The sequence below is a fragment of the Piliocolobus tephrosceles genome, chromosome 4, assembly GCF_002776525.5.
Source record: "Piliocolobus tephrosceles isolate RC106 chromosome 4, ASM277652v3, whole genome shotgun sequence".
NCBI classification, from domain to species: domain Eukaryota; kingdom Metazoa; phylum Chordata; class Mammalia; order Primates; family Cercopithecidae; genus Piliocolobus; species Piliocolobus tephrosceles.
Window position 1 is genome coordinate 61,129,035 of NC_045437.1, and position 70,195 is coordinate 61,199,229.

The 70,195-nt window shown below is 37.9% G+C and overlaps 1 pseudogene; it reads right to left on the reverse strand.

Annotated features, from left to right (window-relative positions):
- Positions 1-5,152: 5,152 nt before the first annotated feature.
- LOC111541674 lies at positions 5,153-46,006 on the reverse strand (annotated as a pseudogene).
- Between the last annotated feature and the right edge of the window lie 24,189 nt (positions 46,007-70,195).

Genomic DNA, 70,195 nt, shown 5'->3' on the forward strand with positions numbered 1-70,195 from the left:
AAGGCTTTTCATGGAAACCAGTGCTAGTGACTTTAACTAGAAAACTAGTAACATCTCAGCTTTCTTGTTCAGAAGTGTTCAAAAGACACACATTTCCCAGCATAATTAAAAATATACTGGTTGACCATCTTTGCTTGAGCAGAATTTTTATTGCAAGCTGGAGAGCCCCACATCCCCATAGAAAACCCACCATTTAAATATCTTTGATCTTTTTAACCATCTGTCAAATTCTTTTTTTTTTCCTCTCAATGACTCCAGAATGCAATCTCTCCCGAAGAATATCCCTGGAATTAGAAATGTATTAAATTGAAATTATTAGCATCCCCTTGCTATGAGAATAAAGCTGAAAAGCATCTAGTTATGATATGCATCTTATGTAACAGATACAATGGATTTTTTAAAAATGAGATTCATTTTATGCACAAAGTAAAATTTTTGGAGTTTCTTAAAAAATAGGTATTGCGTACTTTGAAATTGCATTATATAATCAATGGAAAAAAGATAAGACATATTGCATTTCCAAAGCAGCTTTTCCCCAGGAGTTTCAAATGTGCTAATGATATGAACTCATTAATCTTCCTACTCACCTTTTAGTAGTGAAGGGTCAGATATTATTTTCCTGATTTCACAGACAAGGACTCAGCCTCTACCTCTGGCTGTTCAATGACAGAGAGGTGTCTAGAAATTAAAACTCTGTATCACACATACTGCTTTATCTGGGTTTAAGCAGAAATCTATCTCCTTCATCTTCCAACACTATATATTTTTTTGTCTTTTGAAAAGCATACAAATTCACACACATACATATACACTTTTTTCCATGACTATAAAATATGAATTTGCAGTAGAGGTTACTCTTGTGCTGAAACAAAATTGTTTTGCAAAAATGAATGGAAGCCATTTTTACTCTCAGTTTTTCAGAAAAAAATGATAACTTGATAGTATCTAATGGTCATAATATTGAATAATGGGCACACTGATGCATTATGGATGAGGAAATGAATTGCTACAAAATTTTTGGAAAGTTAACTGGAAATTCATATTAAAATAAATATATTCCCATGCTTTTGCTTTGGGGATATATTCTATTCTACACAGAGAAAAGCATCAGTATGTAGCATCCGTATATACAAACATGTTAATTTCAGCATTATTATTATCATTATTATTATTTGAGACAGAGTCTCACACTGTCACCCAGGCTGGAGTGCAATGGTGTGATATCGGCTCAATGCAACCTCTGCCTCCTAGGTTCAAGCGATTCTCCTGCCTCAGCCTCCCGAGTAGCTGGGATTACAGGTGCCTGCCACTACACCCAGCTAATTTTTGTATTTTTAGTAGAGACGGGGTTTCACTATGTTTGCCAGGCTCGTCTCGAACACCTGACCTTGTGATCCACCCACCTCGGCCTGCCAAAGTGCTGGGATGACAGGCGTGAGCCACTGTGCCTGGCCTCAGCATGGACAAATAAACAAACCAAAAACACCTAGGAAAAATGTAAATTCCCATCAATGATTTCATGAATAAATAATTTCTAGTTTATTCATTCTGGGCAGACAATTACATAACCTTTAAAGGAACAAATTCCTTCTGTAAGTATTTACCTGGAGGGATAGCCATGTAAAGTAAATGCAGAGTTCAAATGGAAGATAATATGAAGTTGAGTAGAAGAACAGGTGCCAGGGAGATTTGGGACTTTATTTTAGTCAGCTTCTCTGTATGAGTATGTATTATTTTTGAAATTCGAAATAAATATCTTACAGAAAATATTTCTAAGGGATCAAATAAACAAACAAAAAAAGAAACAGGAGACTGACACAGCATGATGAAGTAGAAGCATGGGGTTTTGGAGACAGCCAGATTGAGTTAATAACTGTAGAGTTTCCTCATGTAAAATAGAGATAATACCTACCTCTACACAAAGCACAAAGGACACTTGTGCTTGGCAGTCATTAGGCAGAAACCAAATGCCACTGGTGTTACTGGAGGAAGAAAGTTTTCTAGGTAGGAGTGGAAAGAAACCGGGGATATAGGATGGGCAGGATGGGAAATCGATTTTCCTTAAAATCTCCAGGTCAATTCACAGAATCAGAAATTTGGAACTGTGGTACCAGAATGGAGCCTGCTGAGACATACTTATGGACACGGTATATTTGAGCCACTGTTCTCTCAGTAACCCTAGAATCTCAGGCTAGCAGCTGAGAGAAACTGATGGACTCTACTTCCGAAGGTTCCATTACTTATCAGCTTTGAGAACCAAGTGACAAATTGTTGATGTCTCTGAAATTCAAGACTCTCATTGAAAGATTTTTCAGTTTGTGACTTGGAAAAGAGGCCAGTTGTATTGCTTCTAGAGTTACAATGAAAATCAGAAAGCAGAGAAGAAAGGGAGTGGGGAATAACAGAAATGTTTCAATTGGCAAATAACTGTTGAGCATCAGGTAGGTAAATTACTGCTGGAAGGAATTCATTCTAACGCTGCTGGGTTCCGTCTCTTGATGGCTTACAGTTTTAATCTCAGAAGGAGCTAACCTCAAGATAAAACACAGGGCGGAGGTAAAACCAAAGTTGTGCATAAAAAATGCACAGGTGGTCTCAATGCAGAACTAGAAGTAACCAATCTAGAACGATTAGCCAATCAGGCTCAAGACTACTAGGAGGCAACCCAAGAATTGCCAGCAACTACCAGGAGATAGAAGAGAGAAGAAAGGACCCTCCCCTAAAGCCTTCAGGGACAGGAAGACACTGCCAAAACTTGATCAAATGTCTAGCCTCCAGAATTGTAAAAGAAGACATTTCTGTTGTTACAAGCCACCAGTGTGTGATGCTTTGTTAGGGCAGCTTTAAGAAATTCATACAGAGGCTGGGCGCGGTGGCTCACGCCTGTAATCCCAGCACTTTGGGAGGCCGAGACAGGTGGATCACGAGGTCAGGAGATCGAGACCATCCTGGCCAACATGGTGAAACCCCGTCTCTACTAAAAATACAAAAAACATTAGCTGGGCGTAGCGGCGGGCGCCTGTAGTCCCAGCTACTCGGGAGGCTGAGGCAGGAGAATGGCGTGAACCCGGGAGGCAGAGCTTGCAGTGAGCCGAGATCATGCCACTGCACTCCAGCCCGGGCGACTGAGCGAGACTCTGTCTCAAAAAAAAAAAAAAAAAAAAAAAAAAAAAAGAAATTCATACAGATTTAAATCTAGGAGTTAAAAAAACTCTAGCTATGACCTCCTTCTTTCGGAGGTAAGCTTTAGGACTTAAAATTGGAGAGGCTGGTTATTGGTTAAGAAAATAAAGATTTCTCTATCTTATTATAGACAGGATACGCATGTCATTATTCTAAAACTTACTCCTCAGAGGAAGTGGGAGCATAGACGTCATCTATTTATATCCCTGTCTTATCGGTTCTAGTTTGTCAAGCTCTGGCAGGGAATTTTTTCAATGCCTTAACTTACATATTTATATATTTAAATATTAAAGATCACAAGATAAACTTGCAGCAAGAATCTGGTAATTCTCCCTAATTGAGTCTGGTGTCCTATACAGTTCTATTGACCTTCTTCTGGGCGAGCCATGGAGGCTTCCTGTCTGACGTAGTTCTGTGACAGAATGCATCTGGCTCATTTTAAAGTTCTCACCATTATTTGCAGACAGCTTTTTGTCTTTCTTTCAGCACACACTCAAAGTACTTTTTGTAAATAGTCTTGCAGAGATTTTGCTTTCCTTCAACATATTCTGCAAAATACTGTATCTTGTTCTATCTGCTTATCTAGATGATAGCGTTTTAATCTTTTTTTAAACTTGAACCTCACAGGAGCATAAATACTGTGTTTTCTTTGCCTGATGCAGTATTTCTCACTATTTGCATTTAGATTTTGTCTTTGGTAGACAGAATGCATCAAGCACCATCGTGGGACTTCTGTGTAACACATTAAATACTCTTTAGCATCCTCAGCTCAATTCATGTCTATTTTACCTGTAGCAAAAGACAATCTGGATTTAGTTAACCCATTTGCCATTTTCCACTGTAACAAATAAATAGAAAAACTGTTTATTCTCATGAAATTATCTCATATTTTGAACGACCCTTATATTTCAAATGGAGGCTGTTATTTCTGCATAATTTGTTCATGTGATTAGTACTTTGAATTCCTTTAGTTTATCATGAAATAATATTTCAGTTAAAGTGCAAACTATTATTTATTCCAATAGAAATACCTGCAGACACAAGCTAACATGTGATCCATGAATAGAGCAGTGAAATGTAACAAATTCCTGGTATCAACAGGGTTATCAGTCACTCTAATTCATAGGCGAAAATGCATTATTATTTACATTCTAAACCTGGAAAAATTTTCATTAGCAAATTTCTGTTTTTCCATTTATTGTATAGAATTCCGTTAGCATGCCCTTTTGCCATATAAAATGGAACTATTATTACAAAGTATTTGAGGTGAAAAAGATGTGCTGTTTGCGAGGAACAGCATTTATGCTCTTAAAAAGCAGAGCTACTTAGTAAAACTGATTTGTTTAACATCTGTTTGTGTATAATTTACAATATAACCATAATATATAAATATTTAAAGCAATATTGGACAAAACAGTGATCAGGGACCAGAATTAATTAGGGAAGGCTTCCTTAAACAGAATTGAACCCAACTTTGAAGGAAGTGATAAAGTAGATTGGCAGGGAAGAAAAACATCTAGGAAAAAGGAGACCAGAAGTTTTAGCTTAGCTCTAATACATTAAGAAGTCTGCTCTCTGGTAACTCACCTAACCTATATGGGTCCTTGTTTCCCATTGAAAAAAATAAATTGACTGGAGTTCATGACTCCCACAGTTTAAATCTGTTGATATTCTATACAGAAGGATAGAAATGCAAAAGTGACAAAAATGATTTTATTGGAGCAGAATTTATTTATTATCCATTCTAAGTTACTTTCTTGGAGATAGAAAGATACACATTTTTGTTGGTAGGATTTGAATATCTATTTAATAATATTATAGCTATTTTATTGCATCAACTTACCTAAGCTCTTTTTTATAGTTTCCCTTTCTCTATGGTTCTGGGTAAGGGTCAGCCACAAGATAAATGAGTGGGAGATTTGGAAGGAGGAAGGCAAAAGTGAAGCAGCTGCCATTGGAACCAGAAGGTCTATGCAGGGCACCAGGTGCTGCTGCTGATCTGCTGACCACTGACTGTCTTGGGACAGGGGCAGCCTCTGCTGACTGATCTTCTGCAGCATCTCTGAGTCCCAAGCCACTATGTGGAAAAGTTAAAGAAGACACATTTTTCAAATAAAAGTACAGGAAGCCCAAGAAAATCAAATTTAAGATAAACAATAAATAATTTTTTAGTGTGTGTCCAGGCAGTATCTGGGACATAATTATACTAAAATTAGTTGTTGTTTATCTTAAATTGAAATTAAATCAGGTGTGCTTATTTTGTCTGGCAATTCCCAAAGGTGTCAACTTCTGTGGATCCACCACACGCATTGTTGAAACTCAGGTCAGCGAGAGCTGAATGTAGATTTCAGTATGCTTTTGTAGGTCCTATTAGTCTTCACTCTTTCCCACTTCACTTTTACCTTGGCTTCCGGCTAGCTCTGCTGACCTGCAGTGACTTCCAGAAGCAGGAATAAGCACCTTCCATATGCTTGTTCACCAGCTCTCCAACTAGACTGTGATCCTTGGCATCAAGGCTAAAAATCAGAATTTGTGGATCTCTTTATTCCTAGCACGTATGTTAGTTTCCCAGGGCTGCTGTAACAAACTACCACAAACTGGGTGACTTAAAACAACAGTACTGGAGCCTAGAAGTCTGAAATCAAGGTACTGGCAGAGCTGTGTTCCATCCGAAGGCTTTAGGAAGGAATTTTTCTTTGCCATTCTAGCTTGCTTGGCTTGTAGGTCTGCAACTCCAATCTCTGTGTCTTCACATGGCCTTCTCCTTTATACCTCTGTCATTTCCTGTCTGTCTCTTGTAAGGATACTAGTCATTATGTTTAGGGTCTACCTTGGTAATCCAGGATGATTTCACCTCAAAATAATTAATTATATCTGCAAAATTCCATTTTGCAAATAAAATCACATTCACAGGTTCCAGGGGTTAAAACATGGAAATATCTTTTAGGGATCACCATTCAATCCACTACAGCATCTAACATAAGTTTAGTCCTCAATAAATGTATGTTGATTTCATGCTTGAAATTATACTTTCTCTCCCTTTGCGGAAAACTTGCTACCATTTTGGAAGGAACTTTTAACTGGAAACTTAGTTTCTGTATGAATTTGCACGTCAGGATGATCAGGGTTTTGTTTTGTTTTGTTTTGTTTTTGAGACAGGGTCTCACTCTGTTGCCCAGGCTGGAGTGCTGTGGTGCCATCTCAGCTCATTGGAACTCTGCCTCTTGGGCTCAAGTGATAGCAAAGCCTCCTGAGTAGCTGGCACTATAGGCACGGACCACCATGCCTCACTAACTTTTGCATTTTTGTTGTTGTTGTTGTTGGTAGAGATGAGGTTTCACCATGTTGCCCAGGCTGGTCTCCAACTCCTGGACTCAAGCAATCCTCCCACTTTGGCCTCTCAAAGTGCTGGGATTACAGCCATGAGCTGCCTTGCCTGGCCAAGATTGTCAGTTTTGAACTTCCATTTTCTCACCTAAAAAAGAAAAAAGCTTTACATTTTTCATTTAGCTTTATGAGAAATATGACTATAAAATAATGAGTAGTAGTAGATCATCATTCTAACTTTTATAGCCTTCTCATATTTAATCCCAGCAACCCCCCTTACTGACAATGGAGTATTTCACAGATGCAGCTGTATTTTCTTCCCCACTCCCTGGCTACATATATACCTCATGTGAACTAACAGCACCTGTGGAGAGATAACTGTGGCACAACAGTCAACACATGGGGGAGAGCAGGAGGGCTCGAATGTGAAGCAACTTAGGTTGTTTCTAAGAACATCTAAAACTGAAAATCTGTCACATTTTCAGTTGTATTTACTTAATGATCTGTTAAGTAGATAGGGAGGTAGGATCCCCATACTAACTTGTCCTTTCTCTCTCTTCTTTTTGTTTTGTTTTGTTTTGTTTTGTTTTCCATGGTTGGAGGAAATGCCCTGAATACCATGACTCCAAAATTTGAAATTCTGATATGCATGAATTTTTAATGCTGCTTTTTGTTCTTCTCCCTGTGTCTGCCAAACATGACAGTATATTGCATCTTTTAAAGAGTACTGAATGGAAGTGGCTCCTGTGTAGCATGCCAACTTCAAGATGGGAGATGTTGGTTTCTAAACTGGCTCTTCTACATGTTCACATGGGATGTTAAGTATGTCATTTAAATTGTTTGAGCTTTGATTTCCTCATCCGTTAATGGATAGTAATCAATACTTCATAGAGTTGGAATGAGAGATAGCAAGATACCACATGTGTAGTAGGTGCCCACTGTGTAATGACGGAAATCTCCACCCTGTAGGTCACATATATGCAAAATTCTGCTGTGCACAATTGCAATGAATGATGCAGTACCCAGTCACCGACACATTCCCAGTGTTTGAACAGAAATGCTCAATGCTACTTTGGCAGAGATTTATCAGAAATTGTTTGCAAATTTGTTTTGAAGTACAAATCTGTTACTATGGTTTTCTGGTAAAGTCTCACACTTCTGGTCTCCCTAGGTATGCAAGAATTGGAGACTTTATTTTTCTTCTCCAAGTATATTTCTTCCCACCTGTTATATGCCCATGCAGTGGCCTGTATTTTCCTTCAATTACACCTGTGTACTTTTAATGACTTGCTTCATGGTTGTCTTCAGGGAACACATCTGCTTAGAGCTACATATCCAAAGTCTAGCTCAGAGAGTAACTGCCCTATTCTGATGCTCAGCGTATGTAGGAGTACATAGGTACTCCAAATGTACAAGTACATCTTCATGAGTTTACTGTACCAAAACCCGGGTGTTCTAACTAATCAATTATATTTTTAACTTCTCCTAGCCTCAAAGGCATTGAAGGATTACTGGAAAGCACTGCTTCTTCTCTGGGAGTAAACACAATAGCACCATCTGAAGAGAATTGCCTACACTAGAGTTCCCCAAACTCTGGTTTCCCTGGGATTCTCACGCAGGTCCTCTAAGGGCCCAGCCCTCTCCTTGATTTGATGACTGCTGGGAGTCTTCTGCATTGCCTACTGCACTGACTGACTTTCCAGACTTCTCATTCCATCTTGGGGTTGCTATTCCCACATCCTAATGCGTGAGTCCATCAGATACAAAATGACTGCTCTCGCAGGATGGCAGGGGAAGTGGTTCATGATCGTCATCCATAACATCCATGTCTCTTCACTTCACATCCTAACAGAGGAAGCTGCTGACTCCTGCGGGTGGGCTAATGAATGCTGGCTAACACTGTGCCCACTCTATATGTGGATGTGGCCTTAAACTCTTTAAATCTCCTTCTCTCTGAATTCACCCATGGCTTCTCATTGCTGTCCCTTGTCCTGAAAGGTAAAGAAGGAGAAAGGTAAAGACACTTCCCGAGACACTAGGGATGGGAGTGGTGAAGAGGCAGATGAAGGGAAGGCAATGCTAAATTTGGCTTTAATATTGCCTTTTAAGGCTGGCACACAATTGGCTGAGGTTCTGAGGAAGAAGCTCCCAGTTTCTGATTTCTGCTTGCTACACTGGTCCATCTAATCCTGCCGCTTCTTGGCTTCTTTTCTAAACTTCACTGGCTGTCTCAGCTTTGCTGCTATGTCAGTCCATCAGAGTACAGTAATGACTGCTAATGGGCAAGGGCATGGAAGATGACAACAACAAGAACAAGAAAAAAATCACTCCCAATTGACAAAGCACCTTTCAAGGGCCTCAGCACATTCTGCATGAATCACCTCATTCATCTTTACCACGTCCCTGGTGACAGGAGGGGAATTGCAATTATATAATTCTACTTTATAAAATATTCAATCACAATGCAGAAGCTGTGACTTGCCCTAGACAGTAAATTTCAGGAATAGAATCTACACATTCTGTTTGTTATTTCTGTGTATTAGGTATCTTCTTAGTGGAGACTGGAGATAGCAACTACCTCAGAGACATTGCCACTTGGTTCTAGACCACCACAATAAAGGAAATATTGCAATGAAGCTAGCCACACATTTTTTGTTGTTGTTGTTTCCCAGTGCATACAAAAGTTATGTTTACACTGTACTATGGTCTAATAATGTGCAATAACATGATGTCTGAAAAACAACGTACATACCTTCATTTAAAAATACTTTATTGCTAAAAAATGTTAATGATCATCTGAAGCTTCAGTGAGTCATAATATTTTTTGCTGGTGGAGAGTCTGGTCTCGACAGTGATGACTGTTGACAAATCAGGGTGGGGGTTGCTGAAGGTTGGGGTGGCTGTGACAATCTCTTAAAATAAGACAGTAATGAAGTTTGCCATATCAACTGGCTCTTTCTTTCATGAAATACTTTTCTGTAGCATGTGATGCTATTTGGTTGCATTTTACCCACACTAGAATGTTTTTCAAATTGAAGTCTATTCTCTCAAACCCTGCTGCTGCTTTATCAACTAAGTTTATGTAATATTCTAAATCCTTCATTATCATTTCAACCGTGTTCATGGCATCTTCACCAGGAATAAATTCTATCTCAATAAATCACTTTCTTTGCTCACCCGTAAGAAGCATCTCCACATCTGTTAAAGTTTAATTATGAGATAGCAGCAATTCAGTCACTTCTTCAAATTCCACTTCTAATTCTAGTTCTTTTGCTATTTCTGCCACATCTACAGTTATTCCTTCACTGAAGTCTTGAATCCCTCAAAGTCATTCATGAACGTTCAAATCAGTTTCTTACAAGCTCCTGTTAATGTTGATATTTTGACCTCTTTCCATGAATTATGAATGTTCTTAATAGCATCTAGAATGATGACTCTTTTCCAGAAGGTTTTCAACTTACTTTGCTCAGATCCATCAAAGGAGCCACTATCTATGGCAGTTATATGCTTATAAAATGTACTTCTTAAATAATAAGACTTGAAATTCAAAATTACTCCTTGATTCATGGGCTGCCAAATGGACATTGTGTTAGCAGGCATGAAAACAACATTAATCTCCTTGCATATCTCCATCAGAGCTCATGGGTGACCAGGTGCATTGTCAATAAGCAGTAATGTTTTGAAAGGAATCTTTTTTCTAAGAAGCGGGTCTCAACAGTGTGCTAAAAATATTCTGTAAGCTGTACTGCAAACAGATGTGCTTTCATCCAGACTTTGTGTTTCCACTTATAGAGCACAGGCATAGAAGATCTTGCATAATTCTGAAGGGCCCTAGAATTTTGGGAATGGTAAATAAGCATTGACTGAAAGTCACCAGCTGTGTTAGTTCCTGGTAAGAGAGCCAACCTTTCCTTTGCAGCTTTGAAGGTAGGCATTGTAGTTCCTGAAAGAAAGCCTCTCCTTTGCAACTTTGAAGCTAGGCATTGACTTCCCCAGCTAGGAAAGTTGTAGATGTTTCTTCCAATAGAAGACTGTTTTCTCCACGTTGAAAATCCATCAATATTATTGATGAATATTTAACAAATATTTGTTGATTGCTGCCATTACAAGCAGCTGCATTGGAATGTTCAAACCAATCATTAGAGGAAATATTTTGGTGCCCAGAGGATACAGTAAGTAGGCGTACTCCTTGGGTCAGAAAAGCACTTAGGAAAGCACTTAGAATAATTCCCATACTTCTAGATCATTATTTGTGTGCTCCAACATCTACAAATGAGTTTCACAAACCCTGCCACCAAATTATATGCAGACATGAATATGGGAAGAGTGTTTGCAACTTTATTTTAGATTCTTCCATGTTTCCATAATTTCCAAAGGTTAGGAAGCACATTCTTAGGATGTTGTCTTTATAAATGTTATTCTTATCTGGCCATGTTGGCTGTTATTTATGCACCAAAGCTTTTCAAGAAGTAGTGGTAAGTAGCTCGGGGATAAGGTAGAGATTTGGGTCACTAGATGCAGCTACTGACAATAGCAATAAGAATATGGCATGGCATGATAGCATAGGAGGAGAAGAAGAAATTTAAAAAGCAGATCTAATAACTTTAAAACACTCTACTCTGGCACATTTCAGAGAGGGGTAAGTGGCCTTCCATACCCCAATAGCTCATCAAGGTGTCACTGTCTGCCAGTACTGAAGAGTCATACATGTTCACAACTATGGCAGCTTCATCTAGAAAACATGAGACTCTATTTTCTATCCTCTTTGTATTGCACGTTTTGGAAACAGTTTACCCCAAAATAGTAATAACAATAAAAGTTGTGATGCTTAAAGGGGAAAACACCAACAGTCTGGAGTGTTTCTATACTTTTAGCAACACATTTTATTCTAAATCTAACCTTGAGACAATGGGTATGCCTGAATTCAAAAGTTTGGTGACCTGAATAGTTTAGTGTGGTTAATAATATAGGTAAAAGTAACAGTTCAGGATTTTTCTTCATTTTTTTTCCCTATGTTTCAATGATAGCAACATATTGAACATCTCATGTGTGGTGTTCTTGTTTGAAAATCATTGACTCATCTTATCATCTTTAAACACATTTGCAATTTGCTTGTTAGCTATGATACCTTCTATTATATGCTTTTCCCTCCTCTTCCCAATTGAGTTATTCCAATGTGATTATAGCCACATGGTCTTTTTCAGCATGGCATAATTTGGTTCTTTATCATCAGAGTCAAGTCGTGTTTTGTTAAGGGAGGAAGGACATAAGAGGTAGGTGACTTAAGACTGGAAAACGAGGCAGGGTGGTTTCAAGGTTAGCTAGGTTTTTTTGTTCCTTAAATACAGGCATATTCATTTTGTTGTGCTTCACTTTATTGTGCTTCACAGATACTCTATTTTTACAAATTGAGGGTTTGTGGCAAGCCTGCATCAGGCAAGTCTATCAGCATTATTTTTCCAATAGCATGTGCTCATGTTGTGTCTTTGTGTCACATTTCTGTAATCCTATAAATATTTCAAATGTCTTCTTTATTATAATATGTCTTATGGTGGTCTGTGATCAGTGATCTTGGATGTTACTATTATGTTTTGGGGCACCACAAACTGTGCCCATATATGATGGAGAATTTAATTGATATATGTTGTATGTGTTCTGACAGCTCCACTGATCAGCCATTCCCCCGTCTCTCTCCCTCTTCTCCAGCCTCCCTCTTCTCCAGCCTCCCTATTCCCTGATACACAGCAATACTGAAATTAAGCTAATTAATAATGTTACAATGGCCTCTCAGTGTTCAAATGAAAGGAAGGGTCACAAATCAACAACTAGAAGTGATTAAGTTTAGTGAGAAAGTCATGTTGAAGCCAAAATAGGTTGAAAGCTAGATCTTTTGTGTCGCACAGCCAAGTTGTGAAAGCAAAGGAAAAATCTTTGAAGGAAATTTAAAATGCTACTCCAGTGGACACATGACGCGAAGAAAGCAAGACAGACTCATTGCTGATATGCAGAAAGTTTTAGTAGATAGAGGATTAAGCAACCTCAGTATTTCTTTAAGCCCAAGCCTAATCTAGAGCAAAGCTCTAACCCTCTTTAATTCATGAAGGCTTCAATCAGGAAGCTGCAAAAGAAAAGTTTGAAGGTAGCAGAGTTTCGTTCATGAGGTTAAAGGAAATAACCCATCCCTATAACATAAAAGTGCAAGACGAAGCAGCAAGAATGATATAGAAGCTGCAGCAAATTGTTTAGATCTACCTAAGTCAACTGATGAAGGTAGCTACACTAAACAATAATATTACCTGGGATTAGAAAAAACTTCTGAGATTTTATAAACATAGTGAAAGAATTAGAAGTGTCTGAATCTACACTATGGAATGAGAAAAATACACAGTCAACTGAATCGTGAAACCTATATAATTTATAAATATAATGTAGCATGATTCTTTAATTGTCTTCTGATTTTATTTGAAGCTAAAGTCTTTTGTGGCTTGCCCTGAAGTTCCTTCTTCACCTCTCATCCAGATTTGGCTTTGTCTGCCCTACTACTTTTGGAACAGCCACTTCCTCTAACCAGGCCCATGTTGCTTCCACCAGGGATGCTGAACTTGCAATTGTTTGAAGGTAAGAATTATTATAATTTTGTAGTTGTTGTTATCTGCATTTCTAAGATCTAGAAAATGTCCAGATTTGCTGCATGCCAAAATTTAAGGTCTCTCCACCTTATAATGTACTTTCTTCCAACTGCAAACTGATGTTATCCAGGGAATGGTTTCATTCAACTTGTCTGGCCCTGGATATTCTCTGTTTCTATGAGCACCCTGAAAATTTTGGTTTTGGGTGGGAGAATAGCTTTCTAGATAAATGCAACTTAAAAGTCTTCTCTTTGATGGGAAGAAGTTATAGTTCACATTTCTTCTCTGGCTGTGACCATTTATGGCCACGTTTGTGAAGACTGTTTAGTCAGTCAGTGTAAAATAGGTTATGCTGCAGTAATTAATATCTCTCAATCTTCAAAGACTTAAGACAACAAAGGTATTTCTTACACGTGCTATATGTCCAATGAACAGGAGCAGAGATATTCCATTTATGGTAGTCATTGAAGTCTCAAGACTTATGAAAGCCTTGTCTTCACATATCTTTTCTTGATATATTCATAGAACTCTCACAATTCACTGGCTAAAGCAAGTCACATGATTGCGCTCAAATTCAAAGAGGGTGGGTGTTGAAGTCCTACCACATTCTAGGAAGTAAGAAGGCTAGAAGATTTGTGAACAATCTTAAAGACCAACACAGCTTTATATACAGATTTGCTGATTCTCATTTCGGTTGCTCATAGATTTTTAATATTTTGGATTATTTTCTAGATATGAAAGGTTGCTAGATAATTGGTTTTTTGATAATTGTGCTTTGCTCAAGAATGTCCTGGAGAGATATCATCTTTGTTAAAAGATGTCCTTTAAACATATATCAACTGGACACTATAACTATTTCGGCTCTAACTTCAGTTGACAGTGTGTCACAAACTGTGAATGAACTTTCCCCTTCAACTTTCTCCACATGGAAAAAGAGATCAGTGGTGGCTCCCTTTCTTTCCCGAGCCTGCCTAATAACTTGACATCTTAGAGATTTTATTTCTTGCTTTGTAAAGGTTTTCTAATCTTGTAAGTTGAATCTTTTTAAAGGAGTCTGGTTATTTGTGGAAATAATTGGAGACTTGGGAGACTTTTCTAATTATAAGACTAAATGAACAATTTCAAAAGGCTATAGGGAGGCTGATCAAAGAGCAGGAGGAGGTGATGACCCTATCCAACATGGGTGTGGGCAGTAAGGTGTGCATTGCCTGAAGAGAATGTAAAAACAATGATAAACCCACTGAAATGCTGTCAACTTTTTGTTTCTATGGCACACTGGCAAATCAAAAAGATGTCAGCGATAAAGTACTCCTCTGGGTCAGAGCCTCCCCAACCTTCCTCCTATGTCACTGACTTAACTATCAACCTCAGTAACATTAGTGCTTAAAATCTTTTGTTTTAAGAGGAAAAAATCTGTCACACAATTGTACACAGGATTAATTGCATACTCATGTCACAAAACGTGACACAATGGGGAATCACATTTCTAGTTTAACAAAGGTTTGAACTCACTCATGCCCAAGACCATGGAAAGAAATTAAAATGGAAGGTGAATCCTAGCATATTATCAAAACCCAATAGGGCTATACCAGAAAACAGAAGATTTAAAGACTCAAGCCAACAGAGATGAACTCTGGAAGAGCTGTCTAACTTTTACCTTCTTATATCTATCTTTTCTTCTTTCTCCTTGGACATATTAAGCAGTTTAAAAAAGTCCTCATTTGCTAACTCCAATAGCTAGATCATCTGTCTGTCTGCTTTTACTGTCTTTTGCTACCTGTTTATTAACGGTCGTATGGTTTTACTTCTAGGAATATCCGATAATTTTAGTTTTCTCTCTGCATATTGTATTTAAACAAATATCAGTGGCCCTAGATAATCTTATCTTCCACTTGAAAAGATCGTCTCTTTCTTCTGAGAGTCATTTAAGGTGAGGAGGAGAAAGGATTAACTCCTCAATTCTATCAGAGACTGACTGTGATTCCAGTTGGGCTGTAGTTTTATTAAGACTCAGCCAACTTCCAATCTACCCTGTTCTTAGGGCATGTCCCTCCTGAACTTCTATGTGAAAGTCTGATGGATCTTTGTCTCCTCAGTCCTGAAAGGCTACAGAAGCTTTGTTCATGCCCTTCAGAGATTATTTTGCTTCGCTCCTGCGCCACATGGCTTTAAATATTTGTTAAATGTCTTGAAGAGAAGACTGACCATAGATTTTCTAAGCGCTACCGACTTTGGGAGTTGTGTTCTGTTTTTCAGAAGTTTGTGTCCTGGCCTCTCATCTTTTTGCGCAACCTCAGGATTCAGCAAATGTCCCATGGAGAAAACTGGAAGTGCTCTAGAGCTTCCATTGCTTCACGCTAGCCCAGCACTAAAAGCTTTGCTGGTTTTTCTATCCCCACAGCAGAGGTTCTCTGGCTGGGCCATATCTGATCATTAGCCTAAGGACAAAATAGGCAAAACCTTCTGGGAGACACTCGATGATCAGCTTTCCTTAAAAAGGTTCTCCTCTCTCCGGAATTTTAGTTCATTTAGTCTTCACTGCTTCCACATCACTCAATTACTTTCAAAATACTATATTTATAATGTATCCAGCTTTTTCTGGGTGTTGCAGCAGGACCATTGACCTGCCTATTCTAATAGCAAGATGGAATTTAAGTACAGTATGTTAAAAAGCAAAAGTATGTGTGACTTTTGCTCTGAAAGCCTCAGTGACAGGAATGACATTTGCTAGTATCCGGCTATTAATCCTTGCTTCCTAAAGATCTTAGAAAATAAATTGTACCTGTGCCCACATTTATCTAAAATATTCTTTAACTATTTTCAATAGGAGTACTTAATCACTAAAATATTTTTTAAATTCCTGGAAATGGAATAAATAATAACAATGTACTTAATTAGAGTAAATAAAAAGTTGTTTAATTGTCTGAACAAATATACTTTGACAAACAAAACTTATATAGAAGAAAATAAATGTAGCCTTCAGTTGAAGTTACTGAGTTAAGGAGCACTCTCACTTAGGCAGAATTCATTACTCTTCTAAAGACGGATGAAGTTTTATGAATTTTAGAGTCACAAAGAAAATGGCTCAGTGCTCTCCCACCCAGAAGTATCTTACCTGAAAAGCAGTTATGGAACATTCCAGGCAGAGAGCAGAGGCAAAACTGAGAATGACATAACCAGGCCCAGTAGACAATGAACAAATTTCTCAAGGAATTGGAGGAAATAGAAAAGAAAGTTGTGATTTTAAAAATAACAATTTTAGGTTTGTGTGTGTGTGTGTTTTTTTTTTAGTAGAGACAGGGTTTCACCATGTTGGCCAGCCTGGTTTCAAACTTCTGACCTCAAGTGATCTGCGCACCTCCACCCCGATTACAGGCATGAGCCACCGCTCCTGAAATTTTAGATTCTTAATAGGACTTACGTGGAAAATTGGTGGTGATATGAAAGTGATTGGGCCACTCCCTAGAGGAAAAGCAGAATATGTGGGAGGCAGAGCTAAGCAGCATGGGTATTTTGATAAGCATATTCAGTGTCTCAATAGCTTGAATTTCTTTTAAACTTGGTAGTTAATATATTTTAAATTGTCAAATATCACTAAAAATTTTGAGATTTTATGCATATTAAGATGCAGCTTACAGAGGATAAGACCTATTATTTTAGTTAATATAGAAATTAATCTTATGATATTAATTTTGCAGATGACCAATAGGTAAAATAGAACAAACTATAAGATTTCTATAAAAAATGAGCCATAGTTCCACTGGTTTATTTCAATTTTATTTGAGTTTTTTAATCTTCTTAACATGTTGTCACACTTTTAATCTACCATACAAAAATTTTAATTACTTGTTGTTTGGTTAATAGAAAACACCTGTTTTATTGTGTCTAATTAGTGCTGCCAACTTAGAGGGCCAATGTATTCAGTAAAAATAACACCAACCAAAAACTCATGAGCAATTCTTCCCTCACTAGAGTTTAATGAGAGGAAGATCAGTCAATTTAATCAGAATATTTTCTTCTTTTATTTTAACCAATGTTTTGATATATTCAAATTCATGGTAACGGATCACACTATTAAGAAGCCAAAAATAAAGGTGAAAACAATAACCAAGGTAAATTCCTGGCGAAAAAGAGATGATGGTTCACTAATTTCACCTTGGAAAGAAAGTGAAATGAATTAACTGCTCTGTTCACGTAACTGGAAAAACATTTACTTCTTGAGCATTCTCCTCTTTAAATATGACAAAGAGGTTTATAAAAAAGACTCATTAACTGACTGCATCGTGTATGAAACATGTTCTCATCTCTCCCCACAGGATAATGGCCACACGATCTAGAATTGCAAAAAGTGATAAAGTAAGGTAGATATGTGATAAAGAATCAACAGCTTCATAATTTATTCTCAGCATAATAGTGGAGAACAGAAGTTCTGATCATTTGTTTAGTAAGTGAAGAGGTTGTCACCCAAAATACATTATTGTGTAGGGCAATACACTCTAAAGTGGAGTCTGTGTGTGACCACGTGGGGCTGCATTTGTGGGTGGCGGGGGAAGAGAACAGTCCGGGTGATTATGATATATCCCAAACAGTAATCCCCAGTTAAGAACCACTGTTCCAAGATATGTTTGTTGTCATTTTAATATCTAAGGATTTTTTTTTAAAAAATGTACTAGCCTGTTATTTCCATCCCGAATTCCTGGTGACATCTATATTTTTCCGTATTCCATATAACTCTCAAAATTTCAAAATTCTTTACTTTTTCCATAAGCAGTGTTTCTTCTCTTCCACTTCGTTGAAAGATCCAGAGTGAATGATGAGATAAATGGACCGATTGCCTGTGCTGGTGGGTGAGGGTGGAGAGGGTAGCTTGGGGAATGACTTGTATTTAGTTGTACAATAGAAGACTTTTGGCCATGCCTGATTCACTGCCTCATCATCGGGGCCTTGGGCAATGTTGGGCATATAAAAGTCACTCAATAATTATTTATTGGATAAATGAATGAACTTTCAGATTCTAAGGCAGGGAAAACATTACTCCTGAAATAGAATGCATAGATACAACATAAACTAACTATATTCTCCGTTTCAGGCTCTTTTTCTTGTCTGTGTGCTTCCGATGAGAATTATAAATTACAAATGTAGTTGTTGTGACAATTTTGGCAGAGCTCACCGATAAACCTAGGGAAATCTCCTGAAATATAATCAGAGACTCCCATTCTGAAATATTACCAGTAGAAGAAGGAAACAATCTGATTGCTTTATGTAAATGTAAATTGTTTGATATTGGCACTTTGTTATGATTGGTAAAGAATTCTGGACGTGCTTGTATTCATTCCCAGGATACTAAGAGCCTATTCTGTGCCTGGCTATGCAAAGCACGGTATTACAAACATTTATGATATAGATCAAGCCCGCACCTCATGGAGCTCAGTCTGGTGAGGGAAATGAACATTAAGCAAATAATCACAAAGTAAATATACAATTTTAAATTGGAAAAAGATGCTACAAAAGAAAAAAACTTACTTAACAGAGGAAATCATAATGTCAGAAAGGTAAAGGATCATGGTACCTTTGAAACTGATGGGGGTCATTGTGGTTGCAGGATGTGGACCTAGGACAAGAGAGAAAAGAGATGCAAAAGGAGAACTGGGTAGCCAACGTCCTGTCAAAACGAGGGTTCAACAAATATGGAAAGAGTATTAGGTGCAAGGCCACGGCACCCCCAGCCACTGATTCTGAGATTGATTGGGTACTTCTTCCTGAGAGAAACCCAAAGGAGATAAAAGAATGAAAACAAATTTAGGGAAGGAACATTTTATTAATTAACAAGATATAGTCAGGGAACTGTTTTGCCCAGGGAAATTGAATTCTGCTGACTTAGAACTTAAGCAGATGAAAAAGCCTCTCTGTGTATGTTTACCCTTAAAGGATAAGTTTTTAATTTTGCAGATTTTGCCAATTCAATAAAAGAAAAAATACAGTAAAACCAGAGAGAAGAAAACAGAAATGGAGTAGAGAACATTAATCTACTTTGAGGAGGATGACATCCAAGCGTGGGAAGGGTTCTAATCGTTTCTTTAAAAATCAGCCTTCTTCCTTTATCACTATATGTTTCTATGAACTCAATCTGCAAGCAGCCAGGAAAGAAGAGATCAAATGTATGATTGGGGAAAGGGAAGTACCTGTTTTCAGGTGTATTACCCCATTTGTATGATTTTCTCCATGGTTTTGATAACATCTTAAAATATCTGAAAAATGCATTGAGCAGTAATTGTGAGAAGATACGGTAGGTGAATTGGAAAATTATTCTCATGATTAGCAACAAATACTAAGAAGGAGGAAAACGATTATTTAGACATGAAGCTGTCCCATGTAGAATAATTTACAATGTCCTTCTCCACATTTTGTCACGTCTATTTGTTTGAGTCTATAATGAGTCTATAAAATGTTGTATATCTTGGCACACACATCAGAGGGGTCCAGGTAGAACCTAGAAATGTAGTTACCCAAACTAGGTGATGGTCAGCTTAAAAATCACTTTAAATGGCATGCTGATACAGTGATTAAGTTAATGTTTGTGTGTGGCCTTATCCATCTCTTATCATATTTACCCAGTGTGATATTGGGAGAAAAATGAATGCCATCCTAGTCATACTCCTCTTCATCAATATTAGTTCTGATTACTTCAATTAAATTTCTTAATGATTTGATGTTTAATGTTCAAAGCCTAATGGTTTATCAGCTATTGAAAATAATAACATGGCTACTAATTAAAAATGCTTTAAAATATACCAGTGATTTTTATTTCTTTAAAACAATAGTTATTAAACTCTAGATAAATACAATTGGAAATTATTACCCAACAGAAACTCCACACCTGATCTCCAACTGACAGGAGTAGGGCTTTGTCAGAATGTCTGAGAGGGAGAGACAGAGATTCTGCTCCCTCCATCTCGTTAGCCCCTGCTGAGCCAGAATGTGATTTGAAACAGAAATGGAAGGAAAAGCAGTTCTTGCAATGCCACAGAGACAGAGTGCTCTACCCCATCAGACCATAACTTGGACGCTCCATGCCGTCACAAAAACTAATTAATACTAAAGTTAGTACTTACTCTTCCTTTCTTATTTTCCCAGGAGGATTATTGTGAATAGGCTTGCCTTCTAGACCACTCAGAATTTGTATGTTGACAAAATATTTCTCCTTTTGACATGCAAGGAGATATAAAATATATGAAAACTCACATCATATTATTTGACGGGGCATTCCATTTTGTCAGTTTATATTTTATACTTCATTATTTTAGGGGTAAACAGCTATAAAAACAGGTTCTGGATTGTCACTAGGGTTTGGTTCATGCTTAGAGTTTTCTTAACAGCATTCCTGTTGTACAGCTTTAAAATTAGATGAGAACAAAAATTTCACTCTGAAGCGAGAACAACATGGAACCTGTATTTTGGATTAAATTGCTTAAAAGAATAATTCCCACTTTCTTTTTTTCTGATGATTATGTTTTGGGGCTGCTCCTGTCTTGTCCTCTGAGGCCACCAAGCCATGCACATCTAATCCAATAAAACGAGAATGAGAACATGAGACTCTCCAAAGACTCCAAGTGTCTTAAGGCACTGAAAATATGGACATGATGTTTTCATATAATTCTACACAGTTATTATTACAAAGTGATTTGTTTTAACTTTAAATCAGGGAAAAAATGTGTATGTAATTTAGTTTTAAAATAATATATGTTAAAAATAATTTAAATAATAAATTAAATTGAATCCTTAAAAGAATAATTGTAGATTTGGAAGAGAAAAGCTTTATCCAAGACTGTGGATACTTTAAGGAGTCTGTTAGCTTACTTTCCCTTTACTTTCAATTTTCAATTGTTGGAAACTATACTGGATATCCACCACTAAAACACAATCAGCATTTGCTTAGATTAAAAGTCCTAAGGCCTTTAGCTTTGATTTCGGTTTTGCGATATGCTGTAACTGCCAGGACAGTGACCCCTGGTGAAGACAAAGGTTTGAGTATCAGATCGCTTGATATGATTAAGCACATTCCTGTTTCATTCCACAGATACCAATATTAAGTCAGACATGAAACACCCTTTTGATGCCTATCACTAGGCTATGACTCGCTGCCCAACTTAACCTCTTGGTGACTTCAGTTCCTTATTTGTAGGTGGAGATAAACAGGTCTGCTTTGAGGATTGAATACAATAATACATGTAAAGCATGCATTATTTACTTGATACCCAGCCTGGCACATATGAAGGGTTACTAAATAAATTGTTTACATGAACATTATTGCTACCTAATTGTTTTTAATTCAGGAAAATATAGAAGGTACAACATCAGAACATGCTTCTGTAGTAGTACTTTTTCCTCTAGTTCAGTACCCTGTCAACCACCACATGAAGTGGTGTAGCAAGACATAATTTAAACACTATTGTAATGAAAGGAACACTAGACATGCAGTCAGAAATCTGGGCTCAATTTCTGAAATGCATGTAGCATTTACCATATGCCAGGTACTGCTGTGAGTATTCAACATATATTAACCTAAGTTGTCGTAACAATCCAGTAAGGCGGGTGCTGTTATTACCCTCATTTTCTGATGAGGAAACTGATACAAAAGAAGTTAAGTAACTTGCTTCACATCATACATATTTGGCAAGCTGTGGAGCCAGAATTTGAACCCAGACAGGCAGCTTCCAGTCCATGCTTCATAACCTTTGAACTCTGTGAGCTTCAGTTTTCCCAATGGCACAATGAGAATAATAATCCTACAGTCATCTCATGGGGTCATTGCAAGAATTTAATATGATAGTAAATCTAAACTGCACTGGAACTGAAAAAGACCGTACAAATATAAAGGATGATTGTTATTAAGATTCTTAACCAAGGCCGGGCGCGGTGGCTCACGCCTGTAATCCCAGCACTTTGGGAGGCCGAGGCGGGCGGATCACGAGGTCAGGAGATCGAGACCATCCTGGCAAACCCGGTGAAACCCCGTCTCTACTAAAAAATACAAAAAACTAGCCGGGCGAGGTGGCGGGCGCTTGTAGTCCCAGCTACTCGGGAGGCTGAGGCAGGAGAATGGCGTAAACCCAGGAGGCGGAGCTTGCAGTGAGCTGAGAGCCGGCCACTGCACTCCAGCCTGGGTGACAGAATGAGACTCCGCCTCAAAAAAAAAAAAAAGATTCTTAACCAAAGTGCATCACTATCCGTATAGACAATGAGACAGGGTGTAATACCACGAAAGATGTGATGTTATAAGCATTCCAGGTGCCAAATGCCAACAAAAATATTTTTCCCGGTGAACCTCAATATCTCAATGTTATTACCTGAAAGAAAAATTGAAATAATTTATCATTTTTTGAAAGTACTATTTGAACACTTAAAATTGTTTACTCTGTAACCTTTAGAGTTAATATTTTTTCAGAATGTCTAAGGAAGCGCTTCTTACATGTTCAGAAATGACTGTAGCAGGGCATGTTTAAATGGGCATGTAAATGTAAGTCCTGTCCTGTGAATGACAAACTCACAGAGTGAATTCATTTTGCGTTTTGGGTCAGTGTAATGACCTATTGATTTTTAGGAAAGAAAGAAAAAGCGACATTCATAACCTTTGCTCTTTAATTTCTGAACAGAATTGTGGCCTAAATGGAAGAATGATGTTGTTTATCTATTAGTACCTTTCAGAGACAGGGCTAAGCCTTCTCCTAATTACTTGTGCATAATTGGTGCTCAGTAAACATTGTTGGATTAAAAGCTTAACGCTCTACAGATAGTTCCGGCTCTGTTAGACAGATTCACATCACATTCCTAATCAAGCCTCCGCTAGGCAATAGGCAAAAAAATAGCGACTCTAAGCCTTTGTATCATTCAAAGATGTAAAATTGTATTCTAAGACATCAATGGACATCAGCATGCAGCAGTTTTTAAAATTATATAAGAAGTCTCAATGTGCTGTGAAGTGTATACACAGAATTAAAAACTATTACCTCAACTGGGCTTGAAATTGCTTCCAGCTAAACAATGAATATTAAATTAAATAATGGTTGCATTGCCTCTTAGAATTTATAAATGCGTGGGACTTTGCTTTGGGTAGACCATGTTTTTTAAAAAAAGAGAGAGGAAAAGAAAGAAGGACAGAGAGGAAGAAAAGTAAAACATGTAACAATGTTGGAAATAAAATTTCCCCCATATATTGTTGATAAATGTCATTGTACCAAACAAACACATTGATAAAAACATTGTTGACCTTCAAATTGCATTACAAAAATCATGCTTTTCAAAATAGTTTTGTAAAAATTTATGAAAATCTTATTAAAGATGTTAGTTATGAAGAATTGGGTAGTTGTTCATTTGAGTCTCCACCTCTTTTCTATTATTTTGATTTTATATATATATATATATATATATATATATACACACACACACACACACACATATATATATTTCTATAGAATTTCTAGGGCACACTTTATTCAGGCTTTCCAAGGTTATATGTAAAAAAATGGTTAAACGTGAACTAAATAAATCATATGCCCAAATCGTTGAACAATGTAGTCATCATAACTTCTATAAGTGTAGTATCAAAATTAAGGTATAATGGTAGAACTCTTCTACTTCAGTGCTCTAAATATAAAGTTAACTTCATTTTGAAACACAACTTTTGATGAAAAATTCTAAAAGATTTATACAGCTCATTCAAAAATTCAAATATGCCTATGAAAACTTCTTTATTCCTTAGTGAAACATTTGTTAGCCATGATGCGTTTATGGACTTATGAATCATTTTGCTTGCAGTTTCCTTGGGATAGTCTAGTCAGATGAATTTGGCACCCACACAGTGATCTGGTGCGTTGCTAATCAAATGCTGTCCATGAACCTGTGCCTCCTGTCTCTGAATCCTTTGCTAACACATTGCAACAAGATAATCAAGAAGCTTAACCAGAATCTAAGCCAACTATACCAGTAGACTGACACTCCTTTTTAAATAGCATACATTTTTCGGTAAAGCAACCAATGTGTTCATTTATATTCTGGACAAAGTTCTTTCATTTCCTTGGGGATCAGTGACAGGTTATGGACTGGCTACTTTGAGTAGCATTTTCTAGCATGTTTTTGAATACTCCAATGTGATGCTCAAAATCTTGGGTTCAGGAGGCTGGCAGACCTGAGTTTGATTCCTGGCCTAACAACTTGGTAGTCAACGACCTGAAAGAAAGAATTGTGTGCCTATCAGAAACAGCAGGCAAGGTAAAATGAACAGGTTAGAGGAAAGAGCCTAGTGTTTGATGTCAGAACATCTTGAATGAACCATGGTCATAATTTGTTTAGGCTGCTTACCTTAAGGTAAATGTCTTAAATGAGAAAATATGCATCAATTATACACACACACACACACACACACACACACACACAGCATAGTGCCTGGCGCAGATAAAGTGCTCAGAGTATTTTGTTTATTTGCTCATTATTAATTGTGTGACACAGTAGAGTGGTTTCCTAGACTGTTTCTTTATACAGACATATATTTGTTACTCTGGAATCTGGTGATCGAAATATTTTAGTCGATATTTGCATTGATATCTTATTGCTTTTCATCACTAATTTTACTAGCCTTATCAACTCATTAATAAATAAGAGAATTCCCCAAAGTCCTGCCAACCCTAAAATACTTTTAGAGTCACATCAATATTTTTTAAATTGTGGATAAATCCAGTTAATCCCAATATGACTCATGACCTGTCTGTGTAGCCACTGACATTTTTGTAGCATTTAATCACTTGGCTGGCATAGTTCCAAGTAAAGATGGTAAAAATAAAATCTGAATGGAAGAGCAAGCATTGATTTGAGGTTTACTCTTCTCTGTTTACCTACCTACCTCATAAACCAGATTCTGAGTAGGCAAGTCAGTAAAGGAAGACCCTCACTAGTTCCTGTCTCCCAAACTCATTTTTTTTAACTTTTATTTTCATTTTGGGGGTACACGTGCAGGTTTGTTACATAGGTAAACTCACGTCATGGGGGTTTTTTGAACAGATTACTCCATCACCCAGGAATTAAGCCTATGGCCCAGATATAAATGTTGGGTTTTCTTTGAACCCAATAGTTACCTTTTCTGCCCCTCTCCCTCCTCCCACCCTCCAGTGTCTGTTGTTTCCTTCTTTGTGTTCGTAAGTTCTCATCATTTAGCTCCCACTTGTAAGTAACAATATGCAGTATTTGGTTTTCTGTTCCTGTGTGAGTGTGCTGAGGATAACAGCCTCCAGCTCCATCCATGTTCCCACAGAAGACATGATCTTGTTCTTTCTTATGGCTGCATGGTATTCCATGGTGTATATGTACCACACTTTCTTTATCCAATGTGTCATTAATGGGTATTTAGGTTGACTCCCTGTCTTTGCTATCGTTAGCAGTGCTGCAATAAACATTCTTGGGCATATGTCTTTGTGGTAGAGTCATTTATATGGAAACTTATGAAACAGCAATAATAATTCATTATCAAGTCTCTACAGCAACAATTGGGCTCATGGGTATGTTTAAAAGATGCATGAAAATGAGTAAGTTATGTCTATTAGTACAAACACATCTCTTTAAAAAGTGCATTAATATAATTTATGCAAGTTCTTGTTGCACCTTGCACACGTTCTTCTTGCTCCATGATTATACACACAATCATGTATGTGCTATGGTTGCTGAGCTAAGTCAAACTTACCTAGTTCCTTTTTATGTTTCTTCTTCTAACTATTACCACCTCCTAACTATCTTGTTCTGTCTCCAAGATTATCGCCCTCCAATTTATCCTCCCTAAGGCTGCCGGAATGAATTTTCTAAACTGCTCATCAGATCATGTCACTTTTCATTAGAATCCTTCAGTGGCTGCCCATTGCCTTAGGATAAAATTCAAACTCTTTAGCACGATCTGGTTCCTGCCTGTTTCCCTGGCCTCATTTCATATTATTCTCTTGCTCAGTCTAACTAAACTACAGTATTTGCAACTCTTGATCTGTTCCAGGCTCTCTCAGTGCTCCTCCCTTAGCCAAAAATATCCTCCACTTTCTCCACATAATATCTGGCGAATTCTTACTGTGTAGTTAGTTACCTAATCCAGAGGCCTTCCCTATTGATCTTCTCAAGCTAAGTCTCCTGTGTTACCAGCTCTTACCTCTCAGGTGACTTGAAATCCTATAATAAAATGATCAGTATTCATCTCTAAACCTCCCATTAAACTGTGAGCTCCCCAAGGGCATGAAGAGTTTTCCTCTTTGACTTTCTGTTTTCAATGCCTATAACAGACCTGGCACATAGCAGGTGTTCAATCGATGAGAAATTAACACATATTCAAAGTGCTGAGCTAAATTGCACAACTGCACATCTGAAAAATACCCTAGCAAAACGTAACATATTCCATCTCTGGAATCCTTAACTTTCAATGCCTAAAATAGCCAATATTTATTCATCCACAATTCCAGGTGGTTTTAATGTGGAGGAAGCAGAGTCACCGTAGTACTCATCACCAGCCCAGGACAGTTTCTTTGTGACATCCTTACCCTGCATCTTAAATAGTGTTCAGATCAGCTTGGTTTCCTGGCTGTATTGTTTTATATCAGGAAGTACATATGCATCGTGTGTGGGCAGGACCCGTAAATAGCCTGCATTATTAAATAACCCTTTACATTAAAGAAAATATTGCATTCTTTTTTAAAGGCCATACAAATAAAAATAGTGATCTAGTTTTTAGGCACTTAAAGTTGTCCAGTTAGTTGCATTAGGGTTTTTCAGTGACTCAGATTGGGAGTTTTAGTTTTAACTGTTAGCTTAATAGTATCAGTGTTTCCATGGTCACAGCTTGACTTTGAGGTGAATACCTGGCCTAAGTAGTTAATTGAATAGTGCCATTTGCTGCTCCCACCTCCCCACTCATGAGGCACTGACTGGACCAGCAGCAACTGAGACTAGACATGGTACAGATGGTGCCTGTCTAAGTCCCTTTCTGACAGTCAGGACATCACGGCCACAAATATACAGAAAAACTACAACTCAGAGTTTAGACACCAAAGGGGAAGCAGGAACTGTTCAATCCTTTGTGTTATAGGCAGTCACATAATGGAACTCTTGAGAACACGGGGTTCTGTGATGATAGAAGTTAGTGGTTGAATAGACACAAGGGCTCTGCCCACCATTGGCTGTTATGCAGCATCTGAGTGTGCTCCTGAACAGGCTGCACATTCTACTCTTCTATGCATCTGCGGCTTTAAAGACCAGATATTTGAACCAGAGGCAGCTTTGTCCTTAAAGAGACATATGAGTGTTTTCCAGGTGAAGAATGAGGTGAACTCTATGATTTTTTCCCTCTTACTTCTGTAAGTACAGAGGACACGTGTTCTCCCCATCTTGAATAATGCAAGGCCAATTTTGCATTGCTCTTTCTCTTCTATGTCTCAAAGGGTTAGAAAAAGCATTGCATATATCAGAGATTAAGCTAATGATTTTCTAGACAATGTGAGGAAATATCAACCCAAGTTTTCAATTTTATATCCGCAAATATCCTGTGAATCTCTGCTTCTCAAAATAAATGGCTTTTCCTACTGGGGCAAATCCAGTTTCTGGTTTACTTGTCTGCTCCCCCAACCCCCTTTTCTCTCTAACCGCCACAAGGAAAATATTTCTGTTTGGTATAAGCTAACTAAGAGATTTGGCTCCCGAGGAAGTTTTCTTAGAGATTGTAGATAAAGAAATGCAAACAGTCACATTTCTTTAGCACGGAAATTTGTACTTCCTTGGGTAATGGTTTCAGCATTTTATAGGTGAGCTACTTGCTGACTGTTCATTATCATTTAGTCAAAAACAACATCTGTCATGGGAAGGCCAGGAGGAAACCTTTTTGGGGTGCTTATTAGTTTTCCTTTCTCTGTTTCACGTTTAGTGACAAGTAACATCTTTTAGACTATCCGTATTTGTGGAGCCAGAAGATATTTGCCCTTTAAAAAGAGGGTTTGATTTTGTGAACTTTTCTGGTCAAGTTGTGGGAAAGCCCTTTTCCTGGACGGGTCAGTCCCTCCTTTAAGGGGAGAGAGCCAGTGCTTCCTTGCCCTAAGCTGTCATTCCACTTCCCCAGATGCTGGCTCCCTGAGGAAAAGCAGGGTGAAAATGAACCATTTTCTAATATTAAAAAGGATAGAAAAGTCTTCTAGGGTTTCAAGTACAAAACAAAATAAAATTGCGACATGAGCTCCAGAGCCAGCTTGTTCTTTCATTGGACGTAGCAAAGTGGACGAGGAGAGCCATGCCCTGAGACAATGGACAAGGCACCCACCAATCGGTATTTGGAATATTTGAATCTCAATGCTGAGAGGCCAAATAAACTTACGGCTCATTAACAGGCACGTATGTAAGAACACCCACCATATTTGTATTCCATTGTTTGCAATAGTGTTGGCCAAACTCAGAACCTCTTGAGAAAGTTTGTTGAAGTACCTACTGCTAAATCAGAATCTCTGGGGCCAGGGAGCTGCACTTTTCTTAATTTTTTGTTTTTTTTTTAAACTTTTAAGTTCAAGGGTACATGTGCAGGTTTGTTACATAGGTAAACTTGTGTTATGGGGGTTTGTTGTACAGATTATTTCATCACCTAGGTATTAAGTCTAGTACCCATTAGTTATTTTTCCTAATCCTCTCTCTCCTTCAGCCCTCCCTGTCCCCAATAAGCCCCAGTGTGTGTTGTTCCCCTCTATTTGCCCATGTGATTTCACCATTTAGCTCCCACTTATAAGTGAAAACATGTGGTATCAGGCTTCCTATCCCTGTGTTTGTTTGCTGAGGATAATGTCCTCCAGGTCCAACCATGTTCCTGCAAATGACATGATCTCGTTCTTTTTTATGGGTGAATACTATTCCACAGTGTATATGTACCACATTTTCTTTATCCAGCCTATGATTGACGGGCATTTGGGTAGATTCCATGTCTTTGCTAACGTGAGTTGTTGCTGCAGTGAACATGCATGTGCATGTGTCTTTATCATAGGACAATTTATATTCCTTTGGTATATATCCAGTAATAGGATTGCATTTCTCATAACCACTCAAAAGAGTTTTATGAACTCTGTTGTTCTAAAACCCCAGTTTATATGTCATATAGTGGTACACTTTTAGTTATATGAAATAAGCTACTGTATTTTCTCTCTGAGTCATTGTAGGATTGTAGAGTGAAACACTGAGAGTACATGTTCTTAATTCCCCTGAAAATATCAGTTTATAGTCTTTGAGACACTTGGGCCGTGTTGCCTTGAGATATTTTTTATTTTTGTTATACTTTATGAAAAATACAACTATAAAAAGAAGCTATTCACTTGTTTAAGGAGAAACTGAAGGTTCTGAATTGATCTAAAGCTAACAACATCAGACAACTTAAATACCAAATATACTGGGCCATCAACTGTGAATCAAATCCTTAAGATGATCCCTGTATATAAATGAAGCTAATCATTGACTATTCGACTATCACCTTGATTCAATCAAACTTATCTATTTGAGTTAATTGATTATATATGGACACTAAAATAGATATCATTGTAACAAAAGAAACAGCAAATATGAAATGATGAATTATGGAGCCTGTTTATATATGAACTTTCTCTTTGACATTTACATTGTTTTTTTTTTTTTTCTGACCTTAAGAATGGAAGGCAAACAGAGAACTTCTAGTGAATATCAAAAACTGAATATCTTGTCCCAAATTCAGCTCAACTTGAAAGTCTTCATCCACAAAGTCACATATGGCATAGCAACCATTGATTTCATTTTTTATAACTCCAGAAAATTAATTTGTGGGTACCCACATATCTGAAAGTTTTATTGACTAATCTTAGTCACTGAACTTTGTGTAGGGAGCCTTCTGGTAAAGGCAGACTGCCTTCTGCCTTTGCTTAGTATTCTTTAAAAATGAACTTCTTGTTCTATACCACTTAAGATTTTTTTAAATAGTGAACATTATAAACCAAGAGAAACAGCTGAATAAAGCCATATGACATGATTAGGAACAGTTGACAGAAACCATAGTCTCTGTAAATCCACTGCTTGTTCCGAAAGATACCAATTAGTTTTTGCTGTCTTCATTGGTTGGCATCGTGTAGACATAGCTGAAGTTCAAAACACTAGAACAATACCAATTAGACCTTATGAAGAAGCAGGAGATGATGGGAAGGGCCAGTCTTTGGATTTTATGTTTATATAAAACATATATTGAAACACTGTTCTGTAAAGCTATAAACTATACCATATTTAAGCATGTAATATGTAATAATGAATATACATTTTTGGCATATTATATCTAGACTAAGAGAACTTTATTAAATATGCACTACCTATAGTTTATTTTTTATTAGCAGAAATCAAAGTTAATACAGTGCAAAAGGCTATCCTTATAAAATACTCATACAATTATCGAAACTTGATAAACAGGAGTACACTGGAACATGGCAACTCTGAGCTTATTATGGCTTTTAGTAAAAACATTCCTGGGGCAATTTAATATTGATATTGAAGTAATTTATTAAAATTAGGGTAATCATGATGAAAAAGCAAGCAACTTGAATAGTTCCCTTCCCCTAGTGAAATAATGCCTATTCTATTGCAGTTACTGACCTTTGAAAGTCTAACTGAATATTGATAAGCAAATAACAGGTATATTGTGATTATATAAAAATTCAGCATAAGAAATATGTTCTGTGAGCATTCTCCCCTCTTCCTTTTCTAACTGAGCTCATAGGAAAGACTTTTCTGTTTGGAGGAGGTCATGCAAGCTTTATTCCTTCTCTCTCTACTTCTCCTGTGGGACAAATGGCCTATCTAACTAACGAAGTGGAAGAAGAAACCTAGCATATATGCCCTAGCCCAATCTGGGATCTTTCAAAAAGTGGCTCATACCTAAAATGCACATATTTGTCTCCTGGATGTACAATGGACTGCATTTGCTGTTTTGGAGAAAGAATTGGTAAACCCATTGGACCACGGATCCATACTTTGTTCTTACTCTTCAATGAACTCAATCCCTCAAAAAGTGATAGTTATTATTTCTACCTGTGTGACCCTATCTCTTTCTTCTGTATTAGTTCAGAATTAGGGAGAGAAAGTTAGAGGTGGATTATGTTACTGCCAATCCCATCTATCCTCACGTCCGAATCTAACATAATGGGAGTTCTGGAAATTCCATATCTTTCTGTTCAGCTGCTCTAGTTTAGCCTTTTCCTGATCCTTTACCACCCATTACATCCTTGCCTTAGACCCTTGTATTACCTACTTCTAATCATTGTCTAGTGTCTCTTTAGAAGGCCATGTAGTTATACTCTCGTACTCTAGTTCTCTTAAACTCCTGAACCAAAGAATCCATCTAGGCGTGATCTTTACTACTTATTTGAATAACAAACTCCTTCCAGCCTACCGAACAAATCTTTTCCAACCTCCTGTCCTAGGTAGGGGTATGGGTTTTCTCTTGTCAATGGATCCCAGAACTATTTTGTCAGTCCTTGGTGATAAAATCTTAGCTCTTTTTGTCCCATTGACAAGAAATTTTAATAATCACTGCTACGACTTGTAGTTCCAACTACAGGTAGCAATGTAATAATGACATAGTATTATTATTAACAGAGTTCATATGGCCGGGTGCCGTAGCTCACACCTGTAATCCCAGCCCCTTGGGAGGCTGAGGTGGGTGGATTACTTGAAGTCAGGAGTTTGAGACCAGCTTGGCCAACATACTGAAACCCCGTTTCTACTAAAACTCCAAAAATTAGCTGAACGTGGTGGCACCAGCCTGTAGTCCCAGCTACTCGGGAGGCTGAGGCACAAGAATCTCTTGAACCCAGGAGGCAGCGGTTGCAGTGAGCCGAGATTGTGCCACTGCACTGCAGCCTGGCGACAGAGCAAGACTCTATCAAAAAAAAAAAAAAAAAAGAAAGAAAGAAAAAAAGAGAGAGAGAGAGTTAATCTGCAAGTAATATGAGAAAAATTGATTTTCAACTTAGCTGTGTTTTGCACATATGAGATATGGGAGTTACTTTATGGTAACTCTTTCCATCAATACGTATAAATGTAAGAGAGTTTTCTCAGCATTATAATCAAAGACCTACTCACTGCAAAACTGGTCATAATATGGGCATTTTGGGTAGTGGTATCAATTGAATTCCTGATTTCTCTGTTCGAACACATCATCTTTTCCGAGAGGCTTGCTCTTTGAGAGGCTAGCCACTATCTCTGTTTCCCATACTTCCCCTTGAGAAGCCTACCCTGCTTGCTGATTTGAAGGAAAGGAAATTATCAGGAGTTTTGGAGTGAATCTTATCCCAGTTGTCTCATATGTGCAAAAAGTAGCCATGTTTCAAGACATCTTCATTATTCCCATAGGTATGTATTACGAAAAGGAATATCTGCAACAAGAAACTCAAAAGGAAGCAGAAATCTTCATCTGCCAGGACACAAAAATTCTTATTTTACTATCCATTACAAGATATTGAAATGTCACTTACCCTCTTAGCATGTTAATTTTCCTCCATCGTTAAAATGGGTGACAGTTTTCTGGCCAATTTCATTAATTAGCCAGCCCATCAAATAAGTAGTTTTTGAGTAAAAATGTTTAAGCACAATACTACACTCTATGCTGGGGGAAAGAAAATCTATGTAAACCATTACAGATCTATTTCTTGTTTCCCAGGACCATAAAAAGAAGCCCACATACATTAAACAACTAGGGAAGGGGACTATACATTGTACATTCTAATATAGGGCTAATAAAGTATCACATAGACAAACTGCATGGAGCAGATATAAGAATAATAAACACACAATACTGTGAAAGTCTAAAAAGATTTAACAAACGCTAATTGTTTTTGAGTGATTCATGAAAAAAGTAATTCAGGAGACTATTTAAAGTCTACATTAGCTACCTCTGGAGCAGCATAGAAATTTAAAACACAGGCTTTTCCCTTCAATAGTTTATAGTTTAATCAATGAATATTAGATATGAGACCCAATATTAATTGTATATACATATATATTTCTTTTCTTTTTTTTTTTTTCAAGATGTTTTACTCTTGTTGCTCAGGCTGGAATATAACGGCGCCACCTCGGCTCACTGCAACCTCTGCCTCCTGGGTTCAGATGATTCTCCTGCCTCAGCCTCCTGAGTAGCTGGGATCAGAGGTGCCTGCTACCTATATTTTTAGTAGAGATGGGGTTTCACCATGTTGGTCAGGCTGGGCTCAAACTCCGGACCTAAGGTTATCCACCCAGCTCAGCCTCAAAAAGTGCTGGGATTACAGGCGTGAGCCACCGTGCCTGGCCAATAGTATTATCTATAATAAAGAAACTTTCTGGCCTTTCCAGACTAGATCGCTACTCCTTGATATACAAGGTATTGCCACTTTTTATAAATACATTAAGCTATTAATTTTACATTTATTTGTTTAATCTCTCACTCCCCTATTAGAAAGTAAGCTCACTTAGGATGGTGACCGTGACTCTCCAGTTTGCCACTGTATCTTAGCATAGAGTTTTGGATACCGTGGGTACTCAATAAATACTTTTAAATTAATTAATAATAAATGAACACACATTTTGTCATTATATTACTTTATTATATTATATTTATTATATAGGTAATGGGCTGAATTTTGTCACCCTCAAAATCTACATGCTGAAGTACTCAGAATGTGGCCTTATCTGGAGATAGGATTTTTACAGAGGTAATCAAATTAAAATGAGGTCGTTAGAGTGGACTAACCCAGTATGACTAGTATTCTCAAAAAAGAAGAAAGAGATACACACAGGGAGAATGTCATGTGAGCATCAAGGCAGAGATCATGGTGATGCTTCTATAAGCCAAGGAATGCCAAAGATTACTAACAAATCACCAAAATCTAGGGGAGAAACCTGAAACCAATTCTTCTTCACAGCCCTCAGAAGGAGCTAATCCTGCTAACACCTTGATTTCTGACTTCCAGTCTCCAGAACTGAGAGAAACTTTTTGTTGTTTAAGCCACTCAGTTTGTGGGTTTGTCATGGCAGCCCTAGCAAACTAATACACATTCACTTTAAGCCTCTTAATTGAATGGTTGATGAAAAATAGCCATGTTTTTTTTTTTAATAACAGCTCATTTAGTGATTTATAGTTTTATAAGATTATTTAACTGTTGATAAATCATGGGGTCTTTGAGAAACAAAAGACATTGAATTTCTCCTTTACCCTGTATTTAACCATAAATTCATTGAAATCCATTCCCCGAAAATTCTGTTTATCTTTAATGTGTTTTATAGAAAGGGAGAAAAAAAGATCCCTTTTATATATAAATCATGTGCTTTCTATGTTCTAGGCTTGTTAAGTCATTTATTTTAACAGATACATATTTAGAATCCGGTGTATGCCAGTTATTGTACTGGACCCTTGGGAATAAAGTAGTGACAAGACAAATAACATCTGTTTTCATGGAACATATAGTTTAGTGATAGAGACAAATCATAAATATGCAGATAAAAAATAAATATGTTGTCATAATTGTGATAAATATTAAGAAGAAAATCTTTAGTGTGCTGTGATAGAACAGGAAGCTAATTAAGACTTAGGAGTCAGGCAAGACCTTCTTGAGGTCGTGACATTTAACTCGAGAAGTTTCAGTAGGAATCAGCCAAGTAAAGGGTTTTATTCCAGAAAATGCAAAGTTTAAAGTAATAAAAGGATATGATAAAATTTTTATCTTTAAGAGATTACTCTGGGGTGAGCGTGGTGGCTCACGCCTGTAGTCCCAGCACTTTGGGAGGTCAAGATGGGTGAACTGCTTGAGCCCAGGAGTTTGAGACCAGCCTGGGCAACATGGCAAAATCCTGTTGCTACAAAAAAAAAAAAAAAAAAAATTAGCTGCTTGGTGGCACTTGCCTATAGTCCCAGTTACTTGAGAAGCTGAGGTAGAAGAATCGCTTGAGCCCCAGAGGTGGAGGTTTCAGTGAGCTGAGAGCATGTCACTACACTCCAGCCTAAGTGACAGAGCAAGACCCTGACTCAAAAAAAAAAAAAAAAGAGAGAGAGAGAGAGAAATTATTCTGGCTGGTAAAATAAGGAAAAATTGAAAAAGGACAAGAATGAGAGTAGAAATAGCAAGTTACAGTGCTCTCAAGGTGTCCAAAGTCTCAAGGTATTCAAAGATGATGTCCTAGACAAGGATAGTGGTAGAGATAACACAAAGAAATAGAAAGATTCCAGATATATTTTTGAGCTAGAATCAACATGATTTTTTAATGTGAAGAGGGAGGAAAAAGGACATATAAAGTCTGATACCAAAATCCTGGTAGAAGAAGTAGAATGAGTGGAGGGCCCACTTACTGAGATAGGAAGCCCTGAAGGAGGGTTAGACTTATTTAGGATGAAGGTTGTACTTTATCCTCTATTTTTAAAATTTAATCTTCATAGCAGCTCTGAACTTTAGAAATTATTATCACCTGGTTTACTGATGAAAAGGTAACTTTCATCAGTCTCTGTAAGTAATATATCCTGAGGTTTTGTATTCTTCCTACTAAGCTCCATGACTTGTTAAAGACTAAATTTAAGCAACACTGAGAGGGCATTTATCTTGTGCCAGGCATTCTGTAAAACACAAGGATGCATGTTTTAGCTTCAGCCTTCTAATGAGGGAAACAAAACAGAAATTATAATTCCATGTAGAAAATACAATATTAGAGATATTTAAGGAATATTTTGGAAACCCAGAGGAAGATATTTACATTAGTTCAGAGTGTGAGTGAGAATGACACAAAACTTCCTAGCAAAGGTTACATCTGAGTTGAGGCTTAAGGGGTCTGCTTAGAAATTAGGTTCATGGATCAGGACTAGGACTAGTGGAGGAAGAGACAAGAGGATTGAGCAACCAGTATGATTAATAAAATACACAAAGTTTTGTGAACTGAAAAAGAAGGTAAGTACTATACCATAAGGTCTTTTAAGGAATATTAAAGAGCTTTGTTTTTATTATATAATGCATAGTAAGGGAACATAGTTGTATTCTCAATTCAGGAGTGACATTATCAGTTATCCAATATCTCTTTCTGTTGGCTGCATTGAAGATGAACTTGAGGGTACTAAGTCTGGAGAGGGGAAACCAATTCAGACATGAACAGAGTAGTCCAATAGAGAGACAATAAGAGTTCCAATTAGGTTGATGGCTGTTCATATGGAGAGAATTAAATGGACTGGAGAACTAAGTAAAAAGTAAAATCAATAAGAAATAATGACGCATAGATGTGTTAAATTCGAAGATCAAGAAAGAGTAAGGAGTAAGGGATAAACCCAGGTTTCTAACTTGGGTTAGTAGGTAGCAGTTACAAGAAGAAAAGCCAGGTAGGGAGAAGAACATGAGTTTAGGTTCAGACTTTTTGAATCTGAGGTTCTACATGAAATAGAACTGAAAATATATTCTCAGATTAGTGTTTTTCAAGAGTAGCCGTGAAAATAGCCATTTGTCCATTATTGAGGTTCAATCAAGATTTGTGGTGAATAAAAAAGCAGAATTTCTTTATAATTTTTCATTTTCATATATTCAAATAGAAGCAGACAGTAATACAGTTCCATAATTGGTTACATTTTTGGCACTTCTTTACAAGATTGAAGGAGTTCATTGGATGTGACTCATGGATAAGGTTTCAGAGTTAATCTATGATAGGAGATCATACAGACTGCTTCCTGTAGTCTTTATCTGTGAAAGAGAAAGAAGATTGTAGAGGAAAATGTCGCGTCTTGGTGCCTATGTTCTTTCCTCTAGCGAGACTCTTTTTGGGTGTCCTACCACCTAATCTTGTCTGGAAACAAAGATACTTTTTCTCCTTTGGGAAGCAGGCAGATCACGAGGTCAAGAGATCAAGATCATCCTGGCCAATATGGTGAAGCCCGTCTCTACTAAAAATACAAAAAAAAAAAAAAAAAAATTAGCTGGGCGTAGTGGCGGGTGCCTGTAGTCCCAGCTACTCTGGAGGCTGAGGCAGGAGAATCGCTTGGACCCAGGAGGCGGAGGTTGCAGTGAGCCCAGATTGTGCCACTCCACTCCATCCTGGCGACAGAGTGAGACTACGTCTCAAAAGAAAAAAGGTATTTTTTCTCTACAGCAAATGAATTACATCCTGAATTCACTCCTTGATGCAGAAGAACTTTGTTTTCCTAAGGAAATTCTAGATAAGCATATCACAATTCAAAGACAGACGGTCTATAGACCAGACAAATTTATAGAATTCTGTCTTTAGAGAAGAGAAAGAGACAGTTGGTGCAGATCTCATGACTAGCAAACACAAGAGAAAGCCAAAATAAAAAATGATATAAGCCCAAGCCCAATTCTTCCCATGCAATTACTATTCAACAAATCCAGAATGTTTTTAGAAAAACATAAAATACAACCTTAAATTAAATACAGAATATCCCTTGAAAAATATAGAATACAGTTTCAAATGAAATGCCATATGACTTTCATATACAAAGCATGTGTTTTTGTGAAACATGGTGCTTTGAAAGAAATCCACCCTATGTAAAATTGATTTACGTATATTAAAATTGGGATGTGATTCTAGAACATAGAAAATATTTTCTAAATATAGTAAGAATGTACTGTGTTTTAAATCTATACCTCATTAATTAAATAGGTTTAGGTAACATAAAACATGCCCTGGATTGATCAAGAGGGAGGTGATTGAAACTATTTTTTTGTTCCACCAACAACCAGTGAAGCAAATTTTCTCTCTAGTTCACTATAAAACAGAACTTGTTAATGGGAAACTGCTTATTAAGAAGGAAGTCCAGAGTCTATGTCTTTCCCAAGGGTGATATTCAGCCAAAAGACCTGAATAATGGCATTGGACATTCTTATTTATGACTTTAGTGAACACGCAACAGTATGAATATACTTCAGTTCTTTGTAGAGGGCTGCCAAAAAGAAACTTGCACTGCAGTGCACTGTTGTGTTGCTGCACACAACCAATTTTTTAGCATTTCTCACTGTAGTTTTGGTACTAACTAAACTAATTGTCACAGAATTTGGTTGCTGCTTTTTAAATTTTGTTGTTGTTGTTGTTATTGTTTGATTTTGTATATTTATTTGCTTGTTATTTTTGGTAACAGAATTATTCCAGGGAAACTACAGCCATTTGTTTTGGGGAAGGAGAATTTAGTAGTCATTTATGGCCTTTCATTTTACATTTAACCTAGTTTATTTTTAAATGAACCAGTAGTCTTTTCCTGGTACCTTATGAATAATGACCAAGCCTCCTATTTTTGCTTCCGTATTAAGACAAGCTACTGAATTGTTGATTTTCCTAAGATAAACAATAGTAATTCTAGTCCACATAGGCAGCACTTTTCATCATACTCTTTCAAATGATATTATGGTTGATGAATTTTGATATTAAAAATTGTTTTATGTACCTAAACTTTATTCCTAGCATTTATTTTTCTCCCTTTATTTCTCAGTTGTCTTATAAAAAACTATCTGTGTACAAAGACCCATCCTATATCTTGGTCAGTCCAATGATACTATGGTTATATAGTATATATATAGAAAATGAAATACACTGTTAACTGCTATAAATTTCTCCATTGTAAAATACCGATCACTTATATTTGGTAGTAATAAAAGACAGTTCACCATGGATATGTGATGTTTATTTATTAAATGTAAGTAAATTGGAATAAAAAAATAAAAACTATAAGTCAGTTTATGGAAGAGTTGGCGCTGTTGGAAAACTTTCCTTTAAAACAAGAAATCATGGCACTTAGGACCAAAACCTAATCTTATAAAACTATTATTCTAATAAATAATAATATTTATGTATTTTACTAAGTAAGAGCCCATATAAAATGGATATGGTTGACAATGTTGACATGTTTGGGAAGAAAGTACCTGGAGTTATTTCTACCTGTTTAATCTGAAATTTTTCTTGAAACTTGAATTTAAAAACTGAACAACTTCTGTTCTCTTCCTTTCCTGTACAAATGTCTCTATTTTTCAATTGTATGAAAACGGTTAATGATGCAAAGTCGTGTGTTTTGGGTAAAAATTAAAGTTATTTTACAAGTCCAAATAATTAAATTAAAACAGAGTTGAAAGAGAAAAATATGTTTAGCATAAATTTGAATGGATACTCCTCAGGGAAACAAACAGTAACCCCTTCACTCCCTCCAAATCTCAAACACTCCCCCCTGCACACAAACACAGGCCCATGCACACATGCACACATGCACAGGCACATGTAACACGTGTACATGCACACAGGCACAGGCGCACACCATACCACCACAACTGCATGAGACCTTAGGGTTGAGATGGGAGAGGGAAAGTGCCAGGGAACATTTTTCAAACATTTACCTCTTGAACTTGAGCATTGAAAAGATGATTAGAGGCCGGGCGCGGTGGCTCAAGCCTGTAATCCCAGCACTTTGGGAGGCCGAGGCGGGCGGATCACGAGGTCAGGAGATCAAGACCATCCCGGCTAACACAGTGAAACCCCGTCTCCACTAAAAAATACAAAAAAAAAAAAACAAAAAAAAACTAGCCAGGCGAGGTGGCGGGCGCCTGTAGTCCCAGCTACTCGGGAGGCTGAGGCAGGAGAATGGCATGAACCCAGGAGGCGGAGCTTGCAGTGAGCTGAGATCCGGCCACTGCACTCCAGCCTGGGCGACAGAGCCAGACTCCGTCTCAGAAAAAAAAAAAAAAGAAAAGATGATTAGAAATTCACCATACTAATTAAAATACAATACAGTTAAGTACTGAGGGATTTTAACCAAAGGAAAAAGGTGTAAACAAACAGCATATTAAGATTTCATGTCTAGGAGTAGTGGTCGAGAGTACCCCAATGGTCTAATTTGCTCAAGCCTTGAAAATCAGTGCTGTGATGTGAAAATTGAATTTGATTTAGATTTGTTTGTATCTTACACTTGACTTTTTACCTCATTTAATGTGATCATCTGCAAAGACATTATTGCCAAATAAAGTCACCTTCACAGGTACTGGGAGTTAGGACTTCAATGTCTTTTGAGGGAATACAACTCAACACATGATAACAGTACAAAAATATTTATTTTACTTTATCCTGCTACAGGTGTTAAAGATATGAAAAGAATAGGATTCAAATAGAAAGAATACAAACTGAGTCATCCACTATCCAAATGTCCCATCCTGTGTTTCTAAACTCCTTGGTAGTTAAAGGGCCTGGCCTTTTTATAAGATGCCCCATGGAAAAATAAAAAAATTAAGGATTTTTAGAAATCAAGCCCATTTAAATTAGCAGTTACTGCTTCCTGACTCAAAAGAGAACATAATATCTATCCTAATTAATAAAGACACTTCAGTGTATTTTGCTTTGACCTAAGAAGGAGTACCAGATATTGAGAAAGAAAAGCATTAAGGAATTAATTTTATTTTTGTACATAAAGATACAAAGATTGTAATTAAAGACTAAAAACTAAAGTTGAACCAGTTTCAGGGGCTTTATGATTCAGAGGCTTCCTGCCAGGCTATGTAATTTGCAAGACCCAGTGAAACATGAAAATGAGGGGACCTTTATTAGAAATCTATTAAGAATTTCAAGACCATGACAGTAGAATATATCTATATATATATATTTTTTGAGACAGAGTCTGACTCTGTCACCCAGGCTGGAGTGCAGTGGCGCAATCTCGGCTCACTGCAAGCTCCGCCTCCTGGGTTCACACCATTCTCCTGACTCAGCCTCCCGAGTAGCTGGGACTACAGGGGCCCACCACCACACCCAGTTAATTTTTTGTATTTTTAGTAGAGACAGGATTTCACCGTGTTAACCAGGATGGTCTTGATCTCCTGACCCCGTGATCCACCTGCTTCGGCCTCCCAAAGTGCTAGGATTACAGGCATGAGTCACCACGCCTGGCCGACAGTAGAACATTAAACCAGACATGGGGCCACTGCAAGCATGAGTGCTTTGTGTGACCACGTATGTTGTACATCTATGAAGCCAGCCACACTTCCTGCTCTGGGGCATAGATAGGCATATCTGGTAGGTATAGCCTAGGATGGCCTTAGCCTAGAATGGCAAAGAGATTTCAAGGACTGGACTAATCCTAATGGCCCATGGTGCCTGCCTGGAGCACTGCGTTTGCATGCCTGGAAAGCTGAAAAGTACATCGTAATTGATGAGCAATGTCTACCATGCACATAGGATATGTTTTTCTATCTCTAGAATTAAAATCTGACTTCAGAAGAATATTTTTAAAAATCTACTTATTTATTGAGGTAGAATTTATATACACTGTATCACACATTTTAAAGGTACAATATGACCTTTTAATTTGACAAATATGCTTCTGTATAATCACCAGCCCATTCCAAATATAGAACATTGGCATTTTCCCAGAAAGTTTCCCTTTGCCTCTGTGCATTCAATTTCTCTCCCCTCCTTCCCATCCACCTGCAAATGACCACTGACATGTTTTCATGCCTATTGGTTAGTTTTGCCTGTTATAGAATTTCACGTAAGTGTAATCACACCGTCTTTACTGTGTGTATGGCTTCTTTTGCTCAGCATAATGACTGTGAGATTCATCCATGTCACGGACTAAATCAGTAGTTCATTTTACTTTATTGCTTAATAGAATTTATGGTAAGAACATACTAAAATTTGTTTATGCACTTGCTAGTTGGTGTACCTTTGGACTGTTTCCAGTTTGGGAGTTCTGGTGTGAACATTGGTACACAAGTCTTTTTATTAACATATGTTTTCAATTCTCATGGGTAAGTACTAAAGAGTGGAATTGCTGAGTATGCACATGTTTTAACTTTACAAGAAACAGTGGGTGTGTCATTTTACACAAGTAATGTGTGAAGGATCTAGATGCTCCACATCCTTGCCAACACTGCAGTATTGATGGTCTTTTTAATGTTGGCCATTTTAGTGGCTGCATGGTGGTATTTCATTGTATTTTGCATTTGCATTCCCAAAGAGTTAACAAAGTCGAAGATTTTTTTTTTTCATGTTCTCATTGACAAGTCATTATAAAGTATCTGTTCAAGTCTTTCATCAAATTTTTAAAGACAGGTACTTTATATTTTGGAGGAATTTTAGGCTCATGGCAAATTAAATATAAAGTACAAATTTCCCATATACCACTCACCTTCCCCCACGCCACAGACAGCTCCCCCTACTATCAACATCTCACACTAATGTGGTTTGTTTGTTACAACTGATGAACCAATCTTGTTATATTATTGTCAGTCAAAATCTATAGTTTACATTAGGGTTCACTCTTGTTCTGTGAGTTTTCCCAAATGTATAACAACATGTATTTATCATTACAGTATTATATAGAATAGTCTCACTGCCATAAAATCTCAGTGTTCCACCTGTTGATCTCCCATTCCCCTGAATTCCTGGAAATCATTGATCTTTTTATTGTCTCCATAGTTTTGCTTCTTCCACAATGTTATATAGTTGGAATCATATAGTATATAGCCATTACAGACAGGCTTATTTCACTTAGTAATAAGCATTTAAGTTTCCTCCATGTCTTTCATGGCTTGATAGCTCATTTCTTTCTGGACATACCACATTGTAATTTTTTTAATTAACTATTTGGTTCCATCTTTTGGCAATTAGGAATAAAGCTGCTATAAACATCTATGTGGAGGTTTTGTTATGAACTGAAATTTTTAGCTCATTGTTTTTTACCCATTTTTTAAATTACACTGTTGGTCTTCCTTTTTACTCAGTTTTGCCCAGAAAGAAATTTAACTTGAGTAGAAAACTTTCCTTTCTCTTTAACTTTGGTAAGAGAACAGTGATTACTAAAAATAAATTTTAATTAGTAAATGAAACTTTTAAGAAATTTTTCTAAAATATCGTCAAATTATTTCTAATTACAACTAAGAAATTAATGACAGCTAGGCATACAAGTATTAATAATAATATATTTACTTACATACCTAGGATTTTTTCAGTACCAGGATCCTTTCAGACATTGGTGAAATGTGACAAATCTTTCTATACCGTACAGCCTGAAGTGTAATTTCTACTCACCAGACTTGCAAACTCAAACTCAATATAGAATTTTAAAAATGTAAAAGCTCATACTCTCCACTGGGCACAGTGGCTCACAGCTGTAAGCTGGCATTGGGAGGCCGAGGCAGGAGGATTGGTTGAGCCCAGGAGTTTGAGACCAGCTTGGAAAATATAGGAAGAACTCATCTCTAGCAAAAATAAAATAAAATAAAAAAAATATTAAATTAGCCAGATGTGGTTGTGCATGCCTGAAATCCCAGCTACTTGGGAGGCTAAGGCAAGAGGATCCCTTGAGCCCTGGAGTTCAAGCCAGCAGTGAGCTGTGTTTGTGCCACTGTATTCATGCCTGGGTGAGAGTGAGACTAAAAAAAAAAAAAAAAAAAAACCCATAAATAAATAAAAAGCTCATGATCTTTTCCTAATACAATTATTGTTGCATCGTGGGAATCCACCAAACAAAATGGAGATTTAGCATGGGAGCAGGTTTCTGGAGGACCTCAGTCACACCAGTTGATACCCTTTTAAATGCCGGATTGTTGGGATATTATTTATTTCTGTGTACATAATATTATAAATTATGTGTAATATTACAAATGTATAATAAATATGTCTACATAAGAAACTATCCCTAAACCCAGAGGCTTAAAACAATAACCATCTAGTTAGCTCATAAATCTGAGAATCAGAAATTTATGTCAGGTTCAACTGGTTCTCCTGATCTTAGCTGGGCTTACTCCCGTATCTTTGGTCAGCTGACAGTTCAGGCTGGTCTGAGGCAGCCTCAGTTGGGATGGCTCATCTCTGTTCCACTTGGTTTTTCATGCCTCAGCAGGGTATCATGGGCTTGTTCTTACAACTGTGGAGAATGTTTTCGAGAGAGAGCACAAGGCTTGTTTAGGCTTAGGCTTATTATTTGAATAAACTAATATATATGCATTCTATTCACCAAGTCATGTCTCAAGGTCAGCCCAAATTCAGGGGCTGAACAAAGACACTGCCTCTTGATAGAAAAAAACCACAAGTCATGCAAAGGGATGTGGAGATAGAGAAGGAAGTGATGTGATCACTTTTACAAACTGTAATGGGGAGATTGGTGAGGGAAGGAACCAGAAGAGATCTGGGCCAGCCAAGGTTCTGAGCGGGCATTAGGGGAACTGGAGGCAGTGACAATGATCCAATCTCTATGAAACTATTTCAGTATTTTAACATGCAGCTATATGAGTATGCACAGACCAAATCCAAACCCTGGGAACATTACAATTTTATGTTTTAAAACACAGAAAGGGGTGGCTGGCAAGATGGCCGAATAGAAACAGCTCTGGTCTGCAACTCCCAGCAAGATCAACGGAGAAGGCGGGTGATTTCTGCACTTCCAACTGAGGTACCCAGCTCATCTCACTGGGACTGGTTAGACAGTAGGTGCAGCCCACGGAGGGCGAGCCAAGCAAGGTGGGGCATTGTCTCACTCGGGAAGCTTAAGGGGTTGAGGAACTCCCTCCTCTAGCCAAGGGAAGCCATGAGGGACTGTGCTGTGAGGAACTGTGCACTCTGGCCCAAATACTACACTTTCCTCACAGTCTGCACAACCCGCAGACCAGGAGATTCCCTTGGAATCTCCACCAGGGCCCTGAGTTTCAAGCACAAAACTAGGCAACCATTTGGGCAGACATGGAACTGAGTGCAGGAGTTTTTTCATACCACAGTGACACCTGGAACCCCAGCGAGACAGAACCATTCACTCCCCTGGAAAGGGGGCTGAAGCCAGGGAGCTAAGTGGTCCAGCTCAGCGGATCCCACCCCCATGGAGTCCAGCAATCTAAGATCCACTGGCTTGAAATTCTCCCTGCTAGCACAGCAGTCTGAAGTCGACCTGGGATGCTTGAGCTCGGTGGGGGGAGGGGTGTCCACCATTACTGAGGCTTGAATAGGGGGTTTTCCCCTCACAGTGTAAACAAAGCCACCACTGGGAAGTTCAAACTGGGCGGAGCCCACCGCAGCCAGCAAAGTCACCGTAGTCAGACTGCCTGCCTAGATTCCTCCTCTTTGGGCAGGGCATCTCTGAAAAAAAGGCAGCAGCCCCAGTCAGGGGCTTATAGATAAAACTCCCATCTCCATGTGACAGACCACCTGGAGGAAGGGGTGGCTGTGAGCGCAGCTTCAGTGGACTTAAACGTTACTGCCTGCCAGCTCTGAAGAGAGCAGAGGATCTCCCAGCACAGCACTTGAGCTTTGCTAAGGGACAGACTACCTCAAGTGGGTCCTGACCCCCATGCCTCCTGACTGGGAGATACCTCCCCAAAGAACAGTTCCCCAAGGCTGCTGCCATGGGCTGCAATCAGTACCCATTTCCCCTTCTGGATCTAGGGGACAATTTCTTCATTCCAAAAGGGCAGAGCTCTGGCAGTAGTGTCCTTCAGACTCACAGGTGGGTAGCTGATCTTCAGTGAGATCTGCATACTTGCAGTCCTTACCGATACTGCTGTAGAAGGGATGGTCTGGCTCCTCCGGAGGTGGTAGGACAGCATAGGAGCACCTCCAGATCTTTACCTGAGCCTCACTGTGCTTGGCAGCAGTTTGTGCTTTATTGCGTTGATCAGACCACCATAGTGCAGGTCACCGAGGTGCCAAGCCCTCACTACAGGCAGCCACCTCTGGCCCATGGCATCCAGCACTGCCCAGAGGGTCCAGGTCACTTTCTTCTGCACTGAGGTAAAGAAGATATCGAACTCATAGCCAACATATCACAGCACCTTCCCGCCATGCTATGCCTGCTCATGGCTTGCCAGGCTCAAGGTTGGCATGTTACCAGCCACAGAAGAGGGATTCCAGACACTCTCATCCTGCCAAGTCAACACCAGCTTATACACGGCCTTGGCGGTAGGGTGGGGATGTGGCACTGACTAGGGCTCACAGAGATTCCAGAGCCCTCTGTTTCCTTTAAACAACACAAAACATCTCCTCTCAGGTCAAAGAAGCTTCTTTCGTCTTGTAACAATGTTGAAGTTTTGCTTTTAAAGTATAATTCTCACAGTAACTAATTTAGTAACAGAATCCTTGCAGATTCCTGCTGAAATGTGACCAGTCTTCCTTTCACGCTCTATAGCCTGAAGTATAATTTCTACTTACTGGCCTTTGTAGACTTAATACAGATTTTTTAAAATGTCAAAGCTCACATTCTTCTGCTACTGAAAGTATTTCTGAAGTAACCTCACTTCTGTAGCTCCCCTGATGTAGGGTTCTCTGTCAATCATAATGCTGCATCTTTGTACAGACTAAGGGAGAGCTGGGCTGGAATATGTCAATAATTATTTGCTAACAGGGGCCCATCAACATGTTTCCCCTTTAGTCACTGAACCGTAATTATTCACAGGAATAAACCCTTGAAAGTGGAGAAATCATGACTTTTTAATCTTGGAGTCTTAATTCCTCCTGGTCTTTCTTCAGCATTTCCCACTCAGTACAACGCTGTGCATATGGTAGCAGCTAAACAATAGTGGAAAGACTGTTCCGATATATTTTAATGACCAGTATAAAAACCTGGCTCACTTGCACAATGAAACACAATTATTATATTTACTTTTCTTCCTCTGGTCCTCAATTGGAAATCAACAGGTCAAGATAATCTTATGAGGCTAGCTGCTGAGGCTAAGAGCCAAAGACTGTTTGTGTGCTTTGAATCTTTCACCCTTTACATTCAACTGGTAGACCGATGGTGATTATTAGCTCAGGGCAAGAGAAGCAGGTTCTGAAATATACTGAATTTTTTTTTTTTTTTTTTTTTTGACAGTCTCACTCTGTCACCTGGCTGGAGTGCAGTGGCATGATCTCAGCTCACTGGAATCCCCACCTCCCAGGTTCAAGCAATTCTCCTGCCTCAGCCTCCCAAGTGGCTGGGACTACAGGCACTTGCCACCATGTCCAGCTAATTTTTGTATTTGTAGTAGATATGGGGTTTCACCATGTTGGCCAGGAAGGTCTCAATCTCTTGACCTCGTGATCTGCCCACCTCGGCCTCCCAAAATGCCTGCTGGAATTACAAATGTGAGCCACTGCTCCCGGCCTTAAAATGGTTTAAAATCAATTAGGCTGCAGGCAACACACACACATACCTGCCCTCATGTAAACAGCAAAAGCAATGCAAAGTATAAAAAATATGGTCTACCACATGAGCATTGCATAAGAGTCTCACTGGACAGTGACATCTCCCATGATAATTATAGGAAGATGAGTGAAAATGTCACCGGGTTGATTGCAGTTTTTATCCTCTTTCAAGGCTGCAGTTCAGCCATGGTTGCACAATGCTGCTAATAATTGTTCTCAAAGGAAAGGTACAGGGTCAGTGAAACTCCAGTGGAAAAGAATCAAAGGGGCCAACTTGCGCTGGTCCACTCGCATGGGTGGTCTTATCTTCCAAGATGTGGCTGACTAGGGAGAGCCCTTGGAGGTCTGCAGCCCTGTGTTCAAGAATCTGAGATTCTCATAAGTCAAGGAGTCTGAGTGACATTTCTAGTTTCTTAATTTTTCACCAGGTGGAAATAGCAACTAGGAAATTCTGCTCTCGTTAAGAATTCTGAGGTCATTTTCATGTTTTAGTCACAGGACTTTAGGATAATAATAAAGGAACCTGGAGTAGAGGGAGTGGATGCAGGTTATCACATTGTCACAAAAATTCTGGTGAAAATTAGCTTAGTTCCTATTGTTCAAATGGATACACTGTTATTGAGTATCCATTGTGTGTTCAAGATTATGCTAGTGCGTTTATCTTATTTAGTAGTGGCTAGAGTCTGAGGAAGTTAGTACTATTGTCTCCGTCTAAATAAGAGAAAACCAAGCTCAGATTGACTAGGTAACTTATTTTAACCACATAGCTGAGAAGTAGCAGGGTGACGATATCACCAAGTTTTGCTTTTTCTGTATACACTCACTGTCCACCACCCCTCACTGTTTACTGCAGGACAGTCCAAGGGTAGGAGTGTATGGCTCTGAATGAATCCCACCCCATAAACGTATCTTCTTTATATTTTCCACTTACCAAAACCTAGGCTCAAAAAATCATCAAAGCAACTGGAATTCTCACCCATTGCTGTTGGGAATGCAAAACAGTATAGCCACTTTGGAAGACAGTTTGGTAGTTTCCTAAAAAACTGAACATACCATATGATCCAGCAGTTGCACTTTTTGGTATCTATCCAAATGAGTTGAAAACTTATGTCCATACAAAAGCTTGCATATGGATGTTTATAGTAGCTTTATTCATAATTGCCAAAATAAAGAAGTAACCAAAATGTCCTCCAATAGGTGAATAGATAAACTGTAGTAATCCAGACAGTGGAATATTATTCAGCAATAAAAAGAGATGAGTTATCAAGCCACAAAGACATGGGAGAAGCTTAAATGAATATTGCTAAGTGAAAGAAGCCAATCTGAAAAGGCTACATAGTATGTGATTCTAACCATATGACATTCTGGGAAAAACAAAACTATAGATACAGTAAAACGATAAGTATTTGCCAGGGGTTTGGTATATACATGTGTGTGTGTTGGGGGACATAAACAGGTGGAGCTCTGGGGATCTGGAGCAGTGAAACTATTCTGTTTGATACTGTGATGGTGGATACGTGATATTACATGTTGTCAAAACCCATAGAATGTACCCCACCAAAAGTGAAAGCAGCATAAAATGTGGACTTAATAATAATGCATCAATACAGGCTTATCAAATGCAACAAATATACCTCACTAATGCAAGATGTCAGTAATAGGGGAAGCTGGGAGGAGCGGACTGGTGGGTTGGGGTGGAGTATATGGGAACTCTGTACTTCCACTCAATTTTTCATAAATCAAAAACTGCTAAATAAAAAGTTAAAAAGCATTCTCAAACTACCAATATTTCTTAAAGGCCTCCTATATCGGAATCTGTTGTTGCTGCCAGACACTCTTGATTATGTCACTGTGCCCAAGGACTTAGCATGTCATTGAGAAGATAATGTACACCCATCAAACTGTTCAGTAACAACCCAAAGATTCACATAGTTAAGGACACAAATGAATGGCAGAAAGGTAAAATGCTGTAATCTCGCAAAGAAGAAAAAAATCAGCATAGGTTAAAGAAAGTGAATAGTAATTCTCCACCTAACACTGACTTTGGAAAGATGGGGGCATTAAAGATATACCTGGTTGTAGATGATGATGATGACTTGCTGTAAGTGATAGAAAAAAACTCCAGCAGTGCAGATTCCTAATATCTGAGGCAGAGGGGATTTCAAGAGGATTGAAGCTCTAATTATAAAGTTTCCTGGAGGTCGTGGTATTTTGGAAATGAGTGTCTTCCCTTCTCTTTCTGAAGCTGCTCCTCTCATGGTAGCTTGGGCAAAGCCTCCAGATTAAAAAAAAAAAAAAAACTGAAACCTTAATAGTCATTGCTTACAGGAATGCCAGCTAAGACAGATGTTGTATGTTGGAGTTAAGGGTGAGTGATCTGAAGGAAGCATGTATTTGCATGCTGGTTGTGCCACTCAAAATACTTCACTTGCATGAAAATCCGCAAAAGCTATAGTTTAGAGAGAGAGAAAGAGAGACTGAGTACACACGTGCGTGAGACTCCAAGGCAAACTGTTTATCTGCTCTCTCCAACAAAAAGCAGTCACAAACAAGTTCTTTTTAATATGTACTAGTCTAGACGAGGTTTTGCAATGTCACAGGTCCCTAATTGCAATAATAACTGCCTGAGAACAATTAAGCAGACACCACCAAACATTTCTATAGGGTGAATCCATTGTCCTATTAATAAACAGCCATGAGGTTACCTCTATCTGGAAAAACCTCTTTGGCTGGTTGTATCCTACATAAGGCTCAAGCCGGGTTTGTTCCCACACATTCTGGGTGCGTGAAGCAGCTGTGTCTGCCTGAGCCAGAAATGGTCCCTCTTGTATCTGAAAGCCCACAGAGGCAGGTTTTGCAGCTGGCGGCTGCTATGACTGTGTTCCTGTTACTAATTAAAGGCAGTACTGTGAATTCAGTGTGAGAGACAATAAGCACCCATCAATTCTAAACAGATGACCTGGATTTGCCTTCTGGAAATCCTCTTTCCTCCAGCTTGGCTACTTGCAAATTGGCTCCCTAAATATCTTTTCTCAAGGGAAGCAATTTCTTTTTAATCTTTAGATCAAAGCCAAATCTGAGAGATGTCTTTTTTTTAAATCACTAATTTCATATCCCAAACTATCACTTCATCCATAACAACCTACTATAGCTCTCCAGCTGCTGCCTGTATTCCTTTTTTACTTCTCTTAGTTTGCCATGATGGATTCATTTTTTCGGAGGGCTCCCTTTAAGCCACGTCCTTAGGTCCTCTCGCACCTCTCTTTTTATATCCACACCATGGCACCTTGGGATGGTAAAGCTAGCTGTCAGTCAAAGCATTCCCTACTCTCAGTGTGGCTGAGTCAATTCAGCCAAGAGAGGAAGCTTGAAGGAGGCTGTTAAAATCTATTCATAGATGAAGAGATGTTCCAGCCACAGCAAGAGATTGCCAATGACGCATGCATGCACCAGCAGTGACATAGGAAGAAAATGAGGAGGAGGCTGATGAGGAGGAGGGAGAACAGAGCAGGGGCAAACATAGGATCTCAAAGCCACAGCTGATATCAGCTGCATCACTCTTTGCTATGGGCAGAATTACAAGGACTCATTTTGAACGCAGCACTAGCGCTAGCTGCACTGACACAGATTCCATGTCCTCTGTCTGAATTATCATGTGGCGTGCAGGGCCCTGTATATATGTGCAAACACTGTGGGAGTCCTCAGCTTTGTGACATATACAAGCTCTACAAGGAGCAAATGAGGGCCCCTGGAAGTGTGTGGAGAAGAAAGGAAAGGCGAAGATGTGGAAGATGGATAGGGGAAGATGACGGACAGTTCTTCATTCATTCAATTTGAATATATTAAGTACCAGGTTCTGTTCTAGATCTGAAGAGACAAATAAAACAGTCTGGATCCCAAAAGAGATTATAGCATATTAAACTTTGGAGAGTTGTTGAAGGATTAAAAACAAAATCCCCCGATATGTTATAGCTGTTAAGTGCAAAAAAGATTACCATGGAAACTTTAGTTCATTTTGCTAGTTCAGACAAACTTATCCTAATGAATATGCATGAAAATAGTTCATGAAGCTCACAGAAATTTACATTCTTTATTATTCCATCTATTGTCAACTATTTATTGAGAATCTACTACTGCCAGGAATTATGTTAGCTACTGCTGGGCAGTGGATATCAAGGGTCTTTTGCTGCATTATCAGAATCTCTAAGTGCATTAGAAGCAGCTCCATAAGGATGTGGAGAACTACCTGAGCTGAGTAGATGACTTTGCTATGCAGAAAAGTAGTGTTTTCTCAAAAGTGAAAGATAATGAATTTCCTTTACTGAGACCCTATAAGTCATGCCAAGGAAGTCTCAAGGATAATGGAAGGAAATGTAGCAGAAAGACCACTGACCTTAATTGGGTTGGGTTTTAGTTGTAGCTCTGTCATGATTAAAATCCATTTAAGAACTAGTTCTTCTCATCAGGAAATGAGGTTTGATAACCTGTACTATCTCTTCCAAATTTGAAAGTTATAGTTTTGCAGTATGTTAGGGTTCTTAATTCCCAAATTAAAAAAAAAAAAAAAACTTTCATTCACTAGTGCAGGTAATGGAATAGCCACGTGACACTTTAAATTTTTTTTTAATTTTTCTATTTTTCCATAGGTTACATGAGTAAGCTCTTTATTGGTGATTTGTGAGATTTTGGTGCACCTATCACCTGAGCAGTGTACACTGCACCATATTTGTAGTATTTTATCCCTCGCCCTCCTCCCACAATTCCCCCCAAATTCCCAAAGTCCATTATATCATTTTAATGCCTTTGCATCCTCATATCTTAGCTCCCACATATCAGTGAGAATATATGTTGTTTGGGTTTTCATTCCTGAGTTACTTCCCTTAGAATAATAGTCTCCAATCTTATCCAGGTCACTGTAAATGCTATTAATTCATTCATTTTATTACTGAGAAACTGCAATATGTATATATAAATCTCAGTTTCTTTATCCAGTCATTGATTGATGGGCATTTGGGTTGGTTCCACAATTTTGCGATTACAAATTGTGCTGCTATAAACATGCGTGTACAAGTATCCTTTTCATATGACTTCTTTTCTTCTGGGTAGATACCCAGTAGTGGGATTGCTGGATCAAATGGTAGTTCTACTTTTAGTTCTTCAAGGAATCTCTACACTGTTTTCCATAGTGGCTGTACTAGTTAACATTCCCACCAGCAGTATAGAAGTGTGCCTGATCACCACATCCATGGCAACAGCTAGTTTTTGATTTTTTTTGATGACGGCCATTCTTGTAGGAGTAAAGTGGTATCACATTGTGGTTTTGATGTGCATTTCCCTGATCATTAGTGACATTGAGCATTTTTTCATGTTTGTTGGCCATTTGTATATCTTCTTTTGAGAATTGTCTATTCATATTCTTAGCCCACTTTTTGATGGGATTGTTTGCCTTTTTCTTACTGATTTATTTGAGTTCATTATAGATTCTGAATATTAGTCCTTTGTCAGATGTATAGATTGTGAAGATTTTCTCCCATTCTGTGGGTTGTCTGTTTACTCTGCTGATGGTACCTTTTGCCATGCAAAAGCTCTTTAGTTTAACTAAGTCCCAGTCATTTATCTTTGTTTTTATTGCATTTGCTGTTGGGTTCTTGGTCATGAAATCCTTTCCTAAGCCAATGTCTAGAAGGGTTATCCCAATGCTATCTTCTAGATTTTTATAGTTTTAGGTCTTAGATTTAAGTGCTTAATCCATCTTGGGTTGATTTTTGTATAAGGTGAGAGGTGTGGATCTAGTTTCATTCTCCTACATGAATGGAGATAAGTGGCTAGCCAATTATCCCAGCACCATTTGTTGAAAAGGGTGTCCTTTTCCCACTTTATGTTTTTGTTTGCTTTGCCAAAGATCAGTTGGCTGTAAGTATTTGGGTTTATTTCTGGGTTCTCTATTCTGTTTCATTGGTCTACATGCCTACTATTTTTATCAGTACCATGCTGTTTTGGTGACTATGGCCTTATAATATAGTTTGAAATCAGGTAGTATGATGCCTCCAGATTTGTTCTTTTTGCTTAGTCTTGCTTTGGCTATGCGGGCTCTTTTTTGGTTCCATATAATTTTTTGAAATTTTTTTGCTAATTCTGTGGAGAACGATGATGGTATTTTGGTGGGATTGCATTGAATCTACAGATTGCTTTTGGCAGTATGGCCATTTTCGCAATATTGATTCTACCCATCCATGAGCATGGGATGTGTTTCCATTTGTTTGTGTCGTCTATGATTTCTTTCAGCAGTGTTTTGTAGTTTGCCTGTAGAGGTCTTTCGCCTCCTTGAGTAGGTATATTCCTTTTGTTTTTTTGCAGCTAATGTAAAAAGGGTTGAGTTCTTCTCTTACTCACTATGGGTATATAAAAGAGCTATGACTTGTGTACATTCATCTTGTATCTGGAAACTTTGTTGAATTCTCTTTTCAGTTCTAGGAGCTTTCTGGAGGAGTCTTTAGGGTTTTCGAGGTAACCGAATTTCGAGGTAACAAGTTTTGATTTGTGTTTCCCTGATCATTAGTGACATTGAGCATTTTTTCATATGATGTGTCATATCATCAGCAAACAGTGACAGTTTCACTTCCTGTTTACCGATCTAGATGCTCTTTATTTCTTTCTTTTCTCTGATTGCTCTGGCTAGGACTTCCAGTACTACGTTGAAGAGAAGTGGTGAGAGTGGGCATCCTTGTCTTGTTCCAGTTCTCAGATTGAATGCTTTCAACTTTTCCCCATTCAGTATTATGTTGGCTCTGGGTTTGTCATAGATGGCTTTTGTTACATTGAGCTATGACGCTTGTACGCCGATTGTGCTGAGAGTTTTAATCATAAGGGGTTGCTGGATTTTGCTGAATGCTTTTTCTTCACCTATTGAGATGATCACATAATTTCTGTTTTTAATTCTGTTTATGTGGTGTATCACATTTATTGACTTACGTATGTTAAACCATCCCTGCATCCCTGGTATAAAACCCACTTGATCATGGTGGATTATCTTTTTGATATGTTGTTGGATTCAGTTAGCCAGTATTCTGTTAAGCATTTTAGCGTCTATGTTCATCAGGGATATCAGTTTGTAGTTTTCTTTTTTGGTTATGTCCTTTCCCGGTTTTAGTATTAGGGTGATGCTGGCTTCATAGAATGAATTAGGGAGGATTCCCTCTTCCTCTATCTTGTGGAATAGTGTAAAAAGGATTGGTACAAATTCTTCTTTGAATGTCTGGTAGATTTCTGCTATGAATCCATCTAGTCCCGGACTTTTTTTGTTGTTGATAATTTTTAAATTACCATTTCAATCTCGCTGCTTGTTATTGGTCTATCCGGGGTATCTAATTCTTCCTGATTTAAGCTAGGAGGGTGGTATGCTGGCTGCCTATACTGTAGCCCCCATCTCAGTCCGGACTCTCCACCTACTCCCCACACCTCATTTCCTAATATGTCTAGGTTCCATAGAGGAAACATCTCTTTCTCTTAGCTCATGTTCATGCTTAGAGAAGAAATAGAGTGTGGAATAGTGGGGAAAATTCTAGAAGGACTCTATCCTTCTTACTTTCTCTGTGGTTTTGAAAAAGTCAGTTTACTTCCATGAACCTCAGTTTCTTCATCTGTATTGGGAGGGGATTTGACAAGATGAGGGCTCAGTAGATTAAAAAGTCAAAGTCAGCCTGGTGCCTGCTTTAGTAACCCTGCAAGGTAAGAATGACTCTCACATTTTTAAATAGTTGAAAAAAATAAAAAGATTAATATTTCATGACATAGGAAAACTGTATAAAATTCAAATTTCAGTGTCCCTTAATAAAGTGTTATGAAGACACAACCATACTTATTTATATATCATCGATGGCTGTTTTTGTTTTGTGTTTTATATATCATCCATGGTTGTTTTGTTTTAATTTTATTAAAATTAAAATTATTTGGATTTTAATTTTATTTTAAATAAATTGCATAAATCTTTAATAAATAAAATTTTAAATAAATTTAATATATTTTATTAATAATATAAAATTATTATTTTAAATAACTACCAACTAAAACACTACAAATGTTTTAGTGTTTACATATCATTTCTGCAGGTAGGCATATTCAACCTTGAGCAGTGGAAGATACCAAGTGATACAGTTTGGATGACCCAGAAGGGCACTCTCCATTTTGTATCCCCCCTTAGCCCTCCATTACTCATCATGATCAAGAAGTTGGCATTTGGAGTTACGGAATTGTCTCCAGTAGCCCCTGTCAGAAAGAGATTCTCTTGCTGGAGAAAGTAAATACCCTACCAATGGTGTATCTTGAGGCATTGCTCACTGAATCTCCATCTGCTCCCCAACATCTCAGCCCTGGCCCCTGAGCAGGGCGATGTGAGCAGTTCTAGTCAATTAAAAGTCCAACTGCAATCTCCAGTTCTTTCTCCCCCTGCCTTTGCTAGGTCTGCAGACTCTTGCTGGAGGAAAGTGTTGTAAGATGATGGAGCCCCAGGTCATCTGCATACTTTCAGTGATTCCCTCCACCCCTCATCCAGTACAGGTACAGAATATGTGTTGGAAACATATACACCATGAACAAGATATAAATCCTCCAGATTTGAAGATTATTTGCTACAAATGCCTAGTCTATCTTGACAAATACAGTGTGCATAAACATTGCTTGGAGAGTTTGTTCAAATGCATTTTTCAGTTTCCACATTAGCTAAATCAGACTTTCAGGTGCAAGGGAAAAGGCATCACATTAAAAAAAAAAAAATCTTTCAGTAAATTTGATGCACACCAGTGATTAAAAACCACAGTGGATAGCCATTTGCATTCCTTGATCATATTGACATATTACCAGGGTCTTTGAAATCTTTTCACACATAGCACTCAGAAAATGATTTTGGTTGTATGACTTACTAGGTCCAATCGACCAAGGCATGTGTGCCTAGAAGCTGAATGGGATGGGGATGTAGAAAAGAGTGCTTTCATGTCCCGGGCCCTGCCTGTCCCTAAAGCTGAGAGATGACCATTTCAGATCACCCTTCATTTTTGTAATGCTGTGCAGAGGCACGTGTGCTGAAAAGCTCTGATGTCAGCCTGGCGGTCTAGCTAGAGAAGGATGCAGAGGACGTGGGACATGGGAAAATGCAACGAGTATCACCCAGGGAGGGCTCTGGGAGATAGCAGTCTGGAGGCCAAAGTGGTGGATTCTGCCACGTGAGAGAACTGCATCAAGTCCTAGAGAGTTGGATGAGGAGTTAGATGAAAACAAAGTAGGCTGGGCGAAGTCTAGGGGTTAATAAGAACAATTCTAAAGGGTTTGTGAAACTTATAATCCTGCTTAATTCTGGCCCCAGCTACAGGCTCATTATAAATGAGAATTCAATGCCAGAGAGCTGAAAGGCTTCTTTACCCAACCTGCAAACACCTTTTCTGTGCCAGGAACTGTGCTTAGAAACAAAGCAGGATGTATATGCAGGGCCGGGACATATTCCCAGGTGCCTCCCCCTGTTGTGTGGGGTTTTATGCAAGCCTTATTTTGGCCCAAGGGCCAGCTTTTGATCAAGGGCTACTTCCTTCTTCCCCATATCACATCACATTATCTGCTTTTCCAAGCCTTAGCTGGGCCAATTCACCTAAAGCAGTAGGACCTAGGGGACAGCCCCATGAGTCAGCTCCTCCCCTGCAGTTCACACAGATTCCAGGAGGGCTTTTTATCTGTCTCCCAAAAACCGCTGAACACAAAGCACCTGAATGTATGAAAAATATGATGTTTGGGTACATCTGTGCCCTTCTGGACAAGGCACAGATTTGGAATACTTTATGCTAGGGGATGTTCTGGTCTAAGAAATGATATGTTAGTGCATCGGTAATAAAACACATCATCTGTCTGCACTGAAGAGCTCTTGTAAACCTTAATTATTATCATTAAACACAAGTGTAAGTGCTCTGGAATTTCATACCAGGGCAGGGCTCTGTGAAATAGCACTTGAGTTTCCCCAAAGGGCTGGCTGAGAGCAGGGAGCAGGCCCACAGAGATTTGGACATAACCACAACCACTCCTTTGAGTGGAATTATTTGGAATTATTTTAGTGGTAACTGGTTGGGTGTTGAAACGATGTAAATGCTGTGGTTGGAGGCATTGGTATTCTCCTGGCTACATTGTTGCAGCTAGATGACTCGCTGACCCACGTTACCATAGTTATCTTTCCAAAACCAGTGAAGGGAATTCCCAAAATGTTCCTACCCTACTGAGCATCCTCACAGGCACAGAATAAAACCTTTTGAAACAGGTTCCTCAACGTGCTGTGCAAATGCTTCACTCATGCAATGAACCAAAGCTGGGGCAACTTACATTGCATATAGCATCCTTCTGCTTCAAGTTCATATTTGTGTCAAATTCAGTGCTACTATGAGGCTCCTGCAGTATAGCTAAGTCTGTCTTAGGTGCTGTGGGCGTTTCAGAAAAATTATGAGGGAGTCCCATTGTGGAGGAGCTTATAATCTGAGAATAAAGCAGGTATCGTCTGAAGCACCAAACTCATGTCAGACGATTTTGGGTTCAAATAATATGTATTTATCCACTTTCTGGCTTGGGAATTTGGGCCACAGATTTTACCTTCTGAGTCTACATTTCTCCTCTGCAAGTTAAAGATAATGATAACTACCCTGAGAGGCATTTATGAGAATTAAGTCGGATAATCCTTATCAGGCACTGAGTGCAGAAACTGACCTATCATGAAGGCTCAGTAAATGAGAGCAATGATGGTGACAATGATGATGAGACAATAGTAAGCAATAGAAGGGAGTACCTAATTGAAAGCAAAATTATAAAATACCTACCATACATCTGATAGGAGTTTGGAAAAGGGAGAACCTCTTGGGGTTAAAATACTAAAAAAGGTTTTATCATAAAAAGGGGCCTGTGTTGAGCCTGGAAGGATACATAGAATTCCAATGGGGGCGGTTAAAAGAGTTGACATTCCAATTGGGCAAAATAACTACAGTTGGTGAAAACATTCAAAGTTGGCAGCAAGACCTGCTGTGATACTCCATTCAATGGATCTCATTTCAATGTATTACTTCATTGTGTGATTAATGAACTCCAAGGAGCTCCACAGGAGAGGCATCCACTGAAGAGGCATCCAGGCTTAGTCTCCTAATGACCACTCCTAATTGTTTGGATTCTATTATATTTCTAGAGGCAACACCCTCCAATATTGCTAGTAGTATGCTTTAAAATGGAAGATTATGGATGGAATTGAATTTGCTAATCCACTGACCTTAAAATAGAGGGATTATACCGGATTACTTAGGTGGGCCCAAGAGCATTACAAGTGTTTTTCAGTGTGGAAGAGGGAGACAGAATAGGGAGAACAAGAGCAATGACAACCTGAGGAGACTGGCTGACTTTGAAGGTGGAGGAGAGGGGTCATGAGCCATAGGATGATCTCTAGAAGCTTGATAAGGCAAGGAAACTGATTTTCCCCCATAGCCTCCAGAAATGACTGACGACATCCTGATTTTAGCCTAGTGAGACTCCTGTTGGACAACTGACCTTCAGAACTGTAAAATAATATGTCTGGGTTGGTTTAACCCACCAAATTTTGGTAATTTGTTATAGCAGTGATAGAAAACTTACACAATAGCAGAAACTTTTGATGCAGATTGTCCAGATATTTATTATATGTTTAAATCTCAGCTTTCATGTTAAAATTTTCAAGAACTCTTTCTCATACAAAGAAGTTTTTTTTGTCTCAAATCATACTAGTCTTGTTTAGTGTATAAAATAAGCGTCAGATGGCAATGGCATACTATCTTTTATTTGCTTTGAAGAAAATAAATCTCATCCTAGGATTCAACATTGAGGGTGGAAGAAAGAGGGAAGGAAGAGGGAAGGAAGAAAGAAACAAAAGTAAAGACCAGTTGTTTGTGAAAATGCCCAATTTGGATCTTTCTGATGTTTTACAATGAGTCCTAATTGTATCACATTATGAGGTGTACAATATCAGATTGTTCCATCATTGGTGATGTTGGCTATGGTGGTGTCCTTCAAGCTTTAATATAATAAAGTTACTATCTTTAACTCTTTGTAATTGATAAGTAATTTATGAGACAGTAAAGATTTTCCTTTCTATTCATCCACTGATGATTCTTGCCTGAATCAGTTATTACTATATTGGTTGCAAAGTGGGGTTTTTTTAACTGTATCATTCTTTCTTCCTACATTATTAGTTGGCATTTTATGTAACGCAGAGCTTTTCCGTCTCTCCCACTTATTTACTCATTTATTTATTTTTATTTTTATTTTTGACTAATCTATTCTTATTTTATACCAGTTACACCATATTGCTATGATTATTTGTTGGCCAGTGGGATAGAAAATCTATTGTAAATCTCAGTCACCCAGTTTTGATATTGTGCGTATCAAGCACTTAAAGGGAGAATGGCCTACTTGTATTTGTTGCTATAGGGAAAATATTAAAATATCAAAGTAGCCAAGCATTTTCTTCTAAACACCTTTTATTATTTTCCCCCCAAATAGGGTAACTTTCAAAAGCAATTGCACAAGCAAAATATGCATCACAGTAGCCCCAGTCTCTGACCGGGTCTCAAATTTCTACAGGTACTTCTTCCTATTACCACCTCATCCTCCAGCTCTTATTCTTTAGAAAAGAGGTTCTAACATAAAATCCTTTAAACCCCTGGGTGAACTTGGGCAGGAAAAAGTACATATTTATTTTTGTTGAACTCTAAGAACAAAATTAGCATTACTTCCATATATGAAGGTAGGCACCATGTCACATGGTTACTAGCAGTACATGCAACTTTCTCACCAAGAGAAATCACATATTTTTTTTCATATCTCATTACAGTTATTGCAGATCTTTCAATACATTTTGCATTCACCCCTACTTCAAATGCAAGCAGTTATTATACCCGCCACAGATCTCGTTACTTAACACATTAATAGAAAAGGTCATATATCACTGTACTACATTAAAAAAAAAAATCTTGATGACTAAATTTCAATACAATTGGTTTCCTTAGGAATTCTCTGTAGATTATTTTATGCATTTATAAACATCATTCTGAGAAGAGTTCCAAAGCTTCTTCAGACTACAGAGGGATTCATGACACAAAAGGTTATGGAACACTCACATTAAGGCCTGTCACTAGCCTCTTTTATCCAAGGCTGTTATATGAGAAATGGGAATTCTTTCTCCTTGCCTTATGTTTTAGTAATACATAGTAAAGGATTTGGTGGCTTAAATCCACATTCACAAAGACTGACTACCAAAAGAAATTAAAAACAAAAAGTTTTCTATGATCAGATTGCAGTGTCTACTATTAGTTGTTCATTATTTATTATACATTTTAAGTCAAAACATGCTCATATTCTGTACCCTAAGCACGACTAGTCTAATGAGTGGTTCTTTTTTGTCAAGTGGAAAAAAATTATAACCACGTTGTGTCAGAAAAGTCACAGCACATGGTTTAAAACCTAGTTTGTTTTCTCATTTAAGATTATATTCTTACATATAAAGTTTTAAGAAGCCCCTTTTACTCATTGTAAGTGATTTAGAATATGGGCTTTGGGTTTGACAGGTAAAGATTTGAATTGTGATCTCACTACCTGCTCATTCTGGAGAGTTGGAAAATTATTTTTTAATCTCTATTAACTTTAAGTTTTCTCATTTTTAAAATAATGATAATATGTCACAATATTGTTGGGTAAATTAAAGGAGAATATATACGTAAAACAACGAGCACACTACTTGACCCATATTTGATGACTATTTAGTGTATTCACGCAAAATTTGCATTCACTTTATGTAGACAAGCAACAAATTAGTCAAACATCTCTGGAAGGGGCCTAACACTTTAAAGAATAATGACTAAATAGTATTGTGATATTATCCACCCAGTGTTCACATTTTTTTTTTTTTTTAATTCCTCCTGTGGGATTCAAGCCCTACTCACAGACTGAAACGTGAACATTTTGCTTCTGTTTCTGATGTGTTTCATCACTTTGAGTGATGAAGATTATTTATCCAGTCAATAGGAATAAAGTTGTCGATGTGTTTCTACCTTACTACCTCACCACTCCTGTCACTTTGATAGACTGCTGAAAACTTCCTCTGAAATGATTTACTTGGTTTTAGGCAGATGAATAGATGCTGGCAGCATACTCATTTACATTTCAAGTTCAGAGAAATCCGTGTGTCTACTTTGATCCTTTTTTGATTTCATAGATTCAGACAGCTTCTATGCCAACCTTTTCACTGTATGAAGGGGATAGGATCATGTTAAGCACAGCTTAATTAACTTTACATTTGGTGTCAGACATTATACTCAATTTAGTAAGACATAAAACCTGGTGGTCTGCTTTAAAAAAAGAAAAGCTCCTTTTAGATCTACCTTCCATGAAATAAGTACAAAGGAGTAATTTAAAGAGGCATCCCCAAGTAGCTGATGCCCATTAGTTTGATAGAAACAGTACCATCTGCCAGTAATGGGCATCAAAAGTCTTAATATTGGAGGAACCCAGAACAGTCTAGAACAGCTCCAACTGCTCCAACTAAAAATAATAATAAAGGTCCAGGGGCAGTGGCTCACACCTGTAATCCCAGCACTTTGGGAGGCTTAGGCGGGTGGATTGCTTGAGGCTTTGCCTGGCCAACATGGCAAAGCCTCATCTCTACTAAAAATACAAAAATTAGCTTGGTGTAGTGGCGCATGCCTATAACCCCAGCTACTTGGGAGGCTGAGGCAAGAGAATTGCTTGAACCTGGGAGGCAGAGGTTGCAGCGAGCCGAGATCACACCACTACACTCCAGCCTGAGCAACAGAGTAAGGCAAAGCCTCATCTCTACTAAAAATACAAAAATTAGCTGGGTGTAGTGGCGCATGCCTATAACCCCAGCTACTTGGGAGGCTGAGGCAAGAGAATTGCTTGAACCTGGGAGGCAGAGGTTGCAGTGAGCCGAGATCACACCACTACACTCCAGCCTGAGCAACAGAGTAAGACTCCATCTCAAAATAAATAAATAAACAAATAATAATAATAATAATAACGAAGAACAGAATGTTCGTCTGATCAATGAATGAAGAAAAAAAACTAAAGAAGAAAAGAAGAAAATAACTAAAAAAATAAACCAAATAAAGAAGAAAATAATGAAATAAACAAGAAAAAACGCAATGTTCCTCCTACTTCACATTTTCTCCAAAGTAATTTTCCAATTGGTGTCAAGCCCTGCAGACAGTGTAGTATTAAATTTTTGCTCCAGGAAAATAACAGATACTATCATCTTCTGATAAGTCCATAGTGACAAAACTAAACATACTGAGATTCTGGTTTTTTATAGGTTGGAGTAAAAAGTTGGAGTAGAAAGTAGAAAGTTTCTCACTAAAGTTTGAGAACCACTTTTACGATATGCAGGATGATGTGACAAGGAGCAATGAACCCTTCCTAGTGGATGAGGTAGGCTTTACGGACCAGTGTTTACTATTTAAAGTATATTTAAAATAGTGACTGATATTTCTTAATGAAAAGTGACCGTAATCCCTGTAGTAAATACTGACATAGATAAATGAAAGAGGTTGTGGAATTATTTTAAAGGAGACAAATGCTTAAGACAAGGAGATGCGCAAGTCGAACCTTCAAGGTCCTTTTTGTTTTGAGCACCTATGATTTAGTAAATAAATACCAGAGAAAAAGTGCAGCAGTTGTTATCAGCATTTTACTTAGGCTTTCTCCTGTCATCTGATACACTTTGTAAAAGCCAGAAAAAATATTATCTTGTAGTCGTAGTAACAAGAATAAACAAGTTTCTTGGGTGGTCATGTCATAGTCTTCATAAAGGTGTTGTATTACCACTGCACCATCTCTCAGCCACGTTTCCAAATCATTTCTATATAATTTATGGATGTCATGCGTGCATGCAATCCAAAGCAATGTGAGCTTTTTGCTATTGAAGCCTTTGCTTGGCAGAAGGGAGAAAGCCTCTGATAATGGCTTTCTAGACAGCTATTCAGTGCCTGAATGAGCAGAAAAAAAATCAGGTTGAAGAAGTGAGACCAATGACTTCAAGTGGGGAAATTGAAAGGAGTTCAGCAGAGGGAGAAGGAGCTAAATCTAGGCAGCTGTGAAAGTCTGTAGGCTGCATATGATTCTTAGTAGACATGATCAGTGATTTTGAAGACTATGGAAGAGTGACCTATTGCAAGTGACCCTAGTAAATAATTTCTCATTTCTTTAATTCCCAATCTCTCCCAAAACTGAGTTCTGACTCTTAAAAACTAAGAAAATTCCTAATCATAGACAACAGAAAAGGAGATACATTGAAGATACAATATAGCTTTATGGCAAGTGCTGATAACAATAAATAGAAAAAGGCAAATAGAGAATGTTATGCTTTATAGAGAAATTAGTTCCCCACTAAGCTCCTTTATTGGTGTTTTCTGTAAGTCTTCCTCACCATGATGACATCATGCTAATAACAGGAGTCTTCATTTTCCTCCATGCTGTGGAGCCCATGCTTGGAGGCAGACTGCTTGACTTCCATCCCAGCAATTCCAGTGTGAACTTGAATAAGTTGTTTAACTTCTCAAAACTTCAGTTTTCTGACATGTGAAATGAGAAACCTAAGGTACTATATATTTCACAAGCTAACCCCCTTGGACATGCTTAGCAGTGTCGTGTCATTTATAAACACGCTGTATATGTTTACTGTCGTTATAAGGGCTGCTTCAGTGGTGATTATGCCATGCAAATGAACAGTAAAAATCAATAACTGTCACTAATCTTTTAGCATCTATTATGTTTCAGACAGTGAGCTAAGAATTTTACATGTATTGTTGTTACCCTCCCTAGAACTAAAGGCAGGATGGAGAAAAAGCTGTGCTGAGGTTCCATGTTCTGGGGAAAGTTAATGTCCAGCAATTCGTTAGTAAGATGGACACAATTAGTATCTAGTCAAACGAGGAAAACGTACCCATTTGAGAATGATGCAGCATCCTACAAAAGGAAAGCTACTGGAGATGAGATGTGACTCTTCCCACCAGGAACCTAGAATGGAACAGGAATATCAAAAAAAAGGTACAGTTTTATTTGGAGTTTCAACAAACTACAGCACTTTTTCTCAATACAAAAGATCATGTTAAGGCATTTCAGATGAGAGGAAAGCCAATTCAGCAAACTGGACTTTGTCAGTATACCTTGGATTTCTAAAGAATTGCTAGACCAAACGTTAAAACTGTCAGTGATGATCAGTTTTCAAACATCTGGGTGGTCATAGAGGACAGGAAAACAATGACATGGAACTCAACTTAATTTCATTTTTACCTGCTGGAGTCACGGCAATATTGAAGCTTTCAGTCAAATGCTGCCTATATAGTTAGCATGCTAGGTTGTGGGCCTTTCAGAAGCCCATTAGAATAGTGTTGACAATTTTTTTCTGTTGTTGTTATGATAAAAAGGGGGAAAAATAAGAACCATATTGTTTGACAAGATTTGGCCAGACAACCCATTAATTAGAGATTGTACTGGGGAGTAACACACTCCTTTTTTATTTTTTTTATTTTTTATTTTTTATTTTTTATTTTTTATTTTTTTTTTGAGGCGGAGTCTCGCTCTGTCGCCCGGACTGGAGTGCAGTGGCCAGATCTCAGCTCACTGCAAGCTCTGCCTCCCGGGTTTATGCCATTCTCCTGCCTCAGCCTCCAGAGTAGCTGGGACTACAGGCGCCCGCCACCTCGCCCGGCTAGTTTTTGTATTTTTAGTAGAGACGGGGTTTCACCGTGTTAGCCAGGATGGTCTCGATCTCCTGACCTCGTGATCCGCCCGTCTCGGCCTCCCAAAGTGCTGGGATTACAGGCTTGAGCCACCGCGCCCGGCCTACACTCCTTTTTTAATGCAAATGTCACTGGTGATGTGTCGGTTTTCACATCTTATTGGTATTTCAATTAGATAAGATTTTAATATAATAGTAAGAACAGATAGAACTAGTTAAAAGGGAATGTTGACTGGGAAAGTTGAAATCTTCAGGTAAAGCAGAACTGGGTTGAAGTCATCTGTGGGTTGTGAGGAGTTACAATATTATAGGATTCAGAAATTGTAAAGAAAGAACATTATGGATGAAGAAAGTTTCCAAAAAAAAAAAAAAGAGAGAGAGAGAAAGAGAGAGAAAGAATGAAAAAAAAAAAAAAAATAGAAGAAGCTGAAAAGAGCCAAAGATAAATTTGCCAACTTTCAAATTCCACGTGACTGTAATGCCAGTAAACAGAAAATTTCCTTGCAAAACTATCTTGCTACTTAGGGCAAGCAAATTTCTGATGACTTTTCTGTATTTTTATGTGTAATAAAGTGATTCGAGATTAAACTATAGCCTATGCAGTCTCTGACCACTTCTTCATCCACACCGGCCTTACCCAGGGAGCAGGGCTCATCCCATTGCTGCAGGAAATTTGGCTGGCTTAATGCAGTGATTAACAATCAGGATTCTCAAGCGTGGTCCAGGGATTCATACAGACAATTATGAGGTGTTCCTAGTTGTGAGTTGTCGTTGGTTCTACATTTAATAAATTAAACATAGTTAATAAATAAATTTATTATGATTGTAAAAGATTCAAATAATACAAACATATGTATGTATGGAATATGCATATGTAATCTCCCACCCTAATCTTACTCCCTTTTCTTAACATAAGCATATGCTCACTGCTTCATGTTTTTCTTTTTGATACTTGAGATTTATGTCTACTGCCCCCAAGCCAATAATAAAGAAAAATTCTCGTGTTGTCTTCTAATGCTTTTATAGTTTTATTTGTAAAAGTAGTTTTTGTTTCCTACGTAATATAAAACATTTATATATGGCATGAAGTGAATTTTTTTTTTTTTTTTTAAACAATAGATCGCTCATTGCCCCAACATGATTTATAGAATGGCTATTTCCTCTACTGGGGAGGAATGCTTCTTTGCTCATATAAATCATAACCATATTTGGGCCTGTCATTGGACTCCATTCCATTGATCTTATTATCTATTTGTGTGTCATTATCACGCTCATAATTTCTACAATTTTATCTATATTTTGTCCTCTGTAGGGAAAGTTCTTTTCTGTGTTCCTTTGGGGAAAAAACAGTCAGCTAGTCTCGCACCTATTTTTCAGATAAACTCAAGAACAACCTTCTCAGGTCTCAGTATTTTAAATCTTCATGGAATTTTTGTGAATTTTTAAGATTAATCTTGGAAAAACTAACATATGTGTGATTACTTATTCCCATGTAGTAATGTGTTTTTTCCTAATGTATTCAAATCTACTTTCATGCTAAGTACTGTGGTTCTTGTTATATGTCTATCTACTTTTTGTAAAATCCTCTTTAAGTTATTTTGAAATTGTATAGCTATTGTAATGAAAATCCTTTTATTGAATTTTTTCATGTAAGCATCATGATCAAGGAATTATCTTACTAATAATTTACTAGTTTTCTATAACATATGTTGTAAAACAAGAAGAAAACAAAAACAAAGATCAAACTTAATAGAATAAAAAGCAACCATCACCTGCTCTCATTGGGTACTCAGTTATCCTAGTGCTCGTTACCACAAGTTTCAATAATATGCTTTTGGCTCTGGTTTTGGTTTATCAGTTTTGGATACTATCCATTATCTCCTGCTTTAAGAATGATATAATCCTGCCATCTATTTCATGTTGGTATCTAAGAAACTCTGTTCGTCCATCAGTGAGTGCCAACTGATTGCAGACCTTACCTCTGGTGATTGTGGATGGCCTTGCTGATCTTGTTGGGATATTCTGAGGACTCATCTTCAGGCCGTGGCAGCATCATTTCTTACTGGGATCACTGGCTATCTATAGCACTGCTCTATTTTCTGTGCTCATGGTCACCACTTCAATACAGGAAAAAATTCTACTGCTTCTGCGAGGACTCACACAGATGCTAACCCTTTTCTAGTGCCCCTGAAAAACCCTCCTGTTCTTTATACTGGTTGATTTTCAATTCTGATCACTCCCCAAAGCAGCTTGCCAGTCGTCTCCTGTGTGCGTTTTGGGCGATGATGGCCTCTAGTCCTGTGTCTCTGTCATTCCAAATCTATTTAACTTCTATACTTCAGGAACCTCTTAAGGCTTCCAGTTTGCTAGGAAGATTCCCTTTTCAACAGTTCGTTTCCTTTTAAAAATATAGATAACATTTCTCATTTCGAGGCATCCGAGGAGGAGGGGAGCACAGATACATGTACACCCAGATAGCTCTCTTAATCCAATTTTAAAGTGACTAAGGTTATTTTAATATGTATTTTCTTTAACACAGAACAACATGAGAGCCTTTCTGGAAGCTACTAAATAGGGTAAGATGGAGGAGAGTTCTGGTGATTGTAACCATGACTCAGCTGAACACCTTTTTTTTCCATCTCCAGTCACACAGGTTTAAATGATCTTGCTTTATAGTCACCAATTGTTTAATTTAAACTTATAACTGACTATTACTGAAAGACAGGAAGCACAAGGAACATTGACCTTGGAATATGAATGTTAAGGGCAAACATAGAAGCAATAACAATTCTACAAATTTGCCTCAGTGATCTTTGCCTTATCTATAGGTTGTATTCCTTTAGTAAAAAATCTTTTGCATAATGATAAGATGGTTTTACAACTTCCAAAAAATAACCACTTTTTAAGGCAAAATACACTATTATATCCAATCTGGTTTTCATTTATTGGCAATAAAGAGTAGCTACATCAAAGTGGGATGGGGTAAAGAAATTTTTGCATTCTCTCACACGTGATATTTTAGAAAATATAAGACATCAATATAAGCCTCCAAAATTAAAAAACATCAGAATTTATATTAAGTTACAAAAGGAGTTTAGCATAACTTTGATTGCTAAAACATGTTAACATTTAAGCTACATTTTAATATAAACTGTCACTGAACCAACATACTTGGTCATTAAAAGTTTGTCTGAAATTTACCTTTTATGAAATAATTTCAAAATAATTAAATTATGTGCCTTTATAGGATCAATGTGGAAAGTTGCAATTTTCTTTTATATAATATGAATGTTACTGAAAAGGAAATTGAAGTAAAATTCAATTTTTACTTCAAATAATATTTTTTAGTTTAAAAATTAAAATAATTTTTAGTTTTATACCTGAAGTAAAAGATTTTTATGAAACAATGTTTTATTCAGTATTCTGCAAAAATGATGAAAAGACCAAAAAGTGCCGAGTATTCAGAGCATTGCATGTTACTGTGAATGTGAGTCTTTAGTCAAAAGATGTTGCAAAATGATTGTTTAAAATAACTCTAAGAAACACTTACAGCACTGGACGAGAGTAATTAAGCTGTATTAGACACTGTCATTTGGAGAGAGCCTCTTTGAAATACTTTTGCTTAGTTTTCTAACATTTACATAAATGTCACTAGTAAGTACCTTTGAAGATCAGATAAGTTCCTAAATATTTAGCTATGATCAATTTCAGTAATTAACAGTGATTGAACATTAACCTGGAGAAAATATAAAATTGTATGTTCATTTATTATTTTTATGAAAATGATATCTATAGAATTTGGAAATATAAAAATAAATGGTGGTGTCTGACCACCAGCTTTATGATTCTGAATGAGTTTGTTAATTTAGTAAAAATAAATCTAATATCGTTATGTAGTAATGGTTAGGATAAGTGTCTCCTTTTTTGACTACTGCATCCTAGTAAAAATCAAGTAGATATAGCTGTGTTGGTGCAAATTCCACAATGATAGTATGGAAGAGAGAAATAATGTCCTGACTAACATACAAATCATATAGAAAATAGAATTACAGGTGAGGCAGCTTCTTTCAAAATGGGTCTATTGTGAGAGCGGTTAGAGTTTAATAGTTGGTCTTACGGAGAGGAGTTGCAAATATTTTTCCCAGCCCCACAGTACAGATGGCAATCACATGTGCTAAACATTTTACTAAGCCTAACCAGGGTGTTTTGTCCCAAGCACGTTAGCTATCTTTCTATTTTATGAATTTCAAGGAAACATATCAAAATTTAAATGAATGAGAGTCATACATTTTATTACAGAGAGAATCTTAACCAATTCCTATACATAAGACAAAAAATTCTTAAAAGATATGTTCTTACTGTAACTATTAATAGTTAGAACAATGATGTATAATAAACCTCCCACACTGCTCTCATACACCAGTGTGTTGAGATGTCATAATTAAGAACCATCACCTTAGGATACCACAAAAGTATGCGGTAAAGATTTTTAATATGTTTAATACATTAGTTTGCTGGGTCTGTTGTAACAAAGTATCACAAATGGGGTGACTTAAACAACAGAAATTAATTGTCTCACAGTTCTGGAGATGAGAAGTCCAAAATCAAGTTGCTGGTGGGACTGGTTACTTTCGAGATTTCTGAGGGAAGAATCTGGTCCAGAACTCTCTCTTTGACTTACAGACAGCCATCTTCTCTTTGCCTGTGTTTCTTCAATGTTCCTCTGTATGTCTGTCTCTGTGTTCAAACGTCCCCTTTTTATAAATACAGTAGTCATGTTGGATTACAGTCTGTTCTAAAGACCTCATTTTAAATTGATTACCTCTGTAAAGACCATATCTGCAAATAAGGCTACATTCTGAGGTACTGAGGTTTAGGATTCCAACATATCTATTTTTTCATTTTTGCCAGAGACAGAGTCTTGCTGGATGCCCAGGCTGGAGCACAGTGGCTATTCACAGACCCCATCACAGCACACTGCAGCCTTGAACTTCTGGGCTCAGCCTCCTGAGTAGCCGAAACTACAGCACATGTCTAGCCCAACATATCTAATTTTTGAAGGGCAGGAGACAATTCAACTCATCCCACTTGA